Source organism: Siphateles boraxobius, unplaced genomic scaffold (genome assembly GCF_051911475.1).
Source record: "Siphateles boraxobius isolate OS27281-9 unplaced genomic scaffold, OSU_SipBor_1 22, whole genome shotgun sequence".
Classification (NCBI taxonomy): Eukaryota; Metazoa; Chordata; class Actinopteri; order Cypriniformes; family Leuciscidae; genus Siphateles; species Siphateles boraxobius.
The window spans coordinates 6,226,869-6,281,087 of record NW_027508833.1 but is presented as its reverse complement, the minus strand read 5'-3'; the positions used below and the strand labels follow the sequence as shown (position 1 = coordinate 6,281,087).

The 54,219-nt window shown below is 40.2% G+C and overlaps 1 protein-coding gene across 3 annotated transcripts; it reads right to left on the bottom strand.

The window, feature by feature from the left end:
* Positions 1–553: 553 nt before the first annotated feature.
* rps6kl1 (ribosomal protein S6 kinase-like 1) lies at positions 554–40,240 on the bottom strand. Of its 3 annotated transcripts, none has more exons than XM_077238520.1 (12): positions 40,169–40,240; positions 39,246–39,321; positions 32,827–33,133; positions 30,781–30,905; positions 24,894–24,986; positions 24,709–24,756; positions 16,005–16,137; positions 9,280–10,509; positions 7,579–7,668; positions 7,385–7,467; positions 5,223–5,318; positions 554–3,053 (listed from the first exon to the last, which is right to left on the bottom strand). In XM_077238520.1, exons 3-12 carry the CDS (start codon positions 32,960–32,962, stop codon positions 2,943–2,945), a joined length of 2,145 nt encoding a protein of 714 aa, XP_077094635.1. In that variant the 5' UTR covers positions 32,963–33,133; positions 39,246–39,321; positions 40,169–40,240; the 3' UTR covers positions 554–2,942. The 3 variants fall into 3 exon arrangements, with proteins under 3 accessions (XP_077094635.1, XP_077094636.1, XP_077094637.1); XM_077238521.1 differs by lacking the exon at positions 40,169–40,240 and adding an exon at positions 39,821–39,920; XM_077238522.1 differs by lacking the exon at positions 554–3,053 and adding an exon at positions 4,188–4,404 and having other exon boundaries at positions 5,173–5,318; positions 40,169–40,231.
* Between the last annotated feature and the right edge of the window lie 13,979 nt (positions 40,241–54,219).

The window sequence follows — 54,219 nt, the reverse complement described above, 5'->3', positions numbered from 1 at the left end:
GTTATGTTATAAAGTCAGAATTGCGAGATATAAAGTCGCAGTTATGTTATAAAGTCAGAATTGTGAGATATAAAGTCGCATTTATGTTATAAAGTCAGAATTGTGAGATAAAGTTGCAATTGTTGTAAAGTCAAAATTTGACACTTTTTTTTTCACATGTATATTAAGGAGCCCGAGATGCTGCTGCACTGGGACTCCACACCAGACACACATATTACTAATGCAGCATGAGGTGAAGTTTCCCTCAGAGCCCGTGTGTGTGTTTGTGGTTGTGTTGAACACGCTCACAAGGCTTCTGGAGAATATGAAAGTAAGGTACAGTGCAGGTCTGGTGTGTGTGGTGACAAGCTCACATGCTAAAGATGCTTTGAGGTCACTTGGTTTTTTATTCTCACGCCTGAAAAGATTACAAACCATATACACACCTGCATTGGTGCTTTTTAAAACTAATTTCAAAGATCACATTATGCTTCTAATCAGATTTACACTTGCTAATATATTTGCTCCGACAGATATGCATTTGTGTTTGTCTTTCAGAATAATTCACAACAACTTGTAAGAAATGAGTGGTTTTAATGAATGCAATCACGTAAGATCAAGAAAAGACAATTAAACATATGATTAGATGTTTGGTAATATTGCATTTTATCTGCAGAACAGCAAGTGCAAAGTTGTAATGCTTCGAATCGACCTTCCAGACCATTTGTCACAAAGAAAAAAGTCATGATTTTTTGCCATGATTTTAACTGTCACAATTTCGACTTTATATCATAATGTGATTTTTTTAAAGTCAGAATTTCGACTTGTCATCATTTTTTAAGTCAATGTCGACTTGGTATGTCATCATTTTACTTTTTTTTTTATCTCTTAAATGTCATCATTTTGACTTTCTGTATCATAATTGACAATCACATCATTTTTTATTTATATTAAATGACTTAGTACGTCATCATTTTTACTAGAATTTTGACTTTTATGTCATAAATTTCTACTTTCTACTTTACAAGTCATAATTATGACAAATCCTATATCTACTTTTCGTCTCATAATTATGACTACTCATTTTGATTTTTCATCTATATTAAATATGACATCGTTTTGACTTTTAATGTCAGATTTTCTACTTTGTGATAAAGTCGATGGTGTCAATTTTGAAATTATAAAGGATTTCTTTATCATCACAATGACTTTTTACATCTGAATTTTGACCTTTTATGTCAGAATTTCTACTTTAAATTATAATGTTGACAGTATGATTTTTGTCATAATTATAACTTTTTAAATCATATATCTACTTGTCTCATGATTGTCATAATTTCGACTTTCATCGATTAAATATGACAGTATGTCATAATTTTGGCTTTTCATGTCAGATTTTCTACTTTTAAATCAGTGTTGACTTTTTTTTTTTTAAATTATGATTTACAAAAGCATGATTTTTTCCCCCTCTCTTATATGGCAGAAAAGGGCTTCCCTGGATCCATTTGCTCACTGCAGGTCTGTGTGTGATGTAGAAAACTGCTGATGTGGAGAAATATCTCCTGGTTCCACTAGATGGTGGTAAAAGTACATGAAGAATCGATCAATCCCCCAGGATCAATGCTGTGATCCACTTCAGAGCTTAAGTAAAGATTCACCCACATTCATTGTTTCTGCCGTCTGGTCAAATAAAAGCATACTGAGGTGTTTCCACTCTCACGAGTAATGCTGAAAAATACCAGGGAAACTGACGCGCTAAACTCCACCTAAAACTATTATAATCAGTATGAACTCAATCTTTTATAATTATTATGCATGTGGTTTTTATGAGCTTGTGTTAACTGTAACACCACAGGGAATATTTGATTTTGTACTTTTAAAAATGAGTTGATAACCTGACACTTTTAGCTCATGTTTGGAATAGCATACTAGCTCACTACTCTTACCATTTCATTAGTATGTAGTTTTATATAATGTCCATAAAACCATATGGTAATTTATTAAATGCAGAAACGCCCAAATATACAGACTGTATATTTGTCAAAATGTGCAGTATAGCATTAACACATCAGCTTTTAATATTTCACATTTTGACTCCCTATTTTCTTGACCTGCCAAAAGTGAAATAATTTTACACATAACTATTAAAAATAGAAAGAATCATGCAAGTTTCAGAACATTCAACAGTAACGTTCCCATAATGTTTGAAGAATGCTAAAATGCAATGTTTAATTAACGTTCAGATAACCAAAAATAAAACGTAAATTAGAACATTCAGAAATAACATTTTCATTATTTAATGGGAACGTTAGTAAAACACCCTTACAATGTATTTGTATTAGCTGGGTAACATTGTTTAGTTGTTGTGAAATATTTTCAAGGGGAAATACAAATATAGTTCAGAAAATGGTAATAAAATATGACAAGAACTCAAGAGTTATCAGATCAGTTGATATTTCACTGGTTTTGTCCATCCTTCTGTTAGACTGTCCCACAGATGAATTATGTTGAATATCTGTCAGCTGTTTAATTTAACTACACAATTAGACAATACCAGTTTAGCTCAACAAATTACCAAGCATTGCTTCATTTTGTTCAGTCTGTGGTGTAATAAGGTCGCATTAGCAATTAAAGAAAAAACACTTCAGCAAAACACGATCAGGTCAAAGTGTCTGAATAATTTTTGATCCCAATTTTTTATAGATTTTACTGGTAGTCACTGCATGAAGAATTTTTTGGTGTAATATGTCACAGTTCACTTTAGTTAATTTATGTAAGTGATGATAGCAAAATATAGTGTCCCCCTTTTAAAATATCAAAAATTATATCTGGTGTCTGAAATATTTTGGTTTGACTGTATATATGAAAGAGAGGAAACTCAGCCTCAGTGTATTGATTATTGTGCAAAACACATAAGGTGTAACAGCAGAAACAGATGAGGGGGTGAATACTTTCACACGGGACTACGGCGTGAGTGTGAGCCACGGCACGGAGGTGAAGAACGGATGGCACTTGATGTCGCTCACGCCACCGCCTCCTGATCCCAGACGATAACACGCATCACACTGGAGCAACTGCGGGAAACATGAGGAGAAATGCTTGCATTCAGGGAATGCAATTCAGCGGTGGCTCACAGTTATGAAGAAAATACAAAGACAAGAGAAAAGGTTTTATATACTAATAGAAAAAGCATTAGAACAAAACGGTGATACACCAGAAACACATTTATGAGTACAGATTATACATGCGGAACATTAATAAGTACAGTTTACACACTGCATTTATGTTCTTACTAGTATTCCATGCAATTTCCATGTATGCTTTAAGGCATTTATGTACATATATTTCTGATGATTTTAAGTTGTTCGAAGGAAGTCTAGAGTCTCACTACTCAGAAACCACTGGTTTTAATCACTTCAACCGGTTTGAGTGGAGTGACGGTGTGTTCACGACAACCAAATTTACTCAAGATACAGTATGAACTATATTCAAATCGTTTAGTGGATATGTATGCAAGATGGAATGTTTACTGTGAAACCTATTTCATTTTAAATTATGTATACCGTATATAGATGTGTGCCGTGAATGCAGTATGAATGCCAAACGATCCATTAAAGGTGACATATGCCCCTTTTCACAAGATGTAATATAAATCTATGGTGTCCCCAGAATGTGTCTGTGAAATTTCAGCTAAAGTACAGCATTACGGATAGACCCAAGAAGTTTCACTTTTAGATGTTTCTGAATGTTAGTGGAGACATTTATGTAGTTGTTGTGGAGTTACATTGATCCTCTCATCATCATTTTTAACTTTTACACAAGTGTACACAGTTCCTGAGGTGTTTATAAGACAGCTGTGACATGTTTTGGTCAATATTGTTCAGTGCTCGTCTGTGCTCAACGACAGAACAGTTGCATGCTTTACTGGAACTTTTGCCATTGCGTTAGAACTGGTCACTGTTGTCATGTGCGAAAAAAACCAATTGGTGGCGCCGTAGGTGGAAACAAGGGTCCTAAAAAGAATTACATTTACAAAAACCTTACCAGATTCGTCATAAGTTAGTGCATTTTCTTTTCTTTTTTTTTTCAGAATTCAGAATATATTGTCAAGTCTGATTTATATATCTCTTTGAAATTTTATGTGATATTGTACTTGTGTATATACATACATATATATATATATACATATATATATATATATATATATATATATATATAAATCTGTTTTGGAATACATTGTTGACTTTGATTTGTTACACTTCAGTGCATCGTTATATTATGTTTTGTTTTAGGTTTTTTACATACTATGGTTCAAAATTATAGGTTTAATTATGTTTTGGTGAGAAATGTCCTCTCTATTTATCTAACAATTTCTTTTCTATTGTGAATATTCTACATTACATAAATAGGTGGTTGTCACTAGGGCTGTAACTTTACGTTCGAAAATCGATTGCACAATCGATCGGACCAACCAACACAAGTTTCGAAAATGAAAATAGGGAATCGATTTTAACTGCCTTTTTTTTTTTTAACCAAAAATGTGTTTTAGGTAGACAGATCAATACAGTACACAGAACATGTAGGATGTTGGAAAATAACAATGTCTTTTCTGTTAACCAAATGCTTTTTAATATTCGCTATTACTTCAGTGCAAGTGAACAACCGCGCCGTTATTTGTTGATCAGTGACGTGTGTGTTCAAGCAAGCCAGAAATGCGCAGATTCTGCACAATACGCTGTATTTTATATATCATGAGGACTCACGAGTTGCGTATTTGCGCTAAATCCGCGCAGATTTGGCTTACACGAACTTCCCCAGCAAAGTGAGTAAACATAGAAACACGCCAAATTGGCTCGTGATATGACAGCGTTACCCGACAAAGTTCATTTTCATCCGAATTTGGCGGGTGTTAATTTCAATCCTTGAATGTTGCACTCCTGTTTGTCATTGTGCAAAAAACTTCACGCAAATAAATCATCAGAAATATTGCTGACTTGGGTCAGCGCCCACAAGCGCCCTTTTTACCTTCGTCCTAATGCCCTGTTAGTTGTCCGTGGATTTGCCAATATTTGGTGTTGAAAATGGAAACGTCTTTAGACATGGAAAGTCGATTTTACAATCGATTCAATGAACACATGTCTCAAAAATCGAACAGGATTTTTTCACAAAAGTGACAGCCCTAGTTGTCACGACTCGAGCACTGCACACACTGTCCTATCAATTTGTATTCAGAGAGCAGTTACCTCAGTGAGAAGCGAGGCGGCTGCAGAACTGATGAACTCTGGGATATGGAGTGGAGTGTGAGGGTGAACGCCTGTAGGGTGGCACTGCCATAGCGGCTGGAGAGAAACAAAGTTGAACAGGTGAAAACAACACATTCAAGACCAAGGAGATTTGCTGTTCCTTTTTGAGTTAAGTTCACTCAACATTGCATCAGTAGCTGACAACAAAGGTGGTTCTTCCTGTGGGGAACTTCTCAAAGATAAGGATGACCACAATTGCTGTGTTTTCTGCCCTGGTCGCGCTAGCATTCGCCCCTCCTCTGGAGCCCATGATGTAGTTACTTTTGGCACATCTGAGGATGATGAGGATGTTATGTCCACAGTGGCGTCGGAGAGATAGGAGTGGAGCTCCATGTAAGAAATGTCAACGCTACAGACGGCTGTGAGTGTCCAGATAGCAACATAGTGTCGGCTCAGATCCGGCCCAACACTATGTTGCTGTCTGGGTGAGTTTCGCACAAATATGAATAAGGAGCTGCTGAGGATCCTCACAAAGGTTGAGCTGGTTCCCCTGCTGAGCCTGTAAGGAAGCTTATGGACAAGTGGTAACCTCCAGTCAAGCTGCTGCCGGTAGACCAATTCCTAAAAGCTGGCACGATCTTCCCTGAGGTTCATGAGGAGATCTTTAAGACCTGGCATGCCTCTCACCTTACGTGCGCTCATGCTTCTGTAGTCTCAGCCTCAGACATCACGCCCACAGACTGGTGGCTGAATGTCTAATGCATATGGCACACTTTTATAGAAAAACACTTCAGGAGATTCGAAGTCGCGATCAGATTGGTTGAATTCTACAGGATGTCCGGGAGACTGGTGTCGCATTCTTTATCTGTCCGTCTGGAAACAAATGACGTAACGCCAAAACCCCTCTTGGAAGAAGAAAGCCGTTGTGTTTACAGCTGTGACTATGAGCGCTTACCAGGATCAACTAAACGCTGGATTTTCAAAAGTATGTGAAGCTCGCGGCTCCATTGTTGAAGTAAACTTGCACAACGTTCTTGAATGAATAATCTAGCAGCGCTGAGCTGGAAATCCCTGGCATTTCGACCCCTCCAAGCGCTGCTGTACAACCGGCAGCATCGCAGGGAAGGCATTCACTGAAACTGGCCAAGCAGCTTCCGCCCTCCATACGATAGCTGTCCTGCAAGTATATCAAGCGAAGATGCTGAAAGAGATGTACGAGACCGACCCAGACCTGGATGTCCTCAAGGAGCTCCGTACGCCGAAAAACGACAGCCCAGTCTATTGGCTGCACAATAGGGAGCTTAGTGGTGCTGGATTGGCATCTATGGCTAACACTCACAGCTCAAAGACTCCGACAAGGCAGCACTCCTGGTTGCAACGGTGTGTCCAACGGGTCTGTTTGGCGACACGGTGGAAGCATTCACTGGGTGTTTCACCGAGGCGTATAGACAGGCACTTCATGCCTAAACAGCCGCCCCCGTCCGTCCAAGCTCCCACTCTTCATCCTCTGGGCAGCCATTGCAGAGACTAGCAATCAGCTCAACTTCAGCCTCTCAGTGAGAGCCTGAATCAGCGGTGCGCCACAAGACGCAGGGAGCAATGTGTTTCCCCTACCCCTACTATGCTCTACACCAGCATGATTTTATGAGCCTTCAGTATTTTCTAAGAAAGGTGTCATCCCTAATCCCTGATCATCCTCATATACTGATTTGATTTATATATCCTCATATACTGATCTGTCTCCTCTCCACCAATAAGCTGGTGTGTGGTGGGCGTTCTGGCGCAATTTGGCTGCCGTCGCATCATCCAGGTGGATGCTACTCATTGGTGGTGGATGAGGAGATTCCAACTTCCATATGCAACAAATCATTTCCCCATAGCTTCAGATACTGACACAATGTCTCAATCCCTCCTCTCAGGAAACCAGAGTTATGTGAGTAACCAAGGTTAAGTTTTGTTACGCCATATAATTGTAGTAGATTTCGTTCAAAGGCGACTGCAAAAATACCTCAAAAGCCTATACATGACAAAACAGACAAATTTGACTTTCACTAACAAATGCATAGTAAAGATGTCATCCAACAATCTGAGCTGTTTGCAGTGCATGTGATTCTTGGGTTAGTTTAAATTCTTTACTTTTAAAGCAGAACATTTTTGCTTACCATGCCAGTAAGAAGCTCATATAATAAAGCTCCGAGACTCCACCAATCACATGCCTCTGTGATTTTCGATACGCCTCCAATTTCTGCACCAAATTAGTAAAAAAAAACTAGTTATTACATCTCAAGAGAACAGAATGTATCTTAGAAATGTTGCAGTTTGATGTGATTTTGAAAAAACAATTGAAATGTCTTACCTGGTGCACAGTACATCTCTTCCATTGCTTTCGGGTTAATTTCAGGCTGAACTTCCGTCCATAGTCCAAAGTACGTAAGACACACTTCACCTGTGTGCAATACATTTGAACAACTGTTTTAAAATACTAGAATGACATTCCAAACGTGTTGTCTTTCCTCCGTGAAAAACAAAAAGAGATGCTAGACATAATGTCCAAGCTGCTCTTATACATCTAATGAAATTGACAATGAAATGACAAAATAGTTCCATAAATGACAATGCTCATTTATGCTCTATATTGCAAAATCTTCTGAAGTCATATGATACAAAGCCATCACAATCCAATGATGATAAACTAATGATGTTTGGTAACAATGATATCAAACCTAATGTGATGCATCTAAATCTGCCATTTTTCCTTCAGACCTTGACAGTAAAAATCACCAATTATTTATTTATATAGACAAGAGTATGTTCTTGTTTCCCGTGGCTGAATTAATGATGGATAAATACATTTTTATGTGAACTTTTCCTTTATTATATTAGATCAATGAAAAAGATTCAACATACAGACAGTATTGTCAATGTGTAGTTTAAGGTTAGCCAATCCTGCTCTTGGAGGTTTACCTTCCTGCAGATCTCAGTTTCAACCTGGTCCAACACACCTGCCTGATATTTTAATGTAATTCTGTGATTTAACGTTTCAGGTGTGTTGGTGCAGGTTTGAGCTGAACTCTGCAGGATGGTAGCCATCCAGGAGCAGGATTATATATGTATAGTTTCAATGTTAAGATGCATAGGACAGGGCTCTTCAACTCCAGTTCTGGAGGGAAACTGTAATGTGAAATTTTGCTCCAGACCCAATCAAACTCACCTGCCTGTAACTTTCTAGTAATCCTAAGGACCTTTATTAGCTTGTTCGGGTCTGTTTAATTAGGGTTAGAGCTAAACTCTGCTGGACAGTAGTGATGTTCTTTTAAGCCGGTAACCAGTTGAGCCGGTTCACAGAATCAAACTGAATCTAACTTTATTTCCAGGTTGATGATATTCGTGACTTTTTCCCCAAACCAGTTCAGCGGAAATCCCGCCCTGCAGCCGATTTCATTGGATTAGTCTACAGTGTCAGGTAGGTTTAGGGATCAGTGTTTGGTGTAGTCAGTCAGTACAGTGATTGACATGACCAATGAAAACTTTAGAATCTGCTGCAGGGCGGAATTTCCGCTGAACTGGTTTGTGGGGAAAAAAATTACGCTGAGGATGTAGGGCAAACTTCCAAAGTAGCTTCCAAATGCTCCTTTGCAGCACCAAATGAGCCAGTGATCATGTCCACATGGGTTACTGAAAAAAATAAAATAATAGTAATGAATTAATCAAAAAGTACTGATTTAACCCACTGGTTATCCTCTGAGAACTTTGACAGTTCATTCAGATTTTTTTCTAGTCAGACATGACAGAAAAGCTGACTTTCAACTCTGCCTGCAGTTGATTCTTCATTTCTGGACATGCTTATTCGTTTATTCGGTGCTGCGAAAGAAGCGTTTGTGCTATTTCGGATGTGCATCTTGCGTCATAAACCTGGACATAAAGTTTGATTCTGCGAATCGACTTGTCCGGTTACTGGTTTTTAACAAGGATTTGTTCAAGAATTGAACATCACTACTGGACGGTGGCCCTGCAGGATCAGAGTTGAAGGCTAAAGACTTGGCAACAGAAGACATACCACTGCTATGAAGTAGAACATTTCTTGGGTTTAGGTCCTGGCACATGATGCCCTGCTCATGAAGACTTTCCAAAGCCAACAGAATCTGAGCCCCCCACAGTCGCACCTCGTCCTCAGGGAGACCCTGTCTACCCCACTTCCATTTGGCACTGAAGTTCTTGGCCTTAATTTGTGCGTGATGGCCCAAGCCATTTACCATCATTAGCTGTTCCATATGAGGATATTCTAGTTTAGTTTTACTCCCACAGGAGCTGTTTGTGGTGGGTGCCGATGGGAAAGAGATCATGTCAACTTGAGGTTGTTTATATGAAGGGCTGAAAAAATGCCAGTTCTCCATGTCCTCCTTCCCAACCTCCCTCACCATATCAACAGTGTTCACCCGAGAAGTCATCTTTGTGAAGTCTAAAGAGATACCTTCTTGATTTTGAGTTGTACATTCAAATGGATAGCAATGCGAACTGACTTTGCTCAATTCAGCCACAAACTGTCCAAGCTGTCCATTTCCACTGGGTTTACAGTTATTAACACCCTGTTCTTGAGGATATCCATCATGAGCTTGGTTTCGTGGAGGTAAATGTGATGTGTTGGGAACTATCCGAACTCTCTGTGGAAGTACGTCAACTGTGTTGCAAAGGGTCGGTTGTGCGTTTTCACCAAATAAAGAGGCTGGAGTTATCTGAGCTGCACAGCTGAATCCTAGAATATCTGAGTTTGATCCTGGAACAGTGAAACTTTTACAACCCTGAGCAGGTTCTAAAGCATTCCAAGCTTTGTTCAGATCCATGCAAGAGTCAATCCGCTCAATGCGGACATCATTTCCTAGAAGGTCGGAAGTGACATCAAGAGGATCCCGAGTGTCCACAATCACACAGGGATGAACGGGAAGAGGAACATTATCCTGAGGTAAAGAATTAAGAACATTATGTGGACAGACAGAAGGAAGCGCATTATCTGTCCTCATTGCATACAATCCTGGAGAACCCCTCTGTTGGCGCCCTGTATCTTCACTGTAGGAACAGGTTCTACAGTTCTCAAGACAATGACCAGCTGGACTCCCTGGCCTCCCACGTGGTGTCATTCTCTCACAATTCTCATTGAGGTAAATATCCTGGTGGATAGCAGGGAGGCTGTTCTTCAGGTAGTTATTGTGCTGGTTGGGGCTGAAGCATTCTGGATACTCCCTGACTGCTTCACTCTTGACCCTGTGAAGTCTGGAAAAAAGTCTTCCACCTGTAGAAAAGCAGAGCTGTCAAACTATGTCATTGTCAACAGATGGACCACTCTTTCAAATGCCCTCCAACTATCCTACTATGAGGAACTTAAGGCCTACCAACTGTTGAAACAATATAGATAAGAGTCCTTCAAATCAGGAACTTGAGGTCCACTGTCCTGCAGAGTTTTGCTCCAACTTTGATCAAACACCTGGACAAGTTTATCAAGGTCTTCAGGATTACTAGAAAATTAAAAGGCAGTTTACTGTGATCAGGGTTGAGGCTAAACTCTCCAGGGCTAGATATGAAGATTCCTGCACAACGGAAGATTCCTTTTTTAGAGCGTGTACAACAAATATTCCCATGCATGCATTTTTCTTGAATTTTATCTCCTGACTCTTGCACCATCGATTTCATGATTAGACCTCAGTACTGCTGGTGGTATCAAATCCTGATCATAGAGGGCCACTGTCATGCAGACTGTTGCTCCAACCTGTTCCAACACATTTGCCTGGAAGTTTGTAGTGATCCTGCAGACCTTGATTAGCTTGTTCAAGCGTGGTTGATTAGGGTTGGAGCCAAACTCTGCAAAGAAGTGGACCTTGAGGGCCAGAGTTTAGAATCCCTGCTGTAGAGTTTTAGAGCCCATGTCATACAGAGTATAGCAGAGTCAACCTGTTCCAACACACCAAGGAGTGTCAAGTAATCCGGAAGACCTTGAGCTGGTTAAAGTGTTTGATTAGGGTTTGAGCTGCAGGGCAGTGGACCTCCAGACTCAATTTTAAGATCCTTGATATGGATCTTTTGTTTCAGTGTGCAAAACATTTTCCCATGTATGAAATTTGCAAAAGCAATGCTAAACATTTTTCCTGACGTTTATCTCCTAATTCTAGCTCCGTCCCTTTCATTAGTAGACCACAGTACTGATTTGGATACTGTCGAGCAGGGGTGTCCAATCCTGCTCCTGATGGGCCAATGTCCTATAGAGCAGGGGTTCTCAACTCTGGCCCTTGAGGTCCACTTTCCTGCAGAGTAAGGTCACTTAATATTCAACAATATGATTGATCTTCCTGCATTGACACCATTGTATGAGAACTGAACTGAGCTGGACGATGACATCTCGGTTTTCTCCGGAGCTGCTGTATAGACAAATTAACTAAATGGATAACTTTTTTTACAACAGAAATTAACCATCACTGAAATTAATTAAGCCAGCCTATGACGCTATTTTCTTCTAGATCTGCTGTACAGCCGAAACAAACTTTGTTGCATAATTTTCCTGTTATCACTGCCTAAACAGCAACTTAGGTGTGTTCGACATCAGCTGCGGCTGGATGAAACCGATCGGCAAGAGTTGCTGCTTGCAGGTGGGAGGAGCTGAAAACAGAGACGTGAAGTCGGGACACTTTCTGGATCCCGTAGTGACGCTTGCGCTGTGTTTGCATACTTTACCACAGCTGAAGTGAAATAAATGCAATATTTGCCACATACATAGATGTTTCAGAGACATTTTCATTGTACAGCTTCATACAGCGTCTGTTTGAACAAGAATGAAGTTCAACATAAGCCTATTGTTACTATCAATGAAGTGAAGTCTACATTTTTTAATCTGTTTTATTTTGATAAACATGACACAATACAACATCTAGGGGTGGGAATCTCTAGGCACCTCACAAATCGATTCGATTACAATTCAGAGGGCTGCGATGCGATACTAAAACGATTTTCGATGAATCTTTTTTTGTGTGTGACTACTTTGTACTTTTAAAGCTAAGTATTTATAATGACCCATATATAATTTACTTCCAATATCTTTTATTAATAAAAGAAATGGAAGTGATTTGGCAAGTCAACTGTAAGGTTACATTTGCCAGCATATGTCCCAACATTGGAAAGAACCAACAGGAAAATAAATGTGTTCCTGTACTAGCAGCAAACTTGTAGTCAATGAATACAAACTTCAGTATATTCTGAATCTCTAACATTTAATAATAGACTTCTAACCAACATCCTCCTGTTATGTGCAATAAGCAATATAATCCTTCAGACAAAAAAGAAATAAACATTTTGCTGTAGCAATATCACAAACAGCTTTCAAACAAAAATATAGAATTATGTACCAGCAGCTCTCATAAAAAAATAATGCTTGTGGACTAGTGCATATTCTAAATAATTAGTAATACAAAGCTGCTCTTATACACAAATAAATAATAAAGAGTCTAAGACTTATGACTTGAAATTGTTGCTGTATACCACAATCAAAAACAGCTTATCCAAAAAAAGTAAATGAACATCTGCAGAGAGCACAGTCAAAAATGTAACTTTTTGTGACTGGCATTGCACTGATACACACTGTGCCGGTGGAAGGCAGTACAGTAAACCCTACATATACAGTATATTGATGTGAAAACAAAACAATACAGAAAGCAGCTCTCATACAAAATCAGAAAAAAGGCCACAATGAAATCATGCCAATTTTCCATACGTTAGCTTTTAACGAAGAGGGTGCCGTTCAGATTTCACGCTCAGACATCATGCGTCTCTGTTGTGCGCACGCCACAGACTGTCCAGGTCTTGCACTTCCGTGCTTTAGAGTTCCGCCTTTTGCGTTTCGTCAATATTACGTTATTAGGAGAAAAATAATCGAATTTTGACATTTGTAAATCGATTCAGAATCGCCCACGTCCGCATCACAATGCATCTAAGAATGGAATTTTTCCCCCACCCCTAATAACATCGTGACTACATGAAAAGAGTGTTTACTGTTATAAAAAACTGATTTGTGAGCTTTAGTGGAACTAAAGGTGTGAGAATAAACACGAAACACACCTGATCGTTGTCATGTGGTGAATCCGGCCAATCGTGGAACAGTTGTGTCATCATCAGAGCTCGTGCAGCCACTCTTGAGAAGCTGCGCTGGCTGAGTTATACGGCTGCTCTCGAATCGCTACCTTCGAATGTAGGTACAGTCACGTAGCGTCGGCGCTGTCAAGTCGGACAAAATTTCTAACCGGCATGCACTGCTTCAAGTCAGCCGCTGATCAGTCTGCGCAGAGCTGCATGAAGTCGAACAAGCCTAGTGTTGGCCCAGATCCGGCACACATTTGGACCATCTGGAATCTACGTGTAACAAATGTGGGCCGGATCTGTGCCGGCACTATGTTGCTTTGTGGGTGTAAAGCTGCTTTGAAACAATCTGTATTGTTAAAAGCACTATATACATAAAGATGACTTGACTTGACCTGCCTGAAAATTTCTAGTAATCCTTAAGACACTGATCTTGATTGGATACAGTATGTGTCTAAATGTTTTTCCTGTCACACTTTGCACAACAGCTAAGGACCTGGTACTGGGAATATTTGTCATTTGAAAGTCACATTACCAATATTTCTAGAAAAGCATTCTTATAAATATTCCAAAGTTACAGAAAAGGCTCTATTTAAGATTTAAAATTAGAATGTTGTAATGCACTATTGGCTCCATAAACAAGCTTTGTTTTTTTAGATGCAACAGTTCAGGTTTAGAAAATTTGATCATCTCTCTCTCCTATTATATTATGTCTGTGGTTTGCATGTAATTTATAAATTGCTTAAGTATTTAAAAGGGGTGGTTGATTGCGATTTCACTTTTTACATTTTAAATAGTGTGTAATGTTGCTGTTGGTGCATGAACAGTATCTGCAAAGTTGCTGCACTGAAAGTTCAATGTAAGCAGAGATTTCGTCTTTTAAAAATCAGGAAGTTTAATGCCTACAAAAACGACTTGAATGGGACTACAACGAGATACTGCCGGGTTTTATACGTAACTAACCCATAACCAACCCTCCCTCCGGAATATTCAAAAAAGGGGGCATGGCCATATTTCTGCTGCTTTGTCGAAGAGGAAGAGTTGTAGTGGAGAGCAGTAGCCATGCCGTCGAAAGTGTGTTATTTTCAACCAGCTGTCAGGTCTTCTGTGTTCTGGCTCCCTACGGACGCTGTAGTTCGTCAACAATGGCTACAATGTATGTTTGATTATGTTCCTGAAAATTACAATCGTAATTTAGCTCTCTGTGCTACGGAAGACAGCTTCCAGAATCTCCACAAATTCAATGCCGGACTCAACAACAAACTGTTACTAAAACATGAAGCAGTTCCAACTTTAAAACCAGAGGCAGCAGTTGTTGGGCCACAACCTGTAAGTAAGACTTCATAATTTTAAATGTATTTGCATGTATAATTTCAGACGTAAAGGACGTAAACAATGCCAGCACTGGCTTTAGTAGCCACTTAGTTATGCTATTTCGTGTGTCTATGACAAACGCATACAAACATTTTGGACCTGAATTTGTAATTATTACTAATTTTGTAAATGTATTTTCCATGTATACATTATGACGTAATTTTTCGATTTGATCAAGAACGTAAACCAATGCCAACGCTGTTTGTTTATAGTAGCCAGTTAGTTCAATGCTATTTTGTGTGTGTAAGACAAACGTGTACCTAAAGAAAACGATACACTGAGTAAACTAAGTTTTGTGAATAGATAAACGGTTGTTCATGATATCGATAAAACAATAACATTAAAAAAACGGTATTACTCTGTCATTTATTCAGTTATATTAAATGTTTAATCAGGAGAAAACCGTATCTCAAAAGCTATAAGCAGCAGTAGCATTTTCAAGTAACAGCGTATCGAAATTCTTATATAATAATACAGAATAGAATAGAATAATAATAATAATAATAAAATGTACCATTCAGAAACTTTTGTAAGAGCCGTGGGGAGGTTCTGCTTGACTCTCTTCATTGCCGCTTTCTGGGTCTGATTCTGGCTCAAACTGATACGGCAGTAGGCTGTTGACATTATTTACATTTGACCGGAGCACATGCAGCTTTCGCCTGTAAAGGTAATGGGCGTGAAGTTTCCGGACTACGTGCACTACGCAGTTTAGCCAATTACAACACACCGGCCCAACTAACTAATCTGAGCCCATTGCCTGTTTCTGAGGGAGTGGTTTCATAGAATCAGGAAGTCAACCGGTCGTTCAAATGACAGAGGAGGAAGCGGCTTAGAATAAAGGTGAAATTTATGAAAAATAAGGCTTTTTAAAAAAAAACACACACTTAGACATGTTATATTGCACCCCATAAACACAATCATGCAAAGTAAAAAAGCAGTAAACCACCCCTTTAAGTACTGTATTTACAGTACTTAAAAGATCTTCTATCAGATATGACCTTTTGATAGAACTTAGAATATTGAGAGCATGTAGGGTCTTATCATATATGTATCCTAAGCTCTTGAATAGCCTCCTGGGTGGTGTTTAAGACACAGACACAGCTTAAGTGTGGACTGAAAACCATCTGTTCAACAAAGACGATTTCCTATATTCATTGAATATGATGGTTGGGTTCCCCAGCAGGGTCTTGGTTCCTGTGTCTTCCTCATCAACACCGGTGAAGTTTTTCCTTGCCTCTGTCACATTTGTCTTGTTCACAGGGGATATACTACAATGTGAAAAGTGCTACTCACCTTGAACATGTTGTAGATGGAGAAACACAGTGTCTTCACTGACATAATATTTTAGCAGCTTCACCATGAAGGGCACTCCTTGAGGAATGATAGTCGACCTCTCACGGCTCTCCCAGCTAGACTTCGGTAAACTCTGCCCAGAAAGCAAACATTTTTCACACCAGAATTAGTAGTGCAGCAGATTAATGGCATATTTCAAGAGAATCGCTCAAATTGGTATACAAGCATGAAATTTGGAACAGATACTCTCTAAGGGTCACTTTTTGGAAAAAAGGTGTTGGCCACCCAAAAATTCAACATTTCTCTTGAATCCTTACATACATTTTTCAAATGGTGATGCTATCATCAAATTTGGTACAAATATTCTTCAAGGAACATTCTCATGGAAAAAGGTATGTGAAACTCAAAAATTCAAGATAGCGACCATTTTCAAGATGGCCACCATTTCTGTCAGAGCTCAATTTAATGTGTTAAGGAAGGTTTTGTTTAATAGAGTGAACATCATTACACAACCAGGGCACACTGGTGACTTCACTGCTGTGGAACTCAGCATGGGGTTCCGTGTCAGCTGACCTAGTTTTACTTACACTGCAGTTCTTGACTAGTAGTAATAGTATAGCTAAAATTAGTGTCCCAAATGCTGTCTAACAACCCCTCATCAATTAGCTAGTAATAGATGTAGTTAGATAGCCACACCTGAATTGACAGGTTGTGCCAGCGTGGGAGAGGCAGAGTACATACTACCGAAATGACGGCCATTTTGGAAAAGGTCTCCATTTTGATTTTTTTTTTTTTTGTGGACTGCAACTTGCCGTGGTGGAGAGGCTTGTGTACTCCAATGAACCATCTTGAATTTTTGAGGGACAAGCATCTTTTTCCATTAGCATTTCCTTTAGAGAGTATTTGTATCAAATGTTATGCTTGGATCACTGTTTGAATAATTGATATAATAAGCATTGAATAGCAATGGCGGCCATCTTGAAAAATTAAATTTTTGAGTGGCCAACACCTTTTTCCAAAATAGTGGCCCTTAGAGGGTATCTGTGCCAAATTTCATGCTTGTATACCAAAGTGAACGTTTTTTTTTACTTATCTGCTGCACTATAGGCCCTTTCTAGTGAGCTGTCTCTTTATACATTTCAAATGGTAATGCTATCATCAAATTTGGTGCAAATATTCTTCAAGGAACATTCTCATGGAAAAAGGTATGTGACTCTCAAAAATTCAAGATAGCGACCATTTTCAAGATGGCCACCATTTCTGTCAGAGCTCAATTTAATGTGTTAAGGAAGGTTTTGTTTAATAGAGTGAACATCATTACACAACCAGGGCACACTGGTGACACTCTACTGCTGTGGAACACAGGTTCTGATCCCTTGCTCCCTGATCGATTGCTCCTGTCTGCCACAGCTAGCCTGCTGTGTTTTGTTTGCTTCGAGGCTGTAAGCTCCGTCTAAGCCTCGTATTAGCTTTGTATTTCTTTTTGTTTTGAACCATCATTTACTACCATTTCTAGTTGTTTATACTAGTAAATACAGCTTAGACAAAATCTCAGATTAACCTGACATCGCTAGCTTCCGTTATTTTTAGCACAACACGCTAGTAACTCGCTAGCCTGTTAACGCGCCACCCGTGCACTCAGTTATTTATTTATTTTTCTCTCGCGCACCCGTGCCTCTGAGTTCATAAAAAGCCCAGGTGAGTAAGAATCAGTCAACAAATACGGTGAATAATGTCTTGTCCTGTTATTGTAACCTGCACTTCATGTTACATGTTTAGCATAGCCTTCCCCGTCGGCAATATAGGGTTTATATGTGATAAATGCAAGGAGACAGTCAGGCTGATGGAGAAGATTTCAGAATTAGAGACACGCATCCAAACTTTAATTGAGGATAGTAAGTGTGCTAGAGCTTTAGATACTATTTTGGATGCGCCTAGCATAGTGAACCCTTTACATGATTCGGTTCCGGCTGAATTATTGCCTGTGCAGCCAGGCAGATGGGTGACAGTGAGGGATCGCTCGAGTCGCGGATCAAAAAAACACTCTTCCGTTCCGATTACCACAACAAATCGATTTGCCCCACTCAGTGAAACACCCACTGAGAATTCTGTTGATTGTGCCCTGGTAATTGGCGATTCTATAACACGGAACGTGAAAATAGGGACACCAGCCAACATAGTCACATGTTTGCCCGGAGCCAGAGCGCCTGACATCAAAGCAAATTTAAAAGTGCTGGCTAATGCTAGTCGTAAATTCTCTAAGATTATTATTCACGTCGGCACTAATGATATTCGACTTCGCCAGTTGGAGATCACCAAAATTAACATTAAAGAGGTGTTTGAACTCGCAAGTACGATGTCAGGCACTGTAATTTGCTCTGGCCCCCTTCCTGTTCGAAGGAGTGATGAGATAGTTAGTAGATTGTGTTCACTCAATGGCTGGGTGTCTAAGGTGTGTCCGCAAAATAATATAGAATTCGTAGACAATTGGAAATGTTTTTGGGGCAAACCTGGCCTGTTGAAAAGAGATGGTATTCATCCCTCCTGGGATGGTGCTGCTCTTCTCTCTAGTAATTTGGGTCATAGTCTTAGAGATAAAACATGACAATCTGGGGCTCAGGTCAGGAAGCAGACAAACTGGCTAAACCGACCGTCTGCTAGCGGCCTCGCGTCACAAAGGTCAGATAAATCCCATCACATAGAGGCTCTTTCACCTAGATATCATCATATAGAGACTGTGTCTGTTCCCCGAATTTGGAAATACAAAAAACTTCCAAACCTATCTAAGGTTAAAAATTTAATTGATGTTCAACAAGTAAAAAACAGATATAATACAGATGAGCAAACGATAAAGCTTGGGTTGCTGAATATTCGATCCCTTACTTCAAAAGCACTTATTGTCAATGATATGATTTCAGATTATAACCTAGATGTGCTGTGTTTGACAGAAACCTGGCTAAAACCAAACGATTACATTCCTTTAAATGAGTCCACCCCGCAAGATTACTGTTATAAACATGAACCTCATCCGAAAGGCAAAGGGGGAGGTGTTGCTGTAATTTATAGTAATATTTTCAAAACCACTAAGAAATCTAGTTTTAAATATAATTCTTTTGAAGTGTTGGTGCTTCATGTAAAAATATATAGTGTAAACGATAAATCACGTTTGAGAATTCTGCTGGCTACTGTATACAGGCCACCAGGGCACCATAAAGACCTTATCAAAGAATTTGCTGACTTTCTATCAGAATTTGTATTGGCTGCAGATAAAGTACTAATTGTTGGTGATTTTAATATACATGTAGATAATGAAAAAGATGGATTGGGATTGGCATTTAAAGACATTGTAAACTCAATTGGAGTTAGACAACACGTGTCAGGACCTACTCATTGTCGTAATCATACTCTAGATCTAATATTATCACATGGAATAGATGTTGATGCCAATGAAATACTGCAGCAGAGCGACGACATCTCAGATCATTATCTAGTCTCATGAAAATTACATTTAGCCAAGGCTGCAAAGCCGACTCCGTGTTATAAATATGTTAGACCTATCACTTCTGCCACAAAAGATTGCTTTATCAATAATCTTCCTGATCAGTTTCATCATCTCAGCATCCCAGATAGCTTAGAAGAACTCGATATTGCAACAGAAACTTTTAACTCTCTATTTTCCAGCACTTTAGACATAGTTGCTCCGCTGCGCTTAAAGAAGTTTAAAGAAAATAGTCCAACGCCGTGGTACAATGAGCACACCCGGGCCCTTAAGAGAGCAGCCAGAAAAATGGAGCGCAACTGGAAGAAAAAAAAACTAGAGGTATTTCGGATTGCATGGAAGGAGAGCTAGATTGCTTACAGAGAGGCTTTAAAAGCTGCTAGATCTCCTTATTTTTCAACCCTATTAGAAGAAAATAAACATAATCCTAGGTATTTATTTGAAAAAGTGGCTAAACTAACGAAAAAGAAAGCATCAAGCCCAGAAGTTTCCAAGAAACACAGCAGTAATGACTTTATGAATTTCTTCACTTATAAGATTGATAATATCAGGGATAAAATTATAACTATGCAACCGTCTACTACAGTATCGCATCAGGGAGTGCATTGTAGTCTCCCTGAGGAAAAATTTGATTCATTTGTTGCTATAGGAGAAGAAGAATTGTGCAAAATCGTTAACTCATCTAAATCAACAACTTGTATGTTAGACCCTATACCGACTAAACTATTGAAAGAGATGCTTCCAGAAGTCATAGATCCTCTTCTTAACATCATTAATTCGTCTTTGTCTCTAGGATACATACCAAAACCCTTTAAGCTGGCTATGATTAAACCGCTTGTTAAAAAAATGCAACTTGATCCTACAGAATTAGTCAATTACAGGCCGATCTCGAATTTGCCTTTTCTGTCAAAGATATTAGAAAAGGCAGTATCCTCACAACTGTGTTCCTTTCTTGAAGGAAATGCTATATGCGAGGATTTTCAGTCCGGATTTAGACCGTACCATAGTACTGAGACTGCTCTCATTAAAGTCACAAATGATTTGCTTTTATCATCCGATCGTGGTTGTATCTCTCTATTAGTGTTACTTGATCTTAGTGCTGCATTTGACACCATTGACCACAACATTCTATTAAATAGACTAGAAAACTACGTTGGCATTAGTGGAATTGCACTAGCATGGTTTAAATCATACTTATCCGACCGTCATCAGTTTGTAGCAGTAAATGAAGAGATGTCTTATCGGTCAAAAGTTCAGTATGGCGAACCACAAGGCTCAGTACTAGGACCGCTGCTGTTCACTCTGTACATGCTACTGTTAGGAGATATCATTAGGAAACACTGAATTAGTTTTCACTGTTATGCTGATGATACTCAGCTCTATATTTCCTCAGAACCTAACGAAACTTACCAATTCACAAAATTAACGGAATGCATAGCTGATATAAAAAACTGGATGACTAGTAATTTCCTACTACTAAATTCTGAAAAAACAGAGATTCTAATTATTAGACAAAAAACTTCCACACGCAATAACCTAGAATACTGTTTAACACTTGATGGCTGCTCTGTCAAGTCTTCGTCGTCAGTTAGGAACCTGGGTGTGCTCTTTGATACCAATCTCTCATTTGAAAGTCACGTGTCTAGTATCTGTAAAAGCGCATTTTTCCATCTTAAAAATATATCTAAATTACGTCATATGCTCTCATTGACAAATGCGGAACAATTAGTTCATGCGTTCATGACCTCAAGGCTAGATTATTGTAATGCTCTACTGGGTGGTTGCCCTGTACGCTTAATAAACAAACTACAGCTGGTCCAAAACGCAGCCGCTAGAGTTCTTACCAGAACCAGGAAGTATGACCATATTAGCCCGGTTCTGTCAACACTGCATTGGCTCCCTATTAAACATTGTATACATTTTAAAATATTGCTGATTACTTACAAAGCACTAAATGGTTCGGCTCAGCAGTACTTGAGCGAGCTCTTAACCCATTATAGTCCTTCACGTCTATTGCGATCTCAAAATTCTGGCCAGTTGATAATACCTAGAATATCAAAATCAACTGCTGGCGGTAGATCCTTTTCCTACTTGGCACCAAAACTTTGGAACAATCTTCCTAACATTGTCCGGGAAGTAGACACAGTCTGTCAGTTCAAATCTAGACTAAAACACATCTCTTTGGCTTAGCATACACATAACACATTATAGATTGCTATAATTCAATGTTAGGCTGCATAGTTTAGATCAGCCGGAACCGGGAACACTAGGGGTGGGCGATATAGCCTCAAAATTCTATCACGATATTTCAAGAAAATTTGCGATAATGATATTTATGAAGATATAGAAATTTTTTTTGTTGTTGAAAATTTTCTTATTATGTTTATCTCGCCTAAATGTTTGCTCACTCATTGCGTTTTTACAATGTGGTAATTTTGTTGTTAAGAGTTTACACAACACAAGGAAGCTTGATTTCAATCTTTGAATTAAATGTTAAATGTGTGCAGGTCTAACACCAGTATTCAGAAATACTACAGAAACATAATAAAGTAATCAAATGTAAAATAACACATAGTCTTTTAGTTCTGTTTCCTGATTAAATTAAATACATAGGCTAATAATTCTCATTCATTACAATTAAAGCTACCTTTTGTTGTTTTGACGACAACATTAATGACAGACGCATAGCCTATGGCTGCTGTCACTTTTACAGCTAGTGCACGGAGCCATTGCTGTTTTCATTATACTGTCTGTCACACTGTCACATGCGTTTTATACATAACCGACTGTGATTATGAGTATACTTACCAAAACCGGAAGTTTTACACAATTTTGCGTTTTTCCCCCCATTGAAGCGATATTATCCGCGAAAAATAACTTTAGTTTCTCGCGAGCTGTACTCTATGTATGCACGCAGTGCAACTCTCTCAGAGAGTGCGCGAGTAGCTTACTGGATAGTTTAAAACCGCTTGAATGTTTAAACTGATAAGAATTAAGAAGACTTGAAAATTATAAACAATAGTTACGATGCACTAATGGCTAGATTGTGCAAGAGACCATTCAGTCATGTCCCGACTCCTAAACGCGCGCAAGAGAAGTAGCGCGTCGGCAGCCCCGCTGAACACTCAAGCTGTTTGTGAAATTGCTAAATCATCATCGGAGGCTGACAGGCTGCTCTCGCGCTCAGACAGGTGTTGTTGTTGTGCGTGCTAGGGAACGTAAATGCGCCATACGTCATCGCGTCGCTATATCATTGATATCGCGATATGACACTTTTTTTATCATGTAAAAATGTATACCGGTATTATCGTGGACGGTATGATATCGCACACCCCTAGGGAACACTTCCCATAAATCCTGATGTACTTTGTACATCATAAGAAGGATGGCGTCTACGCTAATATTATTCTCTCTGTTTATCCCGAGGATTACCGCAGTCCGAAGGATCCAGGCCATATCCAGATCTGATGAAGGACCATCACATGGACACGACGACAACGCATCCCTGAAGTGCCAGCCTCATCAACACTGTGAAGGCCTCATGGACACCTCAACAAACTCATCTCCATACCGGCGTGATGACAACGACACCTAACCAGATGAACTGGATAAATATTGTGAAAGTTCTGATCCAATCTGACTTCTGACCTATTATGCCGCCAAAATCATAATCATACACTGTTCGTTTGTTGGCCAAAGGAGGACTGGCCCCCCGACTGAGCCTGGGTTCTCCCAAGGTTTTTTTCTCCATTCTGTCACCTGATGGAGTCAAAACTTGTTCCTTGCCACTGTCGCCATTTTTTTCGGCTTCATTCGCCATTGGCTTTTGGCTTGCTTAGTTGGGGACATTTAACATTTAATTTTGAATTTAACAATACTATTACAACTTTACTTTCCTGTTATCTCTGTAAAGCTGCTTTGAAACAATTTGTATTGTAAAAGCGCTATATAAATAAAGGTGACTTGACTTTACTTGACTTTAGACAGCCTTTTAGGGCAACATAAATGAGCTCCTGACATAAAGTCTGCTCAAAAGGAAGGCAGCATTGGCATGACTATACTGCCTTTTTAGTATGCTGACTTGTAAGATAGCTTGGTTTAACCAAATTCTAAGGCTTGTTTCATACACACAGCACCATAACTACAAGAAAAGGGGCATTTGTGCTTTGATTAAAAAAAAGAAAACATAGGGATGCACTGATATGAACATTTTGGCCGATACCGATAACCAATAATTATTATTATTTGAAAGCCGATAATCGATATATTGGCCGATAATTCTAAATCCACATTTTTATATCATTTTTAAACACACAATTATGATGTTCTCGTTATAGTATTATGTAGTCGATATGACAGACTTGTGCTGCACATGTTGCACTTTACTGTATTTTCCTTTTTCAAAGTGATTCCAACCATATTTCAAGCAATTTAAAACCATCATGGCAGACAGTGCACATCTAATGTGTCTCAGCTGAAGTAAATACATTATTTAACCGCTTTAATTATCAGCAACATTTTCTTATCAGGCCAATAACGATAACATTAAAAAATTAACATATATCGGCCGATACCGATATGGTGGCTGATATATTGTGCATCCCTAAACATTTCTGCTTTGTAGCTCAAACAGTTGACCATGGCACTTACAACAGCAAGGACATGGGTCTGATTCCCAGTGAATGCATGAATTGGAAAAAATCTATAGCTTGAATGCAGTGTAAGTCACTTTGCATAAAGGTATCTGCAAAATGCATAAATGTAACAGACCTGTGGCATTATACAGAAATTAATGTGATTTCTGGATTGCTATGTTGAGTATTTCTTTTGATAAAAACAAAAAATCTAATTTTCATTACTGTAATGCAGACAAATAATGATATATTATTGAAATTGCACATCATTTAAACAGCATGGTAGTATTTATTGTATTTCCTATAGTGTTTGCTGGTTTCAAATGACTTTTTTGTTTTGTCCACCTGTCTCTATAGCTGACCAATTCTAATATCTCAAGTGTCTGGTTTCAGTAACCCGAGACGAGTTTGTACTCAGATTTAGACACAGCAGCTTTTAACAGGATCAATCCAAGCAGACTCGCAGTAATAACAGCCCAGACAGCAACATGGTGTCGCCCCGGATGGCCTGATTCCTGCTCACTTCTGAAAGGAACCCATACACTAGAATACTTCTGTTTCAAATGCCTACCTTAACAATAAATGTCTCCTTGCTTATCAGACTTTCAACCATCAGCACCTGTGGAACACACACATTTATAACTATTATAACTATTGCAATTCCAATGACTTTAATGTCCTGGCATACAGAGAATTGCTGACTAGTTGTAAGCCATGAGAAGCATGAGAGGAGCAGATATTTCTCACATACTGTACCTTATCAATGATTCCAACGACTTTGCACATCGCCAGATTCTCCACCGGCGAACTCAGATGTCTGATCGACCGAAACCGTAAGCTACTATAACCCTGATGACCAGGATAATAACATGTGTCAGACAAAAAAAACATGGTCAGGATATTAACTAATAGCAAAAATCTGGTTCCCTTTCGTAGTCACTATGAGTTACGTTGTGACGACGAATGGGGTTTCGCTTAGAAAGCCTATCAACTTCGAGTATTGCAAAACAAGCCTGCGGAATTTGCATAGCGTTACTCCGCCCCACCTCGTGGGTATATAAGGAAGTACGCTGGCAAAACGCAGTTATGTTTTTACTTCGGAGCCAAGAGGTCCTCTTCACTCCTGCAGCCTATTCTCTGGCTATCTTCAAGATTCTCCTAGACAAGCAGCTTCCAGTCGGTGTTGATGTGACCGCGTGTTCAAGCGAGTTTCACATTCCTGCCTGCTGATTCTGTGCCGTGGTCTGCAACAGCATGTGTGTTTCTCCCTGGGCGCTTCAACACTGCTACGGGGTTTCCTTTCACAAAAAGAGCTTGCACGTCTTTTTAAAGATGTTCAGCCTGCGTATTGGGTGCGATAGTCTGATTGATTCAGCTGATGGGCGCGAACGCTGTTTGGCGTGTTTGGGCTTCGATCACGCCAGACAGCGTTCATGGATGCGTCATTTTCTCACAGTGGGAACATGACCATCGCAATGTTATGGTCGAGACTCGATGACCTTACTATAGCGAGAGTCCCCTCATCCACACCCCGATCTATTCTCTCTCCGAGAGGAAATACTTTGGCTGGTGGCCAGGGTTTGCCAGCATTGTCTGAGTCTGATCCAGAGTTGACAGCTATGCTTTCCCGGGCCGCCGCAAGTATCGGGCTTGTGTGGAACCTCCGCCATGTCCCGAGTGCTCAAGGCTGACGATTGGTTTTTGGGGGTGGCGACCCCAATTCCTTTCTACCCGGACATGCATGAAGAGGTCATGAGATCATGGGAGTCTCCTTTGACTTTTTTTGACTGCTTTAGGGGTCTCTTCCACCTTCTCTGCCCTCGCAGAGGCCGCAGCCAAGGGTACACTGGGGTTCTCCCCGTGGAGTGTTCTGTGGCAACACATCTGTGTCCCCACAGCGCCTCCACCTGGCGTGGCGACCCTAAGCACCCCATCCAATTCCTGTAGGTGTTTGTCTACTCTGGTGGCAAGACCTAAAGAGCTGCGGGGCAGGCTGCCACCTCACTGCATGCTATGGCCATCCTTCAAGGTCCTCACTGACATGCACGAGGGTAGGGCTGAATCAGGGCTCATCCAAGAGCTGCGTTCTGCCACAAACCTTGCTCTACAAGCGATGAAGGTGACCACACACTCCCTGGGTCAGGTGATATCCACATGCGTGGTCAGACATCTCTGGCTTAACCTAGTTGATGTGCGCAAAGCTGAGCGAACCCGCTTCCTCAACTCCCCAATATCCCAGGCTGGCCTCTTTGGCGGCGCTGTCAAGGACTCTGCCCAACAGTCGGTAGCAGACTGAGGCGTTCAAGCATGTTCTGACACCGCGGCCAGCTGCTGTCACCCAGCCGCCGGTTCAGATGCTTCAGTCCGCTCGACTTCCGCCCCCTCTCGCATGGCCCCAGCAGCAGCCTTCACCCTGGCCGTGCAATGGAGGTGGTCGCAGGAAAGTGCCCCAGCCCGTACCAGCCCCGCAGCCTACCGAACGCCAGGCGATGCAGCGCTCCCGTTACGGGCAGCTCAGAGATGGGTTGCAGTTCTTTCTAGTAGGTGGTTGCAGGGCCACTCCTTCCCTCGGTGGAGGGCCGGGGGAGAAGCACTTCTTCCGAAGAACTGACATTCCCATCTCTGACCCCCCTGAGGGCGCGGATGACAGTGTGCGCCGCTTACGAGCCTCGCCACTCTCATCCTCCTCTCTCGCCAGACCCCTGACAGAGCAGACCCCCGTGGAACACTGGTCCTTCCCTGGCCTCCTCTGTCAGGATGCGGCATATGACCATGCCCCCACACCAGGACGTTCCACCTCCCAAGTCTGGGCCGGTCATTCCGCCTCGTACCCCATCGTGGGTACGTCTGTGGTTCACAAGACCCCGCTGGTTCAGTTTTTGGAGTTTTCTAATCTGTCCCGACTGCTCACTAGAACCAACAGGCTCGGCTATGCGATTCAGTTTGCACGGTCACCTCCCCGCTTCCGGGGAATCCGCTATACCGTTGTGGGTGGCAATGCCCCTGTCATGCGTGCGGAGGTCGTCACCCTACTGACGAAGGGTACGATCGAGACCACCCCTTCACAGGTTTACGTTCAAGATGCGCACGGCCAAACGTATTTTCCAGTGCGTGCGGTCACATGTTTGTTTGCAGCGATCAAACTGAAGGACGCCTACTATCATGTATCCATTCTTCCTCGACACAGACCATTTCTATGGTTTGCTTTTGATGGGCGGGCATACCAGTACACAGTACTCCCATTCGGGCTAGCCCTGTCTCCTCGCGTCTTCACGAAGGTCGTCCAGGTAGTCCTTGTTCCACTATGGCAACACGGGTTTGCATCCTGAACTATCTTGATGACTGGCTGATCCTAGATCACTCTCAAGACCAGGTTTGCGAACATAGGCATCTTGTGCTCCAGCACCTAACCCGTCTGGGCTTTCGGGTCAACTGGGAGAAGAGCAAACTTTCCCCCGTGCAGAGGATCTCTTTTCTCGGTATGGAAATCTACTTGGTCACCAAGTGCGCAAAGCTTACGAGTGAGCGCGCCCAGTCACTGCTGACTTCCCTGAGACAATTCGAGGGCAAGAGTGCGGTTCCACTGAAATTCTTTCAGAGGCACCTGGGGCATATGTCATATGACATCCGCAGCCGCAGCAACGCCGCTCGGATTGTATATGAGACCTCTTCAGCTCTGGCTTTGCGATCGAGTCCCGAGGTGGGCATGGCAACAAGGCACGCTCTGAGTACCAGTTACTCCCACCTGCCGTCAGACCTTCACCCCGTGGTCGAACCTCAGTTTTTTACGGGCCGGAGTGCCCTTAGGTAGCGGTTTCCAGGCATGTTGTTGTCTCAACAGATGCCTCCACCACGGGCTGGGGTGCCATGTGCAATGGACAGGACCCCAGCGCCTTTGGCACGTCAATTGCCTCGAGTTGCATCCAGTAAGCCTTGCTCTGCACGTACTAGTCCGCTCAGACAATACCGCGACAGTAGCGTACATCAACCAACAAGGTGGTTTGCGCTCCCGCCATATGTCGCAACTCGCAACCCACCTCCTCCTATGGAGTCAGTAGCAGCTGAGGTCGCTTCGAGCCATTTATATTCCGGAAACCCTGAATTGTGCAGCCGACGAGCTCTCACGGTTTCAGCCTCTTCTTGGAGAATGGCGACTTCATACCCAGTCGGTTAAGCTGATTTGGGAACAGTTTGGCGACGCACAGATAGATCTGTTTGCCTCCCGCGAATCTTCCCACTGCAGCCTGTTTTATTCCCTGACCGAGGGCACGCTCGGCATGGATACACTGGCACACAGCTAGTATGCATTTCCCACAGTGAGCCTTCTCGCACTGACCCTGTGCAAGATCAGGAAGGATGAGGAGCAGGTCACTTTGGTTGCGCCTCATTGGCCCACCTGGACTTGGTTCTTCGAACTAGTACTCCTCGTGACAGCACCTCCCTGGCCAATTCCTCTGAGGAAGGACCCCCTTTCTCAGAGACGGGGCACCCTCTGGCACCCTCATCCCGATCTTTGGAACCTCCACGTGTGGTCCCTGGAAGGGACGAGGTAGGTTTGAGTACCCTACCACCTCCAGTGGTGGCTATCATCACTTCCGCTAGAGCACTGTCCACTCGACATGCCTATGCGTTGAAGTGGAACCTCTTTGTCACCCGGTGCTCTTCTCGCAGAGAAGAAACCCAGAAAAGGCCTGATCAGTGTTGTGCTTTCCTTCCTGCAAGAAGGGTTGGAGCGAAGGCTGTCTCCCTCCACCCTCAAAGTGTATGTTGCCGCTATCGACCCACATCATTACGCAGTTGAAGGTAAGTCCTTGGCATTTTCGGTTGAGGAAGTGTGCCAGGAATTGGGGGCGGCTAACTCTCACATGATCCTGAGACCCCTGCCTGGATACGTGCCAAAGGTTCCCACCACTCCCTTTCGAGACCTGCATGCGCTGCCCCTAGAGGAGGCAGACCCAGCCTTGGCACTGCTCTGTCCAGTACGCGCCCTCCGTGCTTACATAGACAGAACGTTTCAGGACCTCAGACCAGCTCTTTGTCTGTTATGGTGGGAAGCAGAAGGGAAAGGCTCTCTCCAAGCAAATGCTGTCTCACTGGATAGATGCCATTGCTTTGGCATACCAGCAGCAAGGTCGGCCGTGCCCCCTTGGTGTGAAGGCCCACTCCACTTGGAGTATGGCTTCCTCTTGGGCTCTTCAGAGCTGCAGATTAGACTGGGAACCCCATTCGTCATCACGATGTAACTCGTACTGACTACGAAAGGGAATGTCTCGGTTACGTGAGTAGGGAACGGAGACGTTACGTCTGCCTGCCACTTCCGCTGTATCACTGGAACAGCCTGAGTTCAGTCTTGGCTCCTCAGCAAGTAACATAACTACGTGTTGCCAGCGTACTTCCTTATATACCCATGAGGTGGGGCGGAGTTACGCTATGCAAATTCCGCAGGCCCATGGCATTTCTTTGCCATTAGCTCGTTTTGTAATACTCGAAGTTGATAGGCTTTCCAAGCGAAACCCCATTCCTCGTCACAATGACCACAAATTTTTCTGGATTCCATTTTGGTCTAATTGATTGAAATAATGAAACTTATTGAACAATTAATTAAAAATTATAATAAATCAAATTTTAGAGCCCCATGAAACGTCCATGTTGTCCCATGTGTGTGTGTGTGTGTGTGTTTGTGTGTGTATTTAATTAGATATTTAAGGCATTTTAGTAATAAAAAGATAAAATACTTATAAAACTTAAATACATTTTATATTTTATCTTTTTAGAAATTGTGTTTACTGTTAAGTGTGTGTGTGTGTGTGTGTGTGTGTGTGTGTGTGTGTGTGTGTGTGTGTGTGTGTGTGTGTGTGTGTGTGTGTGTGTGTGTGTGTGTGTGTGTGTGTGTTTAATTACATATTTAAGGCATTTTAGTAATAAAAAACGCAAAATACTTATAAAACTTAAATACATTTTATATTTTTAGAAATTGTGTTTACTGTTAAAATTAAATTTGTATTACTATTACTTTGAGTGTATCACTAAGTACATTCTACTTTATAATAGTAATATATTTCTGTTACAATTTCTTCAAGTTAAACTTTAGATAAGTGAATAAAGTTACTTATCCACATTTAAGCCCTGAAAGCATTTTTAGAGTTATTTTTTCTGAGTGACACAAAAGAAAGGACTCATAACTCCAAAACTATAGTAATCATAAATTAAGAAAAACATTTATTTTTTTTATCAGCAAATAACTCAGCACAACTTAGGAGTTTATCAAGTTAAAAAGTTCAGACTTTAAGCTTTCAGATAACACTGATTTTGTGTTGTTCAAGGCAGTAGTTTTGAAAAATATGATTATTATTTTATTTTATGATTATTATCATACACGGACGGTACACTCCCGTTTAGAGGGACTACTCAGCACTCGTTAATAGTTGATTAAAATGGTTAGATGCATTCAAAAGCGAAGTTTCTAAGCTTTAAAATAATATTTATATATATAATATTTATTCAATTCAGTGGTTGCTTAGTAATTTGATTATTCGGGTTTAAGGGGTGAATTGTGGGAGTTTGGCCATAAAAGTAAAAAAACTCAAATCAAAAGAGAAAAATCAGGTTCAGCAAGATCTCATCATGCACATTTGTCACCTACACCTAAATGTGTGGATCCTTTAGAGATGTTGTCCTGTAAGTAAGAAATGAAGATCTCCTCTGCTCGCTTCAGATATTGAGTGGTCTTCCGCTTCACGGCTTCACGTCTCTCTTTATTTGGATCCACTGTAAGACACGGAAGACTCTATGATCGACCCTTTGTTATCCATCCTATCATCTGCCATTTTAGCAGACTTTTCCAATCTAAATCATGTAATTATCAAAAATATCAAACAATATAGTTCCCAGAAAGATCAGAGGATGCAATTGAAGTGTTTTGGTTTTCCTTTCCCAAATCAAAATAGTTCATGCTGTGATTTAAATGATGCATCGCCCTAATTATAAATTAACCTACGCTTGCTTCTTTTCTCTTTTTCTTTTCATGGGATATCACGCGTAGAACGCTTTTCAAAACTCTGGATGGCAACAGGTGGAATCCAACATATATGGAAATTTAAGTTATATTTTGTCTTTCTCCTCAAACAAATGCTCACAAATTAAACTAACATCTCCAATTCTGATAATTCGTTTTTTTTGTGAATTTGTTTAAATTATCTACATTTATTTGTGGACTTTAATCTATTTATTTTGGAAATACACAACAATTACTACCTCATAAATTACAGGTGTTAAGTTTCATTTGTACAGTTTCATGATTTTTTTTTTTTTTTTGAGTGATTACCTCTATGTATTGGTATTGCAAACCCACCATTTTAAAAATTTTATTTAACTTGCTTTAAACACAGTGGCTGACCGTCTTTGTGTCATAGCCCACAACAAATTTAGTTTATACTGACGTTTACAGAAACCTCTGTAACACAAAAGTTTCGGAAGTGACATGACATCCCCCCCAAAACTTTGCAATGATTGACACTGTGATAATAACAATAGGAATGAATGGATGAAAAAATATTGCAGTGCACATGTTCTGTTACCTGCAATATGTTTCTTATTACTGGTTTTCCACCTTCAAAGCAATGTTTATTTAGTCAAAAAATATTTGAAGGCAACATTGTTTTAATGTATCTTCGACAGCCCTGTCTGTACGATCTTATTTTGAAGTTTATTTGGTGCCATTGTACCTGTCTTTGCTTTTCCTTCGGTTTAGCTTCTGTTTTCATGGTTGCATTGATCTCTAGGGTTCTTCTTCACCCACAGCAACTGATTCTCCACACCTGTGATTTCTCTAGTTCCTCATTTACTCTGTCTATTTGCAGCCCTATGTTTCAGTTCTCTCTTCTCCATGCATGTCTTTGCTCATCATTGTGCTTGGGTTTCATATCTGTGTTTGCCGTCTTCTTTTGGATTATTTCTTATTTAAATTCAGATATTTCTTCAATTACTCCTTCCATCACAAATCTATTACCTACTTAGAATTTTATTATCAGCATAAACATTTCATTTAAAAAATTTGGTAACACTTTACAATAAGGTTCATTATTTAACAGCATAACATGAACTAAGAATGAACAATACTTCTTCAGCATATATTAATCTTAGTTAATATTATATCTAAGTTAATGCACTGTGAACTAACATGAACAAACAATGAACAGCTGTATTTTTATTAACTAACATTAACAGATTAACAAATACTGTAACAAATGTATAGCTCTTTAGTTCATGTTATTTAATACATTAACTAATGTTAACTAACAAACCTTATTGTTAAGTGTTACCAAAAATCTAAAAAGTTACATTTAAATAGTTTTTCTATAGAACTGAAAGTGATAGATTAAGTTTAACTAGGATTGATAACGATAACTGAGAGTTTGGTGACTGACAACACTAAGGATAAGTAAAGAATAATCAGTTTTTGACTTCTGTTTACCTTGACTGAATAAAATGAAACATTACAAGTGAATCACGCAGAGTTTCCACTTAATAAGTCAACAACGATTGACAGTAAACATGTGATCCAAAAGTGTTTTTCAGCATCACTGAACGTCAACATGTGTTTTTCACACTGTCAGTAATAATTTTAGGTCACTATATAATTTGATGAGTTCTTTTAGCTATAAAGCCAGAGGACACAACGGTAAAGTACCTTGAACTCCATTGAGCAGCAGATCGACTCCATTCTTATAGTAGCTGAACGCCGCCTCATAATCTTCATTGACTTCTCTGTCCAGCGCCATTCGAATCTGCTGGGCTGCATCGAGCAGATAGTCTTTCTTTGCCATGTTTGTCTATCGGTTAGAAAGGGCAAATGTCCACAGGAACCAGAACCAGCCGATGGATCTGTAGTTGTGAAAACACTTCTGAAGTGGCACATTTCTGGTCATTAATAACCCTCTAGAAGGCCTAAAGTCTCTCTTGCGTTCACACACATGTGGAGCGAGGCCAGTGTCCACCTGCGCAACACAGAGAAAATATATAGGTAACACTTTACAATAAGGTTCATTACTTAGTTAGCATTAGTTAATGTAATAACTAACATGAACTAACAATGAACAAAACATTTGTTACAGTATTTATTAATCGTTGTTAATAAAAAGCCAGCTGTTGAACATAACTAATGTTACTAAATACAAGCTTTGATTGTATTAATGTATTAGTAAATGTTGAAATTAATATTAACAAAGATTAATAAATGCTATAGGAAACTAACTAATTAATTAACTAATTAAATAACTAGTTAACTAATGTTAATTAATTAACCTTATTGTAAAGTGTTACCAATATATATATATATATATATATATATATACATTAGTTCAAGTGGTATTATTTATTATATGATGCATGTGCAAACTGGAAATCATTCTTCAATACTGTTTTATAACATGGTATATCTGTGGGCAGGATTGTTTTATGTTATTTTCTAAGGTGTAACTGCTGCGAGCAGGACGAGGTCGAGGACAGTGGGAGAATGGCGCGAGGCCGGTGCGGTGATTACTGATGAGCCGGTCTCGTATCTCTCACAGAAGAGCTGAAGCAAAAAAGGAGGAGCGACGACAGTGGAGATCGAGTGAGGCCAGGCCTGGATTTTATTTGATGTTTTATTTCATGTGGCAGCAGTCCCTAACGGACGACTGCTGCCACATGAAACAAAACATAAAATAAAATGTGATGCCTTTATTTTCGTTTTGGTATGTGTTCATCTATTAAATTATTTAAATGTTCGCCGGTTCCCGCCTCCTTCCAGCAACATCTAACCTCATTACGGTAACGGTACATGTATTTGTCATGAACCATCACGGTACAGACGTCAGGGTTCAGTGCATACAATCAGATGACGAATACAGTCAGATGACGAATACAGTCAGATGATGAATAGTCAGATGACGAATACAGTCAGATGATGAATACAGTCATGTGATGAATACAGTCAGATGATGAATACAGTCAGATGACGAATACAGTCAGATGATGAATACAGTCAGACGATGAATACAGTCAGACGACGAATATTCAGATGATGAATACAGTCAGATGACGAATACAGTCAGATGATGAATACAGTCGGATGATCAGATGATGAATACAGGCAGATGATGAATAGTCAGATGACAAATACAGTCAGATGATGAATACAGTTGATGATGAATACAGTCAGATGATGAATACAGTCGGATGATGAATACAGTCAGTTGATGAATACAGTCAGATGTTGAATACAATCATGATGAATATAGTCGGATGATCAGATGATGAATACAGGCAGATGATGAATAGTCAGATGACAAATACAGTCAGATGATGAATACAGTTGATGATGAATACAGTCAGATGATGAATAGAGTTGGATGATGAATACAGTCAGGTGATGAATACAGTCAGATGTTGAATACAGTCATGATGAATATAGTCGGATGATCAGATGATGAATACAGTTGATGATGAATACAGTCAGATGACGAATACAGTCAGATGATGAATATTCAGATGATGAATACAGTCAGATGAGGAATACAGTCAGATGATGAATAGTCAGATGACGAATACAGTCAGATGATGAATACAGTCATGTGATGAATACAGTCAGATGATGAATACAGTCAGATGACGAATACAGTCAGATGATGAATACAGTCAGACGATGAATACAGTCAGACGACGAATATTCAGATTATGAATACAGTCAGATGATGAATACAGTCAGATTATGAATACAGTCAGACGACGAATACAGTCAGACAACGAATTTAGTCAGGCAACGATTACTGATGAATACAGTCAGACGACTAATACAGTCAGACAACAAATTTAGTCAGGCGATGATTACTGATGAATACAGTCAGATGATGAATACAGTCAGACGACGAATACAGTCAGTCAACGAATTTAGTCAGGCGATGATTACTGATGAATACAGTCAGATGATAAATACAGTCAGATGATGAATACAGTTGATGATGAATACAGTCAGATGATGAATACAGTCAGATGATTATTACAGTTGATGATGAATACAGTCAGATGAGGAATACAGTCAGATGATGAATAGTCAGATGACGAATACAGTCAGATGATGAATATAGTTGATGATGAATACAGTCAGATGATGAATACAGTCAGATGATGAATACAGTCATGTGATGAATACAGTCAGATGATGAACACAGTCAGATGATGAATACAGTCGGATGATCAGATGATGAATACAAGCAGATGATGAATAGTCAGATGACAAATACAGTCAGATGACGAATACAGTTGATGATGAATACAGTCAGATGATGAATACAGTCAGACGACGAACACAGTCAGTCAACGAATTTAGTCAGGCGATGATTACTGATGAATACAGTCAGATAATGAATACAGTCAGAAGATTAATACAGTTGATGATGAATACAGTCAGATGATGAATACAGTCAGATGATTAATACAGTTGATGATGAATACAGTCAGATGAGGAATACAGTCAGATGATGAATACAGTTGATGATGAATACAGTCAGATGATGAATACAGTCGGATGATGAATACAGTCATGTGATGAATACAGTCAGATGATGAATACAGTCAGATGATGAATACAGTCGGATGATCAGATGATGAATACAGGCAGATGATGAATAGTCAGATGACAAATACAGTCAGATGATGAATACAGTTGATGATGAATACAGTCAGATGATGAATACAGTCGGATGATGAATACAGTCAGTTGATGAATACAGTCAGATGTTGAATACAATCATGATGAATATAGTCGGATGATCAGATGATGAATACAGGCAGATGATGAATAGTCAGATGACAAATACAGTCAGATGATGAATACAGTTGATGATGAATACAGTCAGATGATGAATAGAGTTGGATGATGAATACAGTCAGGTGATGAATACAGTCAGATGTTGAATACAGTCATGATGAATATAGTCGGATGATCAGATGATGAATACAGTTGATGATGAATACAGTCAGATGACGAATACAGTCAGATGATGAATACAGTTGATGATGAATACAGTCAGGTGAGGAATACAGTCAGATGATGAATAGTCAGATGACGAATACAGTCAGATGATGAATACAGTCATGTGATGAATACAGTCAGATGATGAATACAGTCAGATGACGAATACAGTCGGATGATCAGATGATGAATACAGGCAGATGATGAATAGTCAGATGACAAATACAGTCAGATGATGAATACAGTTGATGATGAATACAGTCAGATGATGAATACATTCAGATGATGAATACAGTCAGGTGATGAATACAGTCAGATGTTGAATACAGTCATGACGAATACAGTCAGATGATCAGATGACGAATACAGGCAGATGATGAATACAGTCAGATGACAAATACAGTCAGATGATTAATACAGTCAGATGATGAATACATTCAGATGACAAATACAGTCAGATGATGAATACAGTCAAGTGATGAATACAGTCAGATGACGAATTCAGTCAGATGACAAATACAGTCAGACGACGAATATTCAGATTATGAATACAGTCAGATGATTAATACAGTCAGACGACGAATACAGTCAGACAACGAATTATGTCAGGCGACGATTACTGATGAATACAGTCAGATGATGAATACAGTCAGACAACGAATACAGTCAGACAACGAATTTAGTCAGGCGTCGATTACTGATGAATACAGTCAGATGATGAATACAGTCAGACGACGTATACAGTCAGAAAACGAATTTAGTCAGGCGACGATTTCTGGGGAATACAGTCAGATGATGAATACAGTCGATGATGAATAAAGTCAGATGACGAAGACAGTCAGATGATGAATACAGTTGATGATGAATACAGTCAGATGATGAATACAGTCAGACAATGAATAAAGTCAGACAACAAATTTAGTCAGGCGTCGATTACTGATGAATACAGTCAGATGATGAATACAGTCAGACGACGAATACACACAGACAACAAATTTAGTCAGGCGACGATTACTGGTGGATTGTCAGATGATGAATACAGTTGATGGTGAATACAGTCAGATGACGAATACAGTCAGATGATGAATACAGTTGATGATGAATACAGTCAGATGAGGAATACAGTCAGATGATGAATAGTCAGATGACGAATACAGTCAGATGATGAATACAGTCAGATGATGTATACAGTCAGGTGATGAATACAGTCAGATGATGAATACAGTCAGATGATGAATACAGTCGGATGATCAGGTGATGAATACAGGCAGATGATGAATAGTCAGATGACGAATACAGTCAGATGATGAATACAGTTGATCATGAATACAGTCAGATGATGAATACAGTCGGATGATGAATACAGTCAGATGATGAATACAGTCATGATGAATATAGTCGGATTATCAGATGATGAATACAGGCAGATGATGATTACAGTCAGACGACAAATACAGTCAGATGATGAATACAGTCAGATGACGAATATAGTCAGATGATGAATACAGTCAGATGACGAATACAGTCAGATGATGAATACAGTCGGATGATGAATACAGTCAGGTGATGAATACAGTCAGATGATGAATACAGTCATGATGAATACAATCGGATGATCAGATGATGAATACAGGCAGATGATGGATACAGTCAGACGACAAATACAGTCAGATGATGAATACAGTCAGGTGACGAAATCAGTCAGATGATGAATACAGCCAGATGACGAATACAGTCAGATGATGAATACAGTCGGATGATGAATACAAGTCGGATGATGAATACAGTCAGATGATGTGATGAATACAGTCAGATGATGAATACAGTCAGTCACAGGCGATGCACACTCCAGTCCAGAAGGGCAAGTGCGGTAATGCAACACTGTTTGCTAACCACCACAACAGGAAAAAGAGCAGAAGAAGAAGAGACACTATACGCACCAACCCAAAATGGGGTTCAGATACACGCAAAATCTTGCCAGTAGCAAATACACTGAGTTACAATAAATTTTTTGACGCGCTCCACAAACTTCACGGAAAGGAAACTGAGACGGCAGAAAGTGGCACCCTGTTAGTTTTCTTAATTTTACAAAAGCACAATTGTGAGTGTACACAACTAAAACTTCACTCTTTATAGTTTGGAATAATGCCTTAAGGTCCTTGCAAATTCTCGTCCGAAATTTTTGCAAGTTAAAAAATAAATACGACCTCACGTTATGTCAATCACGCTTACACACTGCCTCCGAAACTTACCATAAATGACAGAGTATTTTAAGTAGTTTCCGCTGTTATAATGAGACAAAATCATTTGGCATTGTGTTGATTTGTGTCGTTGAAGTCTCTCTCAGTCCAGTGATGAAATACGAGTGTCCTGGAAATATTAAGCCTCAGGTGTCGCTTCACTCGCCGTCTCCTCGTGGAAAGAAGTAGGCTGTTTTTCTCATTCATATTTCTGTGAAATTTGTGCAAACGCCATTGTCACCTCATGTTAATGAACTCTCACGCGCAAAGAAAACTAGTCTCTGAACAAGTTTCCATTTATTTTGATTTATTTTGATTGATTGTGACCAAATACTTCTTGTTTTTTATCAGCCCTACAAAAATATAGGAACTATGCATTCTGTTTACTGCTTAGTTCTTAATACACTTAAGAGGCTGTACTGGACCAACTAGGGGACTAAATGCCACTCGGTGGAACAAACTGTAATTTGCACTACTGTCTGTTCAAAATAAATGAAAAGAAACCTAGCATTAGGGATTTGTTGCTTTTTCCTGTTGTACCGAACTCGTATCGAACCGTGATCCCAAAACCGAGGAACATACCAAACCGTGATTTCTGTGTAACGTTACAACCCTACCCTACCCTACCATCGAGTGATGTGAAAATACAGAGCAGGATTTTCTCAAAAAAAGGAAGAACTAGAATGATTTGTTTACAGCGGATGAGTGACACACTGTTCACAAATTAGACTGTGTCTGTTATTTCACATCCAATCAGAATCTAGAGTCTGAACTATCTGTTTATTATTAATAGTAATTTTATAAATTATAATACTGATAGTTTGTGAAATTAAACACAAATAATGCACAACTCACCTTTGCTACCCCTGACTTCTGTCACATAAAGCAGCTGCGTGTTTCCATCTGATCATGGTGCGGAAGAGGCTTTCTCCTGAATAAAACCAAACGCAAAAGTTCATATTCACTTCATACTCTAACAGAGACTGAGAAATACTCAGTGTTTTCTGATGAAGAATGACTGCGATCCTGTAATGTTTATTCTACCAAAGCACTTTACATCAAGTCGATTTTATTTACAGCTCTTTTTACGATACACAAAGCAGCTAAAATATTGCAGTATTAATGTCATAAGTGCTCATTAGTAGCCTACCTACGTTTATGAACTAAACCTAATTGCATATATCAATAATACTAAGATAGCACTGTATATGGACAGGCATATAATTACCAAAATATGACGAGGTGTGGCAAAACTCACATAACTGTTTTAAAAAACCTGTTTGTTCAGTTTTTGCCCAATGAGAGTCAGAACGGCAAGGGAAAATAACTGAAGTTCCCTTAACATAATTTACCAAGTGCATTCATAATAGTTTCTGCAAAAATACTATAATTACTGCAATAAATCCCAATAAGGCTTGAGACACAGTTACCATAACTGAACGACTCGTCTTACACAGGGCGATCCCATTTTCCTTTAAATAATTGTGAGTAGGCTATTTTATGGTAGTATTGTGTGCAGGTTCAGTTAGACACACAGAAACAGCAGGAACACAATGACATGAACTCGAAAAGCTACAATCACCATCATACAGTCTCAAACGCGTGTGACGTCACTCGCGACCCCCTTATATGACGGTGATGACGATGATCTTACCCAGCAAATACTATTATATAACATTACAGTATTAAACTGCACCTGTATTTGAAGTAGAATCTTATGTTATTAACAGCTATGCGCTGTCATGGGTGATATATTACAAGAGAAATAGAAAACGAACCTTGCGCGAGATCTTCATCCTCATCCTCAGCATCCGCTCCGCATCATCAACACCAGGCACACCAGGAAGCAGAAACAGCAAACGCTTCCTATTGGCGGATCGAGATCCCCCCCACCCCCCGCCTCCGTGACGTCAGCACGCCGCTTGCCCGTCCTGGATGCTGTAACTCACATTTATTGGAGAGATATGTTTCACTTTTTGGAAAAAAGGAAGAAATTATAAAGTAAGAGTTATATTCTTTGAGAACATTGTCTCTGGCCCTACTGCAATCTTGTATTGGAATGGACTTTTTGATCTTGGAAAAATATATGGTCCGTACAACAAAGGGTTTTCCTCACAAACAAAGTAAAATAAATATATTTTTAATTAAATTATAATATTTACCCTGTCAAATATATATATATATATATATATATATATATATATATATATATATATATATATATATATATATATATATATATATATATATATATTTAAATCAGATCTGATTTTGACACATTGCTCTTTCTGACAGAATGACACTGAAACTCTTCTTCACTTGTTTTGGTCATGCATTTCTACTCTGCAACTTTGGAAAGATGTTAGTTGGTTTATCTCAAGCAATGTCTTGCAAAATTTCTCAATGAATCCTAAAACAGTTATTTGATTTTTTTGAAGCGGATTCAACTGCCTGCTTTATAATAAATCAAATTTTTTTCCTATGTAGATTTTATATTCATAAATGTACGTTTTCAAATTGTAAACCTATTTTTTTTTTTTGGTATTCTTACATGAGATGAACATTACCTGATTTCAATTTCATCCTCTCTTAACCCAAAAGCAGTCAGAACATGTACAATTTGCACGACCTACAGCCCCTTTACCTTAATTAATGTTTAAATTTCTTTTAATTAAAGTAATGCCCTTCTTCTTTCTTTTTTTCCCCATTCTTGTTTATTTAACTGTAGTTCTGTTTTTGTTTTCTGCTATGGTGTTGTTGAAGTGTTTTCTTTTCTATTCTTTATTATTATTAATAATTATTGTAGTGTTCTAATTTTGTTGTTTCACACAGTAAACTGAATGTTCAAATAAAGCATAAAAAATGCTGTATAACTCACAAACAGCCTGTTATAGAATGTTCAGCGAATGCTATAAATATTAAAGCTAATAGGCCTATTTCACAAAATGGTCGCCGAGACCGGAAGAATTGTTACCCTACTTCCGGTTACGGTCGCCATTTTGTGAAATAGGCCTATTATTACATGGTTTGGTTGAATTTAGAATGCGGTCTGACATTCTCTGGTATAACACACCGTTGCCATGAAAAACAGAGTGTTGCCATGGATTCTAACCGAGACGGAAAGCACGGATTATTTTCTTTAGCCGAAGCAATACAGTCGTTTTTAAATCAATAAACTCTTTTTTAAATCATTATTTTGTGTCAAATTATTGATTTATTTGGTAGGTAGCCATGTAATAAGAGGGATAATGTAGAGCGAGGTGGTTGATATAGCGAATATAACCCCTTCAGGCCGCTTCAAAACCACTCAAAACCAAGACAACATGCCCCAATATGGTCTTTTTGAAGATTACTCTGGTCCTGAAAGGGCAATTCAAGCTATATGCAAATCTGCCTTTATTATGTGACTCTTGCAAATGTAACGTTATTGTGCTCACAACAGATCAGTGTTATTTTATGATCACCGGACTGGAATGCCACTGTCTCTAATGCACAGAGGGAACAAACATTTACATGTACAGTCACAGTCAACTCGAAAATGAATGGCAACCTTCCCAAGAACAAGCTTGAACTTTGAAAAACATTATTGTAACTTTGACCTGAATTGTGTGATGTGGTCAGATGAGACAAAATTAAACATATTGGTCATGCACATATTCGTCATGTTTGGTGGTTAAAAGGCATACAAAGAAAAGCATTCCCACTTTGAAATACGGTGGTCCGTCATTGATGCTTTGGGGCTGTTTTGCTGCTACTCTCTTGGGACTCAAGATTGAAGCCATAATGAATTCTCCTAAATACCAGGAAATGTAAACCCCAAATCTGGTTGCCTCTGCCACAAGGCTAAAACTCAGACCTTTCAGCGAGATAACGACCCCAAACACGCATCAAAATCCACACAGAAATGGCTTCAGGAGCACAAAATGAAAGTTTTGCAACGGCCTTCTCAGTCTTCAGATTTGAACCCTGAATGTAAAGAACGTAAAGAAACAGGAAATGTCAATATCAATATCAATAATGGGGAGTCAATTTGTGTGAATTTTTTTTGTTACCACAGAAAACATTATTTTGTTCCAAAAAGCTGCATAAAAATAAAGGCATGCAGTGTATCCTTTAACTTAAGCACAAAACATAATTTATTGCATGTGTTGTTTTTGAAAACTGTTAATTTTAGATAATTTTCGTAAAGGGTGCCAATAATTTTGTAGTATACAGAGTCTATATAGGTGTCACCCCCTACAGGACTACAGAGTCACCCCCCTCCGTCACCCACTCAACTCAGCCCAGCTTACTGACCTCTACATCCCTCCTGCTGCTGAGACCTAACCACAATCTCACAATCTCTCCGCAACCCAACCATACGCGCCAACCCGTTCGACTAAGGCTGTCGAGCCCCACTGGTGCGTTAATATGCAGTTTCAGTGGCAACGGTTCCGTATGGCATTCCACCTACCGCAAAACACAATATCTGCCCAACCACCCGTCATTAACGCAATATACACAGGAACGTAATGACTGTAAATACTATACAACCTATACAAATAAACCAACAGACTCTTTAAGTTTTCAAGAATTCTACGAAACCGTAGCATGGCGGCCTGTACACAGCCAGCTAGAATCTTTCCGTCTCAACCACAGCCAGTTTCTGCTCCTTTCTGCTGCTTCAGATAAGTTCTTTACTGTGCGACGCAATTCTTGGCCACTGAATCCGACGTCTCTGAGGAACCGGGTTGTAGAGTGTGCCACAAAACCTCGACAACCCACTTTCACTGGATAAACCTGGACTCTCCATCCTCGCTGTTCTGCTTCAGTGGCCAGATGAGCATACCGCAGTTTCTTCCTCTCATATGCCTCATCTACCACATCCTCCCATGGCACTGTTAACTCTATCAGTTGAACAATGCGTGCTGATCCAGACCACAAAACAATATCTGGTCGTAGGTTAGTGGTGGCAATCTCAGGTGGAAAAATAAGCCGTTGATCAAGATCAGCCAGCATCTTCCAGTCCCTAGCAGCTTCCAGTTGTCCTGGGCGAGGATTGGTATTAGCACCTTTTCTTGGTGGTTGCTCGCCTGGGCGGAGGAATATTGTCTTCTGCGTGTAATGTTTTGCTAGAATAGGCGGCAACTTATTGGTCATACTACGCTTGCCTTCCAATGCTAAAGCCAAACATCGCAATACTTGGTCATGGCGCCAAGTAAACCTACCTTGGCTGAGAGCCACCTTACATCCTGTCAAAATGTGCCTTAATGTGGCAGGTGATGAACACAAAGGACAAGAGGGATCCTCTCCTACCCAGAGGTTTAGGTTCTGTGGTGATGGGAGAACATCATATGTTGACCTAATAAGGAAACTGATCCTACTCTCTTCCATTGACAAAAGGTCTTGCCAGCCCATTTTGCGTTGTTCCACACTCTCCCATCTCATCCACTCTCCCTGCTTGGCCTGGGAAATGGCCTTTATACATCTCATCCTCTCCTCCTGCTTTCGCACCTCGTTGACTACCAGCTGCCTCCTTTGAGCTAGGCCTGCCTTGTGCCATTTACGAGGAGCTAAACTGAGCCCAAAACCCCCTCTTCCATGCTGTACCTGTCCCACGATATCCCCAATTTGAAGGTCAGCCTTTGCCTCTACTACAGATTTCTTTGCTGACCACTTTCTACCAGTTTTTACCACAGGGGCTGCCTCTCTTACACATTTGTCGCGTGACTCTACTAAAGTCATTTCCAGTCTGACCTTGGCACACTTAAACTCCTCGGTTAAAGCAGAGACTGGCAGCTGCAATACTCCTTCACTATAAAGTACTTGTTTGTGCTAGAAAAATATACAAGATATATGTGAGAAAATATTCTACAAGTGTGCAACTCTCATTTGATGAATTCACATACTGATTTGCGGATGAGCAAAATTTCTCTGTGACATCACATTTTTTGATGCGGGTGTGTAAACAACAGATACCAGGGGCCTATACCATGAAGCCGGTTAAGGTGGCTAGCCAGGTAAGTTTAAGATTAGTTTGTGGCAACCCTGGGTTTTAGATGCTATGAAAGTAGCTCGGCTTTAATCGGTGTTCGTCGCCATGGTATCTTACACTTCACGGCTAACCTGCTCCGGGACAGGTTATGTTCTGGATTCAAGATCTTAGACTGAAGTTTGACCAATCAGCTGTGAGCAAAGAAACATATAGGTGACGTAACTAATGTCCAGCGTCTGTTCTCTGTTGCAATGGCTTCACCTTTTCTCCCAAATCCTGTGGACATCTCCGCGAAAAAATTGTTAGATGAACACTTCGTAGAGAAAGAGTTTTTAGGGACAAACAAAATCCATTTGACTTTCCTGATACTTACTTGTATGAAAGATACAGATTTTCAGCGGAAGTAATATCTTATCTTTGCAAACTTCTTGAGCCGCACATAACAAATGTGACTCGTCGAAGCCATGCCCATACTGTACCGCATGTATTGCGTTGTATTTTTTTGCAAGTGGTACATACTTGTATGCGGTCGGTGAGGCAGAGAATCTAGGGAAAAACACGGTCTGTCGAACCATTCGCAAGGTGGTCCTCGCACTGGAGGGGTACATAAATAGCTTCATTGTCCCTGGACATTTATCGACCATGTCCATAAAATAGGGCTTTTATAAAATTGCTGGTAAGATATCTTGATAGGGTGACATCACATGAACAAATTTAACCTTTCACACTCATTCTTCAAAAAAGCATATTTCACACTTAGAAATCTATTATACAATAGACTGCAGTAGCTACCTCTTAAGAATGATTTTAAATATATATTTTTAATTCCTATGATAGGATTCCCTAGAGTCATTGGAGCAATAGACTGTACACATGTTACAATCTCCACAGCTCTAGGAGAACATGAGGCAGATTATTACTTAATGTTCAGGTAGGGCCACTATATAGGCTATGTGAAATTATTTTTATTTGCATTGAGATCAATCTTTAAATAAATGGTAACTAACAGATAGGACAATTATTTACTGTACATTTCATCTGCAGATGACTTGTGATCATGAATGCATGATCACAAGTTTGGATGCCAAATGGCCTGGCTCAGTGCATGACTCAAGAATTTTCCGTGAGTCTATTTTGTGTCAACGCTTTGAGGAAGGCAAGTTAAATTTGGTACAGTACACTTTAAAGTTTTAATTTTAATAGCAAACTTACACAATTTTCCCCTTTTCTGTTCAATGACAGGGCTTTTTGATGGCCTGTTGGTAGGAGATAGAGGTTATGCATGCCATAGGTTTTTGCTAACCCCCTTTCCTGACCCACAGACAGGGCCACAAAACCAATTCGATGTGGCCCTCAGTAAAACCAGGGTCAAGATCGAGATGACCTTTGCCATCCTAAAGGCACGTTTAAACTGCCTTAGGCGTTTAATAGTGTCACCAGAGTGGGCATCACAGATAGTGGCTGCATGTGCCATTCTGCATAATATAGCCACTATCAGAAAGGAGCGAGGACCACCACAAAACCAGCTTCTCCCTGATGAAATTGGCACTGCAGATAGGTCTCAGATAGGCAGATAGGTGTCTTATTGCAGGGTCCCCGGGGGTCCTTAAAAAGTCTTGAAACGTCTTAACCCATAAGAACCCGGACCAATTTCCCCTCATAGGAAAATTATGGGGCATATAAAACAGACTAAATGGACCACTTAAAACATGTTTCTGCCATTGTTTTTTAAATAAACCACTCCTTGTCAAAGATCTGTAATGTTACATATATGTCACATTGGGCGTTTATGATAATTTTTTAATGTTACATATGTCACATTGGGCTTTTATTTCTCATTTGAAAAAAAAACTTTTTTTGTCAGTTTTCTTGCTAAATAACAGTTTTTTTCTGTTTATTTTCTTTCCCACTACATTTTCAAAATTATAAATTTTCTGGGAAGATAAATTTAAAATAAAAACTTTTTCAGAAGTAATAGTTTTTGGATTTTTTTTGCTTTGCCACATATTTCAAAAATACATAACTGTGACCATAACTGTGACCTTTTCAGGTATACGGTTTAATCAGAAATTAATTTTTATATTATTTTTTCACAACTTGAAAATGTGCAAACTGAATAAAAATAAATATGGTGTTTTATACCATAAGTTGCATAGACCAACGCTACTTTTGCGTCATCGAGGGGTAACGCCCCTTTTTGGGGGAAAACAAACGGATGGGAAAAGATGAGATGTCAGGAAACATTAGGCTATAATAGTTTTTGCGTTTACTTGCATAACTTTTGTGTTGATATAGGCTATATATTTCCTCCCAGCTCTTTATTTCATTCTCCAAAGTTTCTCTGGGTAAATTTTTCGTAGAAAGTTTATGACCGAATAAAACTTTCTCGGGCAATTCAAAAGTTTTGCAAGTGAACGCAGAATAGAGATATCATTTGTTAGGATCATATAGACCACATATTTTGCCATACAGCTACATATTTTGCCATACACTGTAACGTTAAACCTTTTTACAACTTTCAAAGTCCTAGCACTTTCTAGACACAAGCAGAAACCAGCCAAGTCCACTTTAGTCCTAGTCTGCCACTATTTCAACAGTAAAACACCCAAAGTAGCGTGCCTAGTGAGAGCTAATCACGTAGCTGCTAGCAGGTTCGTCTTTCCAACTAGTATAGCTAGTCGACAACAAAACTATGTCAATAGCTTAAATCAAGTTAAATATGATCCAAGTGACATGGCCAAGTGACAAACGTCTAGTTTGTCATACTGTGAGTGTGTTAATCACAAAAAATAGGCTACTTGGTGATTCTAAGAGATAGTGGTGGATGTCTGAATAGTCCATATTTGGCCACTGCGTGGGGTCATTAATCCAGTTTTCGACCATTTCAAAGGGACACCTCTGTAACCCTGTATCCAGTAGCTTCTTTAAATACCGCTCACGGTCCTCGGCCGGCAAAGAGAGTGTGTATGTTTGTGCCATTTTTGCTATCAAGAAACTTTACAGATCTAGAGCGAGTTCTGTTCTGAGGAATCCGTTTGTTTCCCCCCAAAAAGGGGCGTTACCCTTCGATGACGCAAAAGTAGCGTCGGTGTATACCTGTTTTAGTTACAGGTATGCAAAATATTTTCAAAATACATTTCATGAAAAGGTAAACCCTAAACCAACTTTTTTTAGTTAATGGTCTGTAAGTCTGGGGCTTTATTATTGCTGTTCATTGATTCAAGTAATTTTTGGGATATTTGGTATTTGGGTATAAAGTGTTTTAATTCTACAATATATGGTGCAAAAACGTCTGAGTGCTGCCCTCTTCAGGTTGAACGGTGGCTACTGCAGTTGAATTTGGAAGTTTGGAAGTTGCTTAAAGGGATACTCCACCAGTTTTTCTTATTAAACTATGTTATTCCCTTAACTAAGACGAGTTGATACATACCTCTCTCGTCTCAGTGCGTGCACTATATCGCTCTGTATTGCCGCAAAACTATGTTAGCACTTAGCTTAGCCCATGCATTAAATATGGGCCAAGCAGAGAAGCGACCAAACACTTCCACGTTTTCCCTATGTAAACACAGTTACTCGAGTAGTGTAACTTGACCTGGGCTGGTGACACAAAATAAACCGTTGCGCTTTTCTAAGCGTTTAAAATTGATGACTATATTGTATGGCGGAATACCATAACAAGTGCTTTTGAGCACTTCGACTTGGCGCAATAATATCTTCACTCGTGAAAAGTCCTCTTACCGGCTCCCGCTTCCTCTCCCTCTGACATTTCCGTCAATACAACGAGAGGAAGCGGGAGCCGGTAAGAGGACTTTTCACGAGTGAAGATATTATTGCGCCAAGTCGAAGTGCTCAAAAGCACTTGTTATGGTATTCCGCCATACAATATAGTCATCAATTTTAAACGCTTAGAAAAGCGCAACGGTTTATTTTGTGTCACCAGCCCAGGTCAAGTTACACTACTCGAGTAACTGTGTTTACATAGGGAAAACGTGGAAGTGTTTGGTCGCTTCTCTGCTTGGCCCATATTTAATGCATGGGCTAAGCTAAGTGCTAACATAGTTTTGCGGCAATACAGAGCGATATAGTGCACGCACTGAGACGAGAGAGGTATGTATCAACTCGTCTTAGTTAAGGGAATAACATAGTTTAATAAGAAAAACTGCTGGAGTATCCCTTTAAGTAACATAAGCAGCCACCAGCTCACCACGCCCTTGCCTACATAGAGATGCGTCTCAGGCACACGCCCCCCTTCTGCTGGGCTCTGCCCACTTTTCCAGCATTTTTCAAATATTGCCAGTGGGTGGAGTCAGGCTCTGACCAGGTGTTTAGTTACCCTTTAACAATGTTATTAATTTGAATTTTTTTTGTTTAAATATGTTAAAATATGCTTTGAATTGAGCAGCAGAATATATATAACACTAAAATAATTGAATCAGCTAAATTATTTGAGCAGCTCATTACCATTTTTCTTAATGTGACACATAAAGCACATCAAAATTCCACCTACTGTTTTAAGGTTAACAGCCCGATGTGACACATATGTCACCACAACATTTTCAAAACTTGTTTTATATCAATTTGTACAAGACATGTTTTAAAATCAGGTCAAGTGTAATCTAGGATATGTTATTAAAACATTAGAATTGTTGCATGAGTTGAAACATACCTTTAAAAACAAAAAAAAAGTGTTTTAAAAAATTGCTGACACTGCAACATGTGCACACCAGACAGGCCACCATTTTGGAAATGTTACCATGGCAACAAAAATGCACACATTGTCACATGACTGAACCTGGGTGTTCCTTAAATGTCCCTTAGGGACTTCCTGGGTTGAAAGCATAGACTGTAAAAAAAGATGGACGACGCCCCTTCGTTCTCTTCAATTGGCGAGAAGTGAAGCTGCCATTGTCCCGATATGGTGCTGACCATAGATATCATATAGAGACTAGATGCCCTATTGGCCGCTGTGGCGCAAGAAATGCGGCCGCCATCTTAAACCGGTCATACTCCTATTTGCGTTGCATAGCACCAGTAGATGCCAGAGCACTGTGCAGCATATTCCTGCTCAAATCGGCGGACCATCACTCTGGGATTACTTTTCACGAGTAAGATTTAACATTTAACATTACCGTACTATTGTTTGTATTTTGTGAGTAAAATATATCTATATGATGTCTATGGCACTGACATCTTGGGACATGAGTCTGTGCAGTCATAGACATCATATAGATAGACGCCCTATCGACCGCTACTGCCTATTGGCGCGGACGAGCCGTGGGGCCGCCATCTTAAACCGGTCACCCGCTCCGCTCAGTGTAATCTGTTTGGCAGGTGCAATGAGGTGCCAGCGCATTTAATTAATCATATCTCACTAAATACCGAACCGTTTTTTTTGCTGCAAAGGTCATACACGTAGCTACGATACAGGACACATTGAATATTTTGTTCACAAAATACAACCAATAGTACGGTAATGTTAAATGTTAAATCTTACTTGTGTAAAGTAATCCCCGAGTGATGGTCCACCGATTTGAGCAGGAATATGCTGCACAGTGCTCTGGCATCTACTGCTGCTATGCAACGCAAATAGGAGTATGACCGGTTTAAGATGGCGGCCGCATTTCTTGCGCCACAGCGGCCAATAGGGCATCTAGTCTCTATATGATGTCTATGTGTGCAGTTCCGACTTCGGAACCAGCCATGCGCAGTAGTGAGCAGGAGGTAAAGCCGCGAAATCAACGTCCTGCTATGGTCCCACCCTCACTCTCGCTGAATCAAGCGTAAGCACGCGCCTCTGCTGCAGAACAAACCATTATGTCGGTGTGAAATAATTAATTATAGAAATATAGATATTAAATTTAAAGCTCCAATCTCCTCAGTCCTCCAAAGATCCCGAAAAAAAGTCCATTGTTGCTTCAGTGACTTGCTCAGAGAACCTGTCAATCACAGCTGTCAATCATGTACGCCAGAGCACCGTTTTTATAGCATCAAATAACTAACTAAAAACAAACTTATTTTAAAAACAAACACTTGAAATTACATCAGCGTGATGCAAACTATAGTAAATGACAGAAACTATCTTTGGAAAAAAGATACGTGAAGTATTTTAATTGTTTAGTTGGTCTCACGTCCCATTGAATAACACAGGGAGGCGGGGTTTATGAGCTATACTAGGATCAGTCACCGATCGAGACGCTTTGGCTTCACTTGTCAGGGCTTGTGCGGCACGCTTGGTTGAAAGTGAGGTATAATGCTTTAAAAAGACCTTTCCAGATAATCACCAGTGTTTGTGACACCCACGTCACAGCGGGTTCTCATAAAATTTCCGATTTTTAAGGTCTGAAAATGTCTTGAAATCTGAAATTTCCGATAAATTTCATGTGGGACCTTAAATTTCTTGCCCAACTCGTCATCCGTTTTTTGTTTTGTTTTGTTTTTTACCGCAATTTGAACAACGCGCCATTTGGGGGCAGCACTTTGATCTACGTATGTGGGTGCAACCTCAACCTGCATCATTCCATAGGTCAGTGGTTCCCAAACCTGTCCTGGCGACCCACCAACACTGCACGTTTTCTCTGTCTCCCTAATCAAACACACCTGATTCAACTCATCAGCTCATAATCACATGGGTTAATGAGCTGATGAGTTGAATCAGGTGTGTTTGATTAGGGAGACAGAGAAAACGTGCAGTGTTGGTGGGTCGCCAGGACAGGTTTGGGAACCACTGCCATAGGTGACTGACCAGTAAGTAGGCTTGTTTGAGATGAGCAAAATCTGCGCAGAACCGGTCACCGGTGATCAGCGCGTAATGCATGCCGGTTAGAAATGTGTCCGAGTGCGGTCCGCCTTGCTCTGATAACATGCTGACGTGTGTCAACAAACTCTCGCGAGCGCAAGGAGCACTTGTCGGTTGTTACATACAGGTAGTTTCCAACACCCAAGGTCGCTTTACAAAGATATGTAAAGGCAGTGGTTCTCAAACTGTTGTACGTAACGTTACATACGTAAGGTGACAGAAGGGGGTACGGGAACAAAATGCAGAATTTTGCCGTTCATTTAAGTCGACCTCACCTTAAAATAAGATTTAAACTGAGCATGTTTTTCTATCAGGTAAAATTCTGTAAATACAACATCCTCGTGCAGATTGTTGCCTTGGCAAATCGCACTATACTACCGTTCTAGACAATGTAGCTTTGTAAAATAAGAGATTTAGCACTTAGCCTACTAGCATACAGAACAAATATAGACACAGGCTGTGCACGGAGATCGATATAAGATTCTAACTCTCTTCGATACAGACACATTCCCTGTGTGAGTTCCTGTGTTTAATGTTGATCACATTATATGAAGTTCCACACGATTGCAAATGTGACATTGATTTTATACAACAGTTCAACAAAAGAAATAATAGGTAACACTTTATATTACGACCCGCAAACAACTGTGTAAGTAAACCGAAATTACGGTGTACGTTTCTGTAATTATAGTGTACTTCCGTGTAGGTATAAGGGAACAATATGTTAAGTTTTGGGTAATAAAGGGGTAACAAGCAGATATACAACCTGCAAAGAACTTCGTAAGTAAACCGAAATTATGGTGTACGTTTCTGTAATTATAGTGTACCTCCGTGTAGGTATAAGGGAACAATATGTTAAGTTTTGGGTAATAAAGGGGTACAACCAGATGTACAAGCAAATTATTTATAATGTAATTATTTTAAAACTAACAGGTACCTATTCTGTTAATATATTCCAGGCAAAAATTCCTAAAAGAAGAGCAAGAAAAGAAAGAAGAAGAAAAGCAAGAGAAGCAAATAAAAGGGGGGGGGGGGTATAATGTGTTACTTTGTTGTTTGAGTATACTGTAGAAAAGACAATGTTTTATTAAGATGAAAAAGTGTTTTGAATTTTTTTTGTAAAATAAAAGTCAGAAATTAAATGGGACCCTTTATTATATTTACTGCACTTACCCTGTAACTACACAGAACAAGGGGGTAACAAGCGCCACTTTAACTTACAGCCCGCAGGAGTTACACTTACCCTGTAAATACACAGTTGAAACAGCTAACAAACACTACTTACTATGTAACAATACGAAACAACACTATTTGCATAGTAATTACAGAGAAAGGTACTCTTATTAAGAAGAAGAAGAAAAAAAACGTTTTAATTACACAGCTGCTCAACCGTGTGGCCGACAAGCTATATCAAGATGGGCTCCCGGGTAAGTGGCGACTCCACCCCCAGGTGGTCCAACTGATCTTGTGTCGTTTCAGAGCTGTACAGATAGATCTCTATGCCTCTTTAGAAACCACCCACTGCCAGTTGTTTTACTCCCTGACCGAGGGAACACTTGGCACGGATGCACTGGCACACAGCTGGCCCCTGGGCCTTAAGTAATAGTGTTTCCCCCAGTGAGCCTACTTGCACAGACTACGTGCACATCCAGGCAGGGAGGACAAGGAGCAGGTCTTGCTAGTTGTGCCATACTGGGCATGACCTGGTTCCCAGATCTCATGCTCCTCGCGACTGCCCCTCCCTGGAGCATTTCTCTGAGGAAGGACATTCTACTTCAGAGACGGGGCACCCTATGGCACCCGCTCCCAGACCTCTGGAAACTCCATGTCTGGTCCCTGAACGGGAAGTGGAGGTTCTAGGTGACTTTCCCCCAGAAGTACTGAACACCATCACTTCGGCGCAAGCACCGTCTATGAGACATGCTTACGTCTTGAAGTGAAACCTGTTCTTCGAGTGGTGTTCCTCTCACTGAGAGTACTCTTGAATATGTTCGATCAGTGTTGTGCTTTTCTTCCTGCAGCACGGGTTGGAGTGTGAAAGGAACCCAGCCCTGGCTTTGCTCTGTCCGGTCCACGCTCTGCAACTCAAAGCTTCAGGACCTCAGACCAGCTCTTTGTCTGTTACGGAGGCCAGCAAATGGGAATGGCTGTCTCCGAACAGAGGATGACCCACTGGGTAGTGGATGACATCTACTTGGCTTACGAAGCACAAGGCATGCCTTGCGAGCTCAGGCTGCGAACTTACTCAACAGGAAGTGTTTCATCCTCCCGGGCGCTGGCACGTGGGCCTCGCTAACAGTTATTTGTAAAGTTAAGGGCTGGGCGACACCCAACCCGTTCGCTAGGTTCTATAGCCTACGTGTAGAGCCGGTTTCCTCCTGTCTTCTCACCTCAAATGTGTACCAACACAGAGAGGCCTGTCTCTTGTCGGCTTGCTGCACTTACAGTTGCGCTCATGTCTCCAGAGTGAAAAACCTGTTGAGTCCTCAGTCACCCTTGGAGCCGGACGTGCATCTGGCGCCAGGCCTATATCCCGCTGAATCCTTGAGAACCGGGTCTAGGATGGGTGCCATATGTGTGACCCAGTGAGGATCCCATATGTTGCTGCCGCCACGGTTGCACCTAAATAGAAGCCTGTGTTTTTCCCATGGGAAGGTTGATTGGTGTCACCCCAGTAATTCAATATGGAAACAACCCCACGAAGATAGTCCAGAATAGTCTTAGTTTTGCTGTCTATCCTAGAAGTATTTTTTTGTTACATGAGATTTTGATCATGAGATTTCAACAAGAAAACTGAGAACCCATACAGCTGCAATAAACTTTTTTAGGGCTGTAATCAACCAGAGAAAATCTTGGTAAAAAAATGACCGGTCTTATGCTGGGTACACAACAAAAGATTTTTTACATCTTATAAGTTTTTTAAAATGTGATAGACCACATACATGAGGACAAAAAATCCTAGAACCGTTTTGCTCCTATAGCGTGTGGTGTGCCATGATGTGACAAAGACAGCACACCACACACGAACATATTTTCAACCAGAGTCTCGACTGCGAACA

Excerpts from the sequence above, each read along its gene's own strand:
- rps6kl1 (XM_077238520.1), bottom strand. The coding sequence starts at position 32,962 with ATGGCAAAGAAAGACTATCTGCTCGATGCAGCCCAGCAGATTCGAATG. Across the intron at positions 24,757-24,893 it reads TCGTTGGAATCATTGATAAG|GTGCTGATGGTTGAAAGTCT; the intron begins GTACAGTATGTG and ends TGTGTTCCACAG. Across the intron at positions 3,054-5,222 it reads CCGCCTCGCTTCTCACTGAG|TTGCTCCAGTGTGATGCGTG; the intron begins GTAACTGCTCTC and ends TGTTTCCCGCAG.